Raw genomic sequence first — 72,089 nt, 5'->3', positions numbered from 1 at the left:
TGATGGTCGAGGGCCATCTCCGTTAGTTTCAAAAATATCACAAGCATGTGAGGAATATGGTTTCTTTCACATTATCAACCGTGGTGTCCCCAAAGAAGTATGCCAAAAAATGATGGCTCTGGTGACAGAGTTCTTTTAATTACCTCCTGAGGTTAGGGCACAATATCTTACAGAAGATCATACCCAGCAAGTAAAATTGTTCAACTATTACCAGAAGTATGAAGGCATAGGAAAGGTCACAATGTGGAGCGAGACCTTCTCGCACCCTTGGCATCCTACTGAAGATTTCACTCATTTGCTACCCACAAATCCTCCTCAGTATCGGTATCTCTATCTCACAACCTTTTTGTTTTTCTTCTACTATAGTTATCCTGTATTTGCTTTATATATTGATTGCATAAACTCAATAACTTTTTAATTCATGCATGTTTTGTTTTATTCAATTGTTATACATATAGATAAGTGTTTTCTGAGTATGCAAGGGAGATCGGAGCTTTGATGGATAGGCTTTTCAGTTTGATATCCCGAGGGCTCGGCCTAGATAAAGAGTATTTTAAGAGGAGGATAGGTGAGAGGCCTAGTCTTAACTGTCAAGCAAATTACTATCCACCATGTCCAAAGCCCGAGCTCACAATGGGGTTGCCTTATCATAATGATCTTGGTTCAATAGCGGGACTCCTACAGGTGGAGGGAGTGACTGGCCTCCTAGTGATCAAAGACGGAAAATGGTTATTTGTTGATCCTGTGCCCAATGCATTTGTCGTCAATCTGGCTGATCAAATTCAGGTAGAAATATATCCGAATAACAAAATATAGAAACAGTTGTAAACTAATATAATTGTCATACAAAACTCTAATATAAATGCAAATTGTAATTGTTGGGATAAAGGGTCCAGAAATGGATATTGGGCCGTGGGCCGTGTCCGAGGACATTAAGTTGTCCGAAGACAGGTAAACATTAACGAGGACGTCCCAGTTAGTAGGCTATGGGGTAAGTCTGGTTGTAGAGGGAGGGGAATGTAGTCCGAGGATAGTATACCTCCTCAGCTAAGCAAAGTAGAGGTCAAGGGTCTGACCTGCCATCAAGAACAACACGCTAGACAATTATACTAGTAAGGATAAACGTCAAAAGGGAAGGGACAAAGGAAAGCTGAGAAATATCTAGAAGAAAACTGCTACCTCCGCATTAAATGCTCTGCAACTAACTCTTTGGTTGCATTAATGTAGAGGTGATACCTGAACAGTAACATTCAGCCTTACAACTACTCACAAAGGCTTTAAAAAGGTGTTGATGGGACAAGGATCAAAACTAGCAACTTGATTTACACGTGAAGGGCTAAGATGAAATAAAACAAGGGAATATAAAGAAGAAAAATCCCATTACAAGAGGGTCATCTGAGAATCTGTAGAAAAACACTGTAGCCACAAGAACTGTAATTGTACTTAAGTTCAAAAGAAATATATATAAGAACTACTCTCCTCGGACTTTGCTGAGGAAGATTTTCCTTGCATAAAACTTGTTTATTTTCATTTTCTAGCCATCTTTAACCTACTGTGATTGTTGTCTAACTCATTGAAATCCAGTATCTTGCCCACTCTCAACTAATTCATTGTATTGGAATCTTTGGGCCTTTGTCCTTTTCATTTTTGGGCTTGGGAACAAAAATATGCACTTACAATTGGTGTCATATGTGGGAAAAATTGAATATTCTTGAGTTTATCTTCCAACCATGGTAGGTTTTGAGCCATACCGTGAAGAATCTATGGGATCTTAACATCAAGATCAATTTCTCAATTTTGAGCAAAGGAGAGATTGTGAAGTCAGTATACACACCACTCACACCAGTAGGAGTCCGTCTAGAAATGGAAGTCGTGTCCCATGGGGAGAATACTAGGAACATGCAATTGGAAATAGAACATTTACCGAGGAAGTTACATTGTAAGCAACGTAGAAGGACTTTTTCAATCTTAGAGCTTTCTTCTAATGATGATAATGATGATAGCCACAGGCCTAGATCAAGGACTCCCTCTAGTGAGTCTTATTCATGCGATGAGGACCACCATTATAGGCAGAGAAGCAAAAGCCCACCCCACCAGGGTCTGGGTTACAATGCTATAAGTAGGGCTCTACATCAAATTTCTAAGTCACCTTTTACATGTAGGATTGAAGGGGGAAAACTTACTTGACAGTTTACTCAGCCAACATTCACCATATATAATGGTAAAACAGACCCTGTGGAACATGTCAGTCACTTCAATCAAAGAATGGTTGTTCACTCAAAGAATGAAGCCTTGATGTGCAAGGTATTTCCCTCCAGCCTGGGATCAGTAGCGATGAGATGGTTTGATGGTTTGAAAGAAGGTTCAATTAATTCCTTTAAGAAGCTTACCAAAGCGTTTCGGGCTCGCTTTGTTACTTGCAGTAGGGTACCTCAACCTTTGGACTCTTTGTTGTCTATGACTATGCGAGAAGGAGAAACCCTAAAGACGTACTCTGACAAGTACTGAGAGATGTTCAAAGAAATAGATGGGAATTTTGATGATGTGGCCGTAAGAACTTTCAAAGTCGGCCTGCCTACCAAACACGATTTGAGAAAGTCTTTGACAAGGAAGCCTGCTAGGAGTGTACGCCAGCTCTTGAATCGTATTTATGAGTACAAAAGGATTGAGGAGGACCAGCAACAAGGAAAAGGGAAGGCTAAGGTAGTCCCCTAGGATCGAAGGGATTTCAGGTCGAATAGGTACAACAATAATCGGCCTAGGAGGGATTTTGCTAGGCACACTAGATCTACTATTGCTCAAGTGGTTAATACGGTGTTCCGAGAGCCTGTGCATCAAATATTGGATTAGATAAAGAATGAGTCATACTTCAGGTGGCCCAATAAGATGGGTAGGGACCCTATGAAGCATAATTAAAGTCTTCATTGTTAATACCACCAAGATCGAAGACACACTACAGAAGAGTGTAGGACTTTAAGGAATCATCTGGAGTAGCTAGTTAAGATTAGGTAGTTAAAACAATTCTTGTATCAGCCCAGTGGATAGAATAGTCAAACAGGGTTGGGAACTTAGAAAGGTGCTTCTTTAAGACCACCTTCGAGGACAATCAGCATTATTCTTGCTGCCCCAAGTAGGACTGGTTCCCATCCATCCAAGGTGATGTCTATAGATCGGCCATTTGCAGAGATCTTGATTCCTGACCCTAAGAGGAGTAGATGGAAGTCCAACCAGCCTTGAGCTTTTCCGATGAGGATAAGGTGGGAATCTTGCAACTATATGATGATGCCTTGATGGTTACCCTCAATATTGGAGGGTATGATATGAATAGGGTTTTGGTAGATCAAGGTAGCAATGTAGAGATCATGTATCCTGATCTATTTAAGGGGATGAAGCTGAAGCCTAAGGACCTGGCTTGCTATAATTCTCCTCTAATAGGGTTCGATGGGAAGATAGTCTTTCCGAAGGGCCAAATCATATTACCGGTTCAGGCAAGGTTAGAAGTTGCGGAAGTGAACTTCATTGTGGTAGATGCTTACTCCCCTTACACTGCTATTGTGGCAAGATCTTGGCTTCACACCATGGGGGCTGTGTCTTCCACCCTACACTTGAAGGTGGAGTATCCATTAGGGGATTTAGTCGAGAAGCTAATTGGAAGTCAATCTATGGCCAGACAGTGTTTAGTGGCTACAATTAGGCATCAAACTGGAAGTGAATCCTCGGCCTTTGCAGAGAGGGATTTATAAAAATCAAGGGGAATAGTCTTGTTTGCAGATGTGGTGGTAGAAGGGGAAAAGTGTGAAGAATTGGAAAAAATCGTTATTGATGATGACGAAGAGAAGTTTTTCTAAGTAGGAATGCAATTACCTCCTTGGGAGAAGGAAGAATTGATTTTTTTCCTTAGAAAAAATGTTGATGTGTTTGTGTGGAGTGCTTATGAGGATCCTGGGGTGGATCCAAATTTTATTTGCCACCACTTGAATGTTAGTCCATTTGTTGCTCCTAAGAAGCAGCCACCTCGATGCTTTTTTAAAGAACACTCTGATGCTGTCAAGAAGGAGGTGATCAAATTTAAGCGGGCAGGGGCAATAAAAGAGGTGTTTTACCCTAAATGGTTGGCCAATACAGTGGTAGTAAAGAAGAAGAGTGGGAAGTGGCAAGTATGTGTAGACTTCATTGATTTAAACAAAACTTTCCCAAAAGAACCCTTCCCAATGCCTCGAATAGACTAATTGGTGGATGCAATTGTGGGTCATTCTTAGATGAGTTTTTTGGATATCTTTCAAAGGTATCATCAAATACCATTAGCTTTGGATGATCAGGAGAAGACTGCTTTTGTTACACCCACTGGAAATTACTACTATAAAGTGATGCCCTTCGGACTGAAGAATGCAGGATCTACATATTAGAAGATGATGACTAGGATGTTCAAGCCTCAACTCAGAAAAAACATTGAAGTCTACATAGATAATATGGTGGTGAAGAGCAAAGTAGAGTCCGAGCATGTGAATGACCAAGGAAATATTTTTGAAAGCATAAATTACACCTTAATGCTTCCAAGTGCTCTTTTGGTGTTAGTTCGGGCAAGTTTCTTGGTTATATGGTCACTCATCGTGGAATTGAAGTCAACCCTGATTAGATCAAGGCAATTAACAATCTGCAGCCTCCTTGGAATCCTAAGGAAGTCAAGAAGTTAATAGGAATGATTGCTGCTCTGAATCGATTCATCTCTCAGTCAGCAGACAAGTGTAGGCCTTTCTTCTAATTGTTACATAAGTGGAAGGGATTTGAATGGACTGAAGAGTGTGCCTTAGCCTTCCAGCAGTTGAAAAAAATATCTTTCTCGGTCGCCCATTATGTCCAGGCTTGAAAAGGAGGAGGCTCTGTTTGCTTACATTGCAGTAGCCTCTCATGTGGTGAGCTTAGTACTGATAAGAGTTGATAATGGAGTGCAGATGCCAGTTTATTATGTGAGAAAGTCATTGCATGAAACAGAAGTTTGTTATCTACCATTGGAGAAGGCCATCTTAGCAGTGGTGCATGCTACATGGAAGCTCCCTCATTACTTCCAGGCTCACACAGTTGTGGTTTTAACCCAACTTCCCCTTCATTCATATTTTGAAAATCATATTACACAGGGCTTTTGATATCAAGTATATGCCTCGAACCTCTATTAAGGGCCAGGTCCTTGCAGATTTGGTGGCTGAGTTTACTGAATCTTTACTGGGGGAGGAGGGCAAAAAGCAAAGCACGAGAGGAAAATCAGTTGAGACGATCTCCTTATAAGGATCCCTATCTTGGAAATTGTACGTTGATGGTGCTAGCATCAAAGAGGATCTAGAGTGGGGCTAGTTGTAGTGTCTCCTGAAAAAATTACTATTAAGAAATCCTTAAAGTTGGGCTTCTCAGCCACAAATAATGAGGCCGAGTATGAAACTTTGCTATTAGGTATGGCTATGGTTCAGCAAATGGAAGGAAGAGCAGTGGAGGTGTTCTTGGATTCAAGGTTAGTCATGGGCTAGGTAAATGGAGAATTGGAAGCTAGGGATTTGAGAATGCAAGAGTATTCGAGCCAAGCTAGGCATTTGCAATCGAGCTTTGAATCTTTCACTTTGCAGCAAATTTTGAGGAGCGGGAATACACATGCTGACTCTTTGACTACTTTGGCAACTTCGGCAACTTCCTTGGCACAAGGTTTACCTCAGGTTATACTAGTTGAGGATTTGTATAAGCCCACCAAACTGAATAAGTAGAAGGTCCAAATTCATCGGATTAGGGTAGGGCCTAGTTGGATGGATCCTATAGTTCTATTCCTCAAGAAAGGTACTCTGCCCAAGGAAAATGGAGAGCCAGATAAAGTACAAAGAAAAGCTCCTCGTTTTTGGTTGTCTGAGGAGCGAAAATTGTACACACGTTCTTTTTTTGGACCATACTTGTTATGTGTCCATCCCGAAGCGGTGGAGCCATTCCTGGAAGAATTACACAAGAGAATTTGTGGAAGTCATATTGGGGGTAGATCACTATCCCATAAGGCCCTTACTCAGGGGTATTGGTGGCCAAGTATGTAGAAAGAGGCACATGAGTATGTGAAGAAGTGTGACCAATGTCAAAAATTTGCTCCCAACATTCATCAGCTAGGAGGTGTTCTTAATTCTCTATCTAGTTCATGGCCTTTTGCTTAATAGGGCTTAGATAATGTTGGATTTTTCCCTAAGGTAATGGGGAATAGGAGACGGCGTCTGGTCAGCACTGATTATTTTACAAAATGGGTTGAAGCTAAACCACTAGCAAATATTAGGGACATGAACGCAAAGAAGTTTGTATGTGAAAACATTGTCACTAGATTTGGGATTCGTTACACCCTTATTTTAGATAACGGGTTTCAATTTGATAGTAAAGCTTTCAAGAGGTATTGTTGTGGATTGGGTATTAGGAACAGATATTCAACTCCAGCTTATCCACAGGGTAATGGGCAAGCTGAGGCTATCAACAAGGTTATAGTGAGTGGGCTTAAGAAGAGGTTGGATGATGCAAAGGATAAGTGGGTGGAAGAGATACCACATGCATGTTCTTTGGACATATCAGACTACCCCTCATCGGTCAACTAGAGAAACACCCTTTTCCATAACCTATGGTTCTAAGGGTGTGATCCCTTTGGAGACTGGGTTTCCAACACTGAGGAAAAGTTTGTTCACTTCAGACAACATTGAAATCTATTGGAGAGGAGCTTGGATTTGGTTGAAGAGCGAAGAGAAACTGCCATGGTTTAGTTGGCATATTATCAACAGAAGTTAAAACAGGGGTATGACACAAGTGTAAAGCTAAGGCCATTAGCGCCTGGAGACCTGGTGCTAAGGAAGGTTGTGTGTACTACAAAAAACCCAGCCTAGGGAAAATTGGGCTCCAATTGGGAAGGGTCATATTGTATTATATCGGTAGTTGGTATAGATGCTTATTTCCTAGAAGATTTAGATGAAAATATTATACCACGCCCTTAGAATGTAAATAACCTACGAAGGTATTATTATTAATGAAAGGCAGCTCTGCCAAGTTTTTATTCAAGATATTATGTGTTGTGTACATTATTTGATTAAGTATTAAACAGAACTTTGGTCCTGTTTGGCTCCTCAGATCACATACCTTGGGTAAATTAATACTCCTTATTATTTGTTTAAATATCAAACAGAACCTTGGTCATGTCTGGCTCCTTAGACCACATACCTTGGGTAAATTAATACTCCCTAACAACTATTTAAGTATTAAATAAAATTTTGGTCATGCCTGACTCTTTAGACCACATACCTTGGGTAAATTAATACTATGCCTGGCTCCTCGAACCACATACCTTGGATAAATTAATACTCCTTAACAAATATTCAAGTGCTAAATAGAATCTCAATCATGCCTAGCTCCTCAAACCACATACCTTGGATAAATTAACACTGTTCAGTATCTCTTTAGGAGTTAAACAGAACCTTAGTAACATTTGGCTCTTCGGACCATATTCTATGGGTAAATTAACACCTACTACTACCTGAGGCTACTACTAAGTGGATGGATAAGTGAAGCTTTGGATAAGTAAATGTTTTACCATTGCTTAAAAGTGAGAAAGAAAGCCAGGGGTACGTATAATCATATGAGCTGTTTATCTCAGATACATAAGGTATGTTTTTGAAATCAAATCTACACTTTATCAAAGGTTGTGGACTTGGAGAAGTTAGCTTGTTATATTGTTAAAGATGTCAAAGACAAGAATGTAGGTATATCATGAATTAAATAAAATTATATCTCATACTTATATCAATTAATTGCAGGGTAGAACAGAAATCATATTTGACTTTTCACAGACACAATAGAACATAAAAGAAAGTTAATACTTATCATTAAATCAAGCCTTGGAAAAGGCAAAATAAGTACAACTTCTAAAGTGTAAACAACAATTAGACCCTACTTAATCTTAAGAGAAGGGTTGTCTTTTGTAGTTGCCTTAGCAGGTTTGGCAGTTGTTGTTGTTGTGGAGGCTGGGCCTTTACCCTTAGAATCCTCCTTGGCAGGAACGAGGAAGGTTACTAGGTCAATTTCTTTGCTCTGGGAGACCCCTTCCTCATTAGAGGAATCCTTGGGTCCAGCTAGAGGCTTTAGGGCTTCAGGGGACACTTCTTTAACTGTTTCTTTTTCAACTGCCCCAACTGGCTCAACCTCTTTAGGAGAACTGCTGGGAGAGGGAAGGGCCTTGGCAGATGCATCCTTGCTAGGATTAGGGTTCTTGGGGGCAGTCTTAGCTTTGGAGCCTGAAGGGCTTGATGCTTAAATGGCTGGAGGATAATAGACATTCTCTACTCTCCTAAGGGTAGAGGAGGCTTCCATTCCAACTTGGTTGAGAGCCTGATTCCACACTTGGAGGTAATAAGTCCTGCAGACGCTAGAAACCTCAGCCTTAAGGGTTTCCTTTATTTTAGCCACCCCAACATAATATCCATCCTACTTTTTCCACAGCAGCCTCTGCCTCCTCCAGTTTTTTCTTCAGGGCCCTATTAGCTCCTTAGTAGCCGTTAGTTGGTCCTCGATCTGGCAGAACTGCTTGCGTTGGCTCTCTGCCTGCCTTTCAGTTCCTTGCAAGGCAGCTTCAGCGCTCTTGTTATCCCTATCAGCCTCAGTTAGCTTAGTGTTGATCTCCTGAATTCTCTTTTCGGCAAGGGAAAAGGCCTCTATAGTAGCTATTTGCCTCCCTTCTTCTTCTTTCATTTGTTGATGGGACTTGTTCACCAGCTCCTTGGCCATGTGTGTAGATTAAACAGCTTTCAAGGATAAAATATTGTGATAAAAGAAAACAATTAGAACCTTGAGTGTAAAATAAAAATAAATAAATAATAAGAAAAAAACAATAATAAATACGCTTACCAACGCAAGGTCCCTTTTCAAACTTAGAAACATTTCGTGTTTCTTCATGGACCTCAGATCTGCCATGTCTCCAAGCAGTAGTAGGGCATGTTCCATGGCATTTGCCTCGTACCTAGCTTTCCCTTGCTAGAAGTCCCTTATGTTGGAAGGGGGGACCTATTCAGCACTAGAGGGGGATTCCAGGCTTGGACTTTGGCGTGACAATCATGCCCCCTCTCCACAACAAATCCCTCTCTTGAGGACCTTGTTTGAGTAATCCTGGCCACTTTGGCCCCCTTTTAGGGTTTGGCTTCTTTGGTAGGAAGGCATCTTCCTTCTTCTACCACCTCTTTGCCCTTTTGGTCCCACTTCCTCTTCTTGTCCATGGGGTCAAGTTGGGAGGTTTAGGCGGGAGGAGGAGTTGGAGGCTTGGTCTGGACCACCACCTCAGGCACATTACCCCCTGCTTGGGACTCCAAGAGCTTTAGCAGGCTCTTCTTGGTTTTGCACTGGAGTACCATTGCGTTAAGTACACTTGAGACTTCTTGAACACTACTCACTTGGGTTGAAGGGAGGTGAATAAAATCACTAGCTGGAGGTTCTGGGGATTGAGGTCGGTTGAAAACCTCAAAGTCGTCCTCGGAGTTTGAGACTTCAACTACTTGTTCTTCTTCCTTAAGGGTTGGTTGGGAAGGAGTTGCTTCTTCCTTGGCAGTGAGTTAGGATGGCAATTCCACTTGTTGTATGCCTTCTGGAGCGGGCCAACAAGAAAGCCAGGTATCGTGATGTTGATCTAATGCAAGCGGGGGTCTCTCGCTTTTATCAAGTACTTGGGTGCCTGGAAGCTAGATGATAGAGGGTTGTAGCTGAGGATAAGGTGAGCTGCTCTTAGCTGTCCGTAGATGTGGACAAAGACCTTGGCTTTGAGTACCTTTGTCAACTCTAGCTCGTTGATGAGATTGAGGTTCGGAATTGCAGAATATTTATTTGCAAATGTGCCAAAAACAAAAACATTATTTAAAAACAGTTTGGATAAAAGAAGAACTAAGTTACAAGTACAAATACAATAGGTAAACACAGGAAATGTTAGTAAGAAAAGGGATATTGTTAGAACAATAAACCTAGACCTAACACCCCACCTGGTGTCCCTTCTTGTGTCGAGCAATGAAGCCCATCATTCCACCCCCCTGAGATAATTATTTAATCTTTGTCCATATCCTTGTCGAACTCAAGGAGACACGATATGAGTCTGACCGCAGGGACTCTAGTTTTCAGGTAGTACCCTTGACCTGTGAGCTTGTAACGATTGTAAACCCAGTTAACATCATGGTGGGTAAGGTTCACATTCATCCTCTCATTAAGGGCATCTACACTACCTAAAATTCTAAACATATTAGGGGCGCATTGAGTGGGGGAAAGTCTATGGGTAATAAGATAATCCCTAGTTACTCTACCAATAGGGATTCTCATCCCTCCCTCTATAAAGGCGATCATAGGGATTACTACTTCTCCCTCCTGCCTCATGGCATGCCATTCCCCCTGGTAGCAATTCCTAATAAAAACCCTAGGTGAGATACGATATTAAGCTTTAAAACTCTTTATGCCCTCTGGGGTGTCTACTAGATGAGCAAATCTACCCATATGAAAAAGAATTGAAAGTGGTGGGGAGTCGAGGTGAAATTAAAGGGGCCGAGGAAGAAGAGGCTTTAAATAAAATAAAAGAGAAGAAAATACTAAGGACAACTTATGGAAGGGAAGGAGGGCTCTTTGGACTAGATCTTGAGATTTGAAAGTGCAAAGAGTGAAACAGTCAAAGTCTTCAGGCAGTATATATATGAGAAGGAAAAGCAAGCAGGACAATTCCCGCCTAAGTCCCCATAAAATCTTCCACCATTGGATCTCCATCATATTGTAGAATGTGGGGAAGATTGCACCGTAGGAAATAAATGCAAGCACGTCCCGGATGCTGAAACGTCAAGAGCGTGCTTTTAGGCAGTTGAAAAGACACTTGCATAGACAAAAATGATGTAAGAGCAGAGTAGAATATTTGCTGGAATATTGAAATCCCCTTTTTTCTCGAGGAGCAAAAGAGCAGAATTTTGAGGGGCTATTGTTGGGATAAAGGGCCCAAAATGGATATTGGGCTGTGGGTCGTGTCTGAGTACATTAAGTTGTCTGAGGACAGGTAGACATTAATGAGGACGTCCCAGTTAGTAGGCTATGGGGTAAGTCTGGTCGTAGAGGGAGGGGAATGTAGTTCGGGGAGAGTATACCTCCTCGGCTTAGCAAACTAGAGATCAAAGGTCTGACCTACCATCATGAACAACACACTAGACAATTATACTGGTAAGAATAAGTGTCAAATATCTAGGAGACAAAGGAAAGCTGAGAAATATTTAGGAAAAAGCTGTTATCTCCGCATTAAATGCTTTGCAGCTAACTCTCTGGCCGCATTAATGTGGAGGTGATACTTGAACAGTAACATTCAGCCTTATAGCTACTCACAAAGGTTTCAAGAAGGTACTGATAGGACAAGGATCAAAACCAGCAACTTGATTTACATGTGGAGGGCTAAGATGAAGTAAAGAAAAGGAATAGAAAGAAGAAAAATCCCATTACAAGAGCATCATTTGAGAATCGGTAGAAAAACACTGTAGCCACAAGAACTGTAATTGTACTTAAGTTCAAAATAAATATATATAAGAACTACTCTCCTCAAACTTTGCCGATGAAGATTTTCCTTGCATAAAACTTGTTCATTTTCATTTTCTAGCCATATTTAACCAACTGTGATTCTTGTCCAACTAATTGAAATCCAATATCTAGCCCACTTTCTACCAAATTCATTGTATTGGTCTCTTTGAGCCTTTGTCCTTTTCATTTTGGGCTTGGGAACCAAAATGTGCCCTTACAGTAATATTTTATCAATTTTATAGTTTTTTTTTGAGAAAAAATTCTTTTTTACAGTGTTAAGACTTAAGAGAATAACAACATGCTTACAAAATAGTGACCTAAGAGTATAACAACATGCTTACAAAATAGTATATCGCTTACTTTCCTTGATTGTTTTCAACAAAATATAGAGTTCAACATTTTTTTCCTATTCTTCTAAGTCTTTAATATTTGAGTTTATAGCAAAAATTTGGAGTTTCGAACTGAGAAAAAAAAAAAACCCAAAAGATGGGAAAAAAAGAAAAAGAAGAAGAAAGATAGTGATGACTTTGGGGTTTTAGGGTTGTATGTGAACATTAAGTAGATTTATTTATTAATTTATTATTATCATTACTATTATTATTGTGTGTAAAATATGGAACTCACTAATTAAAGTGACACTAGACATAAAATATTGCAATAATTCTATGGTACAAAATGTTTAACAAAATGTTCACAATTGCCAAGATGACTAGTTGTTAATGGTAGTTAAAAATGTGATACTAATTATGAGCCCAAATAAAAACCACTAAAAACTTACCAATCTTTTTAAAAATATTTTTCTTTTCTTTTCTTTTTTCAACTTAAGTATTTTTAAAACTTATTGTGCCTATAACAATATAAAATAAATAAAAAATAAATAAAGGAATAACAAAAAAGTGTCATATATATATATATATATATATATACACCATCTATTAGAACTTTGACATGTCTTATTTTCTTTAAATTGTATAATAGATGGTTTTATATACAAATAAAATCGTAAGAAATTTCTATTAATAACTATAAGAATTATGAAATTCCATATTTAGAAAAATGAAAATGAAAATTTTTAAATTTTTGTGTACTTCTTCTAATATTTCCATTTAAGGTTTTGAAAGCCTAGATCCTTTCACATTATTATTCATAATTCTAGCATAGTTTTTAATTGATTTTAAATTTTATAATAGCTAAGAGCCTTATAGCTCAACTAGTTATTACATGGTGTTTTTAAGGAAGACATTGAGGCTTCAAATCCTCGCACATATAATTAAGGTCTTTGGCCTTTAATGACTTTTTTTAATGTTGCTGTATAAGGTTTTGAAAGTCTACATTTTCTCACATTATTATTCTAATATATGTATTAGTTGAATTTAAATTATACAAGGATCCCTGTACAAAACTTCCTATATTTAAATCCTCCGTTATAATTTTGTTAGGGTTCGGTTAACAGGTGTCTTTAGGATATTTGTTAATTGATCATTTTAGGAAATATCAATAGCTTTTTTCTATTCTCATAAAATGTTTCTAAAAATATTCTCTAAGTTGTTCGCCTAACTACAATTACCTAAACAAATAAATCTCACTATTGTTATTTTCATAGACTCCCAATCCTAAGAGGACGGTGAACTCACACATAAAATGTTGATTTCTTTGATGTATATTGGAATGAGATCTTGCATGGTTAAAACTTCAGTACTTTGGACAATCACATATAATGTAGTAGAACACAAATTTTAAGACGGAACCCATAATATCTTTATAGGGACATAAAACATCCCCTTGAGATGGGTTTAATGAGAATTTCTTATTCATTAGGCCTGACAATTTTAGTAAAGGGTTTTTTTGATAAATAATTTCACTACAAGACCCTTGGCCTTTAGTAAAGAGTTAGTTAAGTGTGTGTGTATATATATACTTTAATTTTTTTTTTTTTGTTGCTAAATATACACTTAATATTTATATACTAGAGTAAGTCATAACTCATAAATATATTGTATACAAAGTTATCACCTTTGAACTTATCATCTTCTGAACTCCAATGAAAAATGTTGTTTGGGTTTGATATTAGACATGTACAAAAATATCAACAAATACAAAATGAAGTATCTCCTATAATTATAAATTTGTGCTCAATGAGGATCATTCATCAAAAATTAAAATTAAAAAACAAAAGTCATCTTTTACCATCTTTATATTGAATTCTAACAATTTTCATTTTAATTAAAATTACAAAATGATCTACAATGTGAATAAAAGAATTCAATGGAATCATGAAAGTCTTCAAAGATATGAATGATTCAAAACTTTAATAAATACAAGTGTAAATTTTGTAATAAAAAATAAAATTTAGAAAACAAACACTATCTATTATTAATAGGCCAATTGACAAATTTGTTTATTTTTTAATAACCCAATTGGCAAATTTGATTTTTTTTTTTTTTTTTTTGAAGAGCACCAATGGACTAAATCAAACAATTATTTTTATTTTTGAAGAAACATTTTTTTGGGGGGGGGGGGGTGGTGGTGGTGGTGGGGGAAGGAAGGGGTGGTTGGACTCAAATAATTGGAGAGACCAATAATCCTGTTTTATAAGCCAAATCTTTAAAGTATTTGATAATTATATATTGTATAACAGAAGCCCCCCAACAAAATGTGGCTGGGCCCCTGGTTTCCTAGCTACTTTTATTTCTCTTTTTCTCGTTTTTATTTTTTCAATAGAAATGAGTGAAAGGATGAGAGAAGGAGAGAGAAATAATATATGACATTCCAAATGGATACTACCTTTGTACAGTAAGTTTAGTGGAAGTCTAATGTTATTAATTAATGGGAGTCTAAAACGCGAGGAAAAACATGGGACTAAAGGAACTTTTATCCAGAGCCATATATCATTAATAAAATCAAAATCAATTTTTCCTGGTCCAAAATATCATTCTGTTCACATAGAGATCACAAAAACACGTTTCTTGGTATAATATAAGGCAGTCTTGATCGACTCTTTGCTTCAACCAGAGCTCCTCTCTTATCTTTTCATGGAGATGACACCCTTTCAATTAGCCAATAACACACCTCTCTCACTTTCTCCTAATTTCGTTCTCCCAGTGAACAAGAGGCCAAACCTCTTAAACGTACTTCCTTCTGCCTCAATTCCCATTATCGACTTAAATGACAATAATATTGATGATGGTCAAGGGCCATCCCCGTTAGTTTCAAAAATATCACAAGCTTGTGAGGAATATGGTCTCTTTCATATTATCAACCATGGAGTCCCCAAAGAATTATGCCAAAAAACGTTGTCTGTGGTTAGGGCACAATATGTTACAAAAGATCATACCAAGCAAGCGAAAGTGCTCAACTATTACCAAAAGGTCCAAAAGTATGAAGGCATAGAAAAGGTGAAAATGTGGAATGAGACCTTCTCACACCCTTGGCATCATACAGAAGATTTTACTCATTTGTTACCCACAAATCCTCCTCAGTATCGGTATCTCAGCTGGCTCATTTTACAAACTTTTTGTTTTTCCTCTACCAAAGCTAGCCTATATTTGATTGATTGCATATATAATTATAAATTAACTCAATAACTTTTTGGGTGATTCATGTTTTCTTTTGTTTGATTGTTATATATGTAGAGAAGTTTTTGCTGAGTATGCAAGGAAGATTGGAGAGTTGTTTGATAGACTTTTGAGCTTGATATCCCGAGGGCTTGGCCTAGAGAATGATTGTTTAAAGAGGAGGATAGGTGAGAGGCCTCGCCTTAACTGTCAAGCAAATTACTATCCACCATGTCCAGACCCCGAGCTCACAATTGGGTTGCCTGAACACAATGATCTTGGTTCTATAGCGGTACTCCTACAAGTGGAGGGAGTGACTGGCCTCCAAGTGATCAAAGATGGGAAATGGTTGCCCGTTGATCCTGTGCCCAATGCATTCGTCATCAATCTGGCTGATCAAATTCAGGTAGCCGTACCATTTTTCAGTTTTTTCTTTAAAGGTTGTCTGTGATAGTTACACATTATGTGTACTAAGAATATACACATTTCAGCTATAGTATATATAGCAGTGTATAACTCTACATATACAAGATTAATTAGCATAAAATTTATATTTTAATAGAAGCCAACTATTAAATTAAAAAAAATTAATTAATTTTTTATTATAAAAAAGGCCAAATGGATAACCAAATGAGGACTATAACCAGTGACAGAGTTATGGTTTTAGTTTAGGAGGAGAAACATTAACAGAAAAGCTAATTTGAAAAATTTTAATAAATTTTAATAATAAATAAATAAACAGTTATAAACTAATGAAATTGTTATACAAAATCTACCATAAATGTAAGCTATAATATTTTGTCAATCTAAAAATATTTAGAGTATAGCAATATACTATATTCATGCTCATTTTTCTTGATTGCTTTTAAAAAGAATATAGAATTCAATAATTTTTTTCTCTATTCTTCTAAGTATTTAAAATTTAGGATTATAATTAAAACCAAGAGTTTGGAATTGTATTAAAACGCGGCTATAGCCTCATTTGGTCTATAGCCGCGTTTATATGCATGGTATACATCGCAATTATAGGTCCAATAGGTCTATAGTTGCATTTTAATAGCTGCAGTTAAAAAAATGCGGCTACAATAAAAAGAAAGTACTAAATACTCCAAATACTCAACCACAGCAAAAGAAAAGCTCTAAATATTCAATGTTGAACCTTAACTTCTACGGTGGAGAACCTTTGTAAGTGCTTTACCTGAAAAATGACTTGTGGTATTATCAAAGCAAGTAATGCTAAAGCATAGTATGCTGTTTACCAGCCCCTAGCAGATAACCTGTAACATCAATCCATCGTTCAATACATTGTGACATAGCATCAGCAACAAACAATATTTATTTAAAGCAATATATCTTCAACAAAAAAAAAAAAATAAATAAATAAATAAATTCTTTAAAGAAATATATATATTGGAAATAGACAAAAATTATGTACCAGCCACAGATAGCTGAGTTATGTCAATAGCACCAACGCAAATCCATTTCGCGGTTTCTTCACCAAAAGCACCTAGAAGTGACTGCTCAAACAGCATTACCATACAAAAGGTTATGACAGCTACTTTATTATCTACCATCAACAAATTACCACCTCAATCAGTTGTGGAATTTGTTATATCTTTAGACTTATAGGCTTGCACTAGCAAAGAGGGTCTATCATGCTCTAGTGGATAGCGTTATTTTCGATTATCAGGACAAATAACTCTGATGATAGAAAAAAAAATTTTATTTACCAAATTACTAGTTTTGTAGTACAAATCAAGCACATATATATGTCTACTTAACTGGTAGTTAATTTGTCAGTGGACTGTAAATTTAATTTTAAAAATTATTATTTTTACTTATGTTTTTACTTTTGTGTAGGTTCTTAGTAATGGAAAGTTCCAGAGTGTGAGACATAGGGCTGTCACCAACAAGTTGTTGCCGCGATTGTCATTAGGAATGTTCTACAACCCAAATTATGACACTGTGATCGGTCCAATTGAGGATTTGATTGATGAAGAGCACCCTCCAAAGTATCGAAAATATAGTTTCAAGGAGTATATGGAAGTATTTTATAGGCAAGAAGGAAAAAGGAGAGTAATTGAAGCTTTTGAGTTGCCACCTTAAGAACTTGTTTTTTTTTATAAATAAAATAAAATAAATATGTAAGATAAATAAATAAATAAATAAAATTGGAAAGTGTGATCTCTGTATTTTCCTTATATATACCATTATATATACTACCCTCTGTGCCCTCTCCTATATGAGGTCCATGTGGACAACTTTGATGTACATTCAAATTATCATTCTCTCTCCTTTGTACATTTTGTTTCTCAAAAAAAGAAAAAAAAAAATCATCAATAAAAATATTTTTTCTGTATTTTTCCCTCCAATCCAAACTGGTATGATTTACTTTTTAATGACTCTAGAATCTTGATAACTGGTTATTTATTTATTTATTTATTTACATGGTTGTATAATCAATTTTGATACTCTTGCTGTCCAGAATTCAATGTCATCTGTTTGATGCAGAGGAAGGAACATGAAACAATGAAAACTAACGTGAATATTGAAAAGAAAGCAGAAGAAAACTTTTTATTTTCCTTCAAGTATGTTTGCCAGAGGGATAGAAAAGTCAGATGACAACAAATGAATATAGGTCCTGTTAACGGGTGCTCTGAGAACAATTGTTAATTAACTATTTAAAAAAAAAATTAATACTGCTTTTATGGGAAATATAAAAAGCTATCAAAAAAATTAATTACTTTTTTTTTTTCTTTTTCCATAAAGAGTTTCTAAAAATATTTCATAAATCAATATCTTTAGGGCATCCGTTAACTTTTCTCAATAAATATTACCTCTATCCAATATTGTTGATCATGTTTAGAAAGCTAAACTTTTAATGGAACATCATTAAAGTATCGTCTTCTAGTTAAAAGGGTATAAGTTTAAAGAACTACCTCTATTGATTTAAACTCTAATAAAAGAAGGTTACTATTATCGGGTGTCCTTAGAGAAATTTTTAATTAATGGACTATTTTAAGAAAGTTTTAAAATACCATTTCATGAGACATATAAAAGCTATTTAAAAAGTCAGTTGTTTTTCTTTTTCCCTATAAAATTTTCTAAAAATATTTTATAAACCAATGCTCTTAGGGCATCCATTACCGTTTCTCATAAAAGAATGGTAATGACTTTTAAAATAAATGATAAGTTAGGAAATTTATTTATTAACTTTTCAAAGATGACTACATTTTGAGACATCCCAAAATGAAATAAAGGACCAATAATAATGTTTTTTGGCTAAATTTTAACTTTTACCCTCTAACTTTGCCTGAAATTTAATTCAATCATGTAACTTCAATTTTTCAATCAATTCAATCCTTCAATTTTAAAAAATTATTTGATGTAGTCCTTCTATCACTACCTGTAGACGCCCTACTTTGTTCCGACCTATATCCAAGCCCCCCAACCCTAATGGCAAGAAATCAAATCGCTACTAAAATGATCAACATTGTGTGTGGAACCCAATGAGGATGACAAGGCTAAGAATGACTCATTACAATCCAAGCCCAAGCCCAATTGTGAAAATAGGTAAGAAGACCAAAGCCCAAAAGACAATTTGTCCTAATTGGCCTAGACTTACAAAGAGTGCATACGCCAAGTATATGATGTGTACGCACCTAATCTGTGGCATACGCACTCTCTGGATAGAAAGCCTAAAATTACTTCATTTCAATTTTGATGAGATTCTAGGGCAACCAGCCTGATCAACTGGCTGCCCAAACATGTCATCAATCCCTAACTACCCCCTTTCCCTATATATAATCCCATTTCTAACATCCAAAGGGTCAGAAAATTAAACCTTACTGAAGCTCTGCCAAAATTTTGCTAGAATACCTAAACCTAGAGTTTTAAGGCTAGAAGGGTAGAAAGGTTGAGAATTAGATTGATCTTCAGATCTCGTCATTTGAAGGTAGTCTCTTTCTCATCCATATTAGAATTCTTGTTGGTTCAAGCTTGCAAACACAATCATTTAGGGCATCCCAATCCACCCTAAATCAAGTAGTTCAACCTATTCTCCCACACATACAACTATGGTATTCGATTTCAACCAAGGGGCCAATCAAAAACAACAACACTGTAAGTGCTATGAGAAGGAGATGTAGATCCTTCCGTGATCCACACTCTCCTCCTTAATTCATGTTCTCTTGATGTTTCTTGTTTTTCTTAAGTATTAATATGTTGTTTTGTATGTACATAATATATTTTGTGCTCTTTGTTTTGTTCATTTCCCTTGTTTGTGCTGAGAACATGTAAGAAACCTAATCTACCTCGAAATGTGTATGTTGGAAAATCTGGTTTTGTACCTCATACAAAACACACAGCGGAAGCAACAAACATGGATCTATTTCATTCATGATTGATAACATGCACTATGTAAATTTCAGAATTTAAGAACAAGATAGCGTACCTTGGTGCAGTGAAATTCAAAACAAAGATTAGAAGTACTTGGGAACACTTTTAATCTTCACTCCAATTCCACTTTACGCCCAAGAAGTGTGGTCTCTCAATCAGTTTCCAAGGGAGAATAATCGAGTGGCTTCACTCACACATACACACCATTTCACAATGATGTCTCTCTTAAAATAAAATTTTGTATGTTTCTCTCTTTATAACTAACTGATTATCTAATTGGGCTGGCCTATTAGACCTTTCCAATTGGGCTTTAGTGTGTGGCTTGGAGTGGGACCAAAAGGGACCAATAAGACACTAGCTCCAATGGGCTTTAGGCTTTTTCTGTCAACTCTTGATAAGTCTAAAGTTACCATTAATTATATTTAATACCATTATATAAATATAATTGCACTCTAGACCTTATTAATAAATTATATCCTAAGACTTTATTATACATGCAACCCCTTCATAAAATATTTGTAGTAATACAAAGTCATAAATGTAGACTGCCACTTTGAAGATTACTACATCTTAATCCTTGAGTACATGGTTGAGTAAGCACATATTTATGCTCTTCAGCAGTAAGAACAATATCCAAATTTCTTTTCCAGTCAACATAGTTGGATCCAGTCAATTTGTTTTGACTAAGAATAGCAACAAATGGGCTAAATGATGCCATGATTTTAAATCTGAAAATAACAAACATGAATATAATAAGTAAACTAGACATTATCAATTTAGCATATAAACATATAGTATGGAACCTTAATAAAACCATAATATAAAATATGCAACAACAACCCAATCCCATGTCTATAATTCCTTGGTAGCAAGTATATTATAAACGCTATGGTTGATTGAGAACTATTCTCATTATTAGTGCTATCATGATAACTCTTATCAAACACTAATAATATGCCGTATTACCTTTAGCCTCTAAGTAATAATGACATAGCTCCTTTGGGAGGTTAACATTACACTTAGTCTAGTGTACACCATTATCTAGAATCTTGTGTAGCCACATTTCATCTCCTTTTATAGTGTTTAAACTTGTAGTACCAGGGAACAAAACACCCTCCTTTGGGATCGCGAAGCATATACGCCAAGACAAGGTGCTTGTCCACACTACTTTAAACGGGTAAGTTCAATCTTGTAGTACTATGAAGTAAACACCCTCCTTTGGGATCAAAAGGCATATACGCCAAGATGAGGTGCTTACCCCACACTACTATGAACTGATAATGGAGGCCGTGAGATCCAACCCTTGTATCTCTCTCCCACTAGATATTTTAAATTAAAGGTTTTTAAGATCAAGAACCATAATAATGCTAGAAACCTTGAAAGCATAATCCTAATCTCATTAGGAATAAATTTCATAATCCTAGCATTAACAAGATAGCATAGATATCCATGTATCTCCATATAAATTGCAACATATGAAACACACTTTAATATACGGATCCAAGACATCCAAGGCATATAACACATGCTAGAAACATTGTATCACTACCTTATATCAATAATCCGAATGCTTATGAATCCATATATGTATATATATATATATATATATATATATTGTGGATGAATCCTTTATAAACTATTAACACATGCAAGATGGCCATCAAGGTAATTAATATTAAATTGTCTAATGCTTATAAGATGGCCAAGCGGTGCAATAACTAAATACATGCACGTGAAGGTTATTTCAATTTCATTCAATAACTACTCACAACTGCCAATAATATCCAAGTCGTGCATAACAAAAGTAAATCCATTTGCAAGATGTGTAGATGGTGTCCTCGATCAATACAAACACCAAACATACGGCACAAAACAAAAGTTACAGCCGTGTCCTCTCGGAACCATGCAAAACAATATATCGCATATATTGATCAATGCACATAGAGTTTATGGAACAATAACTTTATGCAGAAATTTGAAAACACAAAGATAACGGTTTTATTAAATTCTAAAACTCAATCACATGTTATACAAACATGATATGAAAACCTGGCTCTAATACCAATTGTTGGAAAATCTGGTTTTGTATCTCATACAAAACACACAGCGGAAGCAACAAACATAAATCTATTTCATTCATGATTGATAATATGCACTATGTAAATTTCAGAATTTAAGAACAAGATAACGTACCTTGTTGCAGTGAAATTCAAAACAAAAAATTAGAAGTACTTGAGAACACTTCTAATCTTCACTCCAATTCCATTTTACGCCCAAGAAGTGTGGTCTCTCAATCAGTTTCCAAGGGAGAATAATCGAGTGGCTTCACTCACACATACACACCATTTCACAATGATGTCTCTCTTAAAATAAAATTTTGTATGTTTCTCCCTTTATAACTAATTGATTATCTAATTGGGCTGGCCTATTGGGCCTTTCCAATTGGGCTTTAGTATGTGGCTTGGAGTGGGACCAAAAGGGACTAATAAGACACTAGCTCCAATGGGCCTTGGGCATTTCTGTCAACTCTTGACAAGTCCAAAGTTACCATTAATTATATTTAATACTACTATATAAATATAATTGCACTCTAAGCCTTATTAATAAATTATATCCCAAGACTTTATCATATATGCAACCCCTTCATAAAATATTCATAGTAATATAAAGTCATGAATGTAGACTGCCACTTTGAAGATTACTACATCTTAATCTTTGAGCACCTAGTTTAATCTTTTAAGTTATTGATATATTTATGAAATCCAATTTCATAAATATATACTTTAGTAATTTCTTACTAAAGTGGTTAAACCTAACTCTCTGAATAATTGAATCTATTAAACTTATCTCAAGGGAATATTTTATATCTCCGTTAAGAGACTATGAATTTTATCTTGAGAATATATGTTCCATCAACACTAAATGTGGCTGCCCAACATACTAAGGTTTTGATCGTAACTTTAGATCTCACTCCTAATATATCAAAGTAACCTACACCTCATGATCAGGTCCATTATTCTCTCAAGATTAAGAGTTCATGCAAATAGAAATCGTGAGATTTATTATTCATTTTGTTAGGTTCTAAATGTTTAAAACAATTGGAACACAAACTTGTCTAGATATAGATCTTAAAGTCTATAAGTATTATTAGACAATGCTCAAGGTGATTCAAGTCAAGATTCAAGAACATACAAGCTGCAGGAAGAAGATTTCATAATCTGTCTGGTTTGATCGATCGAAAGATAGGCTCGATTGATCGAAAGTCGTATCTGCAGAATTTTAATTAAACCCAAACAGCAGTTTAAGCCCATTAAGGATTAGGGTTTCTAATCTACTTCTCCCATTATGTAAAGAAAACCCTAAGCACGTTTTTAAGTGGCTTTTCAGAGAGAAAAGAGTGTACCTCTTTTGTATTTAGGGTTTTGTTCCTAAAAAACTCTCTTATGTCTTCTACCGGTATTATTCCTTGAAGAATCTCAAGATCCGGTATTGTAGAAGTTGCTGCCTTCTCTAGTCATCAAAGGTGCTGATGATCTAAACTTTCAAGGGTGGTCTTGGAGTCACAAACAGGAGAGTTTGTGTTGCTAAACCTTTGAGTGGGATCTCAAAGTCACAAACGGGGGTGTTTGTGTTTTGCAAAGGCCAAAGAAAGAAGGAGTCTATGGATTTGGAGCTTGCACGTGGTCGTGTCAGTAAGTTCTACTTATGGGTAGCAATAAGAAGTCGAGCGTGGGGGCTTGTAAGTCTTATTGTATAAACTTCGATTCTTTCTATTGGATTTGTTTTTTACCTTGAGGATAGCTAGGTTAAATCCTCCCCAAGTTTTTTACCGATTTGGTTTTCCTAGGTTATCATATTATTGTGTTTTTTATTTTCCGCTACTATACATTGATATGATATATTTGTGTTAACCTAGTTTTGTTAATTTGGACTAAATAATCACTTGGCTAATTACCTAGGTTAATCTGATTGTGGTTTTAAGGGGTCTAAAAACTAACACATTTGACAGCCGTTAGGAGAATAATAAATCTCACAGTGGTCCAGTTCAATATGTCTTAACTCTTAAAACATATTAACTAAAAGTTTCCACTTCCATGATAAAGACAAATCATCTTAGTTGATATGTTATAGGCTTCGCAGATGATATGCCCAATTTCATCACCGACTACGAACCAAAATTCTAAGTTTACAAAGAACTTGTGATCTATATCTTCTGTGACCAAATCACATACTATGCATCTCATGGACTATATGATAATGTCCGAATATTCATGTTACCATTATTTTAGATAATAATAAATAAATTTTATTAATCACAACATTAAGTCATACATAATGTCATACATAATAACATACATAGCATCTTATAATAGGATTTAAGGGCACTAATCCTAACAGTGTACGCATAGGATGAGATGCATACGCATCCATATCCTGGCGTACACACCTTTTAGACGGCAAGAATTATTGTTTTGGTCATTTTTTCTAGAAATATGCTTTGAATCCCAAGTGCGTACTCCGATAAAAGAGTGCATACACACCTTTCTTTCGGCGTATGCCAATTTGGACCATAACCAGATTTCCTTCCTTTTTTTGTTTTATCTATCTTTAATGTCATGTTTTATTATCTATCCTTCTTTTAATCCATTTTTAATACATATTTCTAACTATCTTTGTTTCTTTCCTTGTGTGATATTAATTGCAAAATATCAAATACTCTTCTTCTTTTTTTCCTTATACATTTCAAAACCTTAGTTCTTTCTCTCCCTTCTCTCTCATACATTCTCTAATTCTAATTCAAAATTAATAAGGCAACCAAAAGTCTTAGAAACATGTGAGGAAACATTCAAACTTTAAAAGGCTTAAATACTTTCTAAACTTAAAGTCAATAGCTAATTAGTATTCAATTCTTTTAAGGATAATAGGCTATTCAAATATAAGAAAAGTATAATAAAGAAAATCTTCATATAATTAAGGTAATTGGTATGAATTTAAATGGCAACATCAGAAGTCAAGTCAATTAAACCCTAATTAGTCAAATCGTTGTTAAGCCTTAAAAGTCTTAAAGCTCTTAATGTTAAATAAAGACAACTCAAAGTCTAATAAAGGGAAAAAACATATCAATTAATGAAGACTCAACTTCAAATTAATGACCGCTTCTCATAAGACTTAAGCACCATCTGGAGTAAGACTCACAACTTTGTTTGGTACCTACATCCATGCGCCTGTGCACATGCATGATTGGGTATACACATGCACACACATTAAATGTCTTACTGTTGTCTCACCATGTTGTTTCCCATGCCATGTTTCGTTTCTTCAAGTTCATTGCCATGAATTAGATAATCCTTCCATGACTCCTTATATGCATACATGCTTGCGTGTCTATATCGCTTTCCATAAATTGTCTCACATGACCTATAGACTGCACCTAGGTCTAGATGCAAATGCACACATTTGAACCTCTAGGATAAATTTACCTCATGTCTAAATCAAGCAACGATATATAAAGGTCAGCTACAGCTGGGCGGGCTTGGGGTTCTTAACCTCTTCCCATCCTGTACCCTAACTCTAAATCTTGTCTGGTAGGAAGACCCTCATGGAGTCATTTCTTCGATTCCTAGACCTATAACTAAGTGTCAATTCCTTTGCTTCTTCTTAAGAGGTACCACATACTCCCAAACTCACATTGTGTTAAGTCATATTTGATTCACTTGTTAGGAACATATGTCACTATTTTATGTAATTAGCTTATCTTTTGACAAAACACACTCTACTTGTATTTTGGTAGATCTAGGATGTGTTTAATACTTCAAGAAACTATGTTTCAAGATCAAGTGTTGAAGACATGCAAGTCTGTCCAAGATTCAAGCTGAAGAAGTGTTGTTCATTAAAGCTCGACAGCTTCTTGACAACACCTCTACAGACAACTATCTGTCGAGCTTTATGAAAAACAGAATTCCAGTTCTATTTTGACTCTAATCCGTGATTATATGTTTGGACCTTATTTTCTTCTAACCCTAGACATATAAAATGATTATTTTAAGGGCCGTCAAAGGGTATGCAAGTTGCACAAGTGTTGAGCAAAATTTGTTCAAGCAATTTGTAACCAAAGACAAAGTTTTGCCCTAGTTCATCATTCTTGTGAAGAAGTTGTTGTGTATGTACATCATAGGGTTTTGTGACCAAGCATCTTCTTGATCTTCATCATTGGGATGAACTGAAGAACTTTGCAGCCAACAACCTTCTCTAGTTGGTGATTGAAGTCGCGTACTGGGATCCTCACATTGGTTAGTCACGTACTTGGGAGCCGTGCATCGAAAGGGGAAATTGTCATTACAGAATAAGTCCAATTGGGTATTGGGGTAAGGGTTCAACTGTAGGTTGGTATAAGGTACTGGGATTCCTTTACTTGTAACCGCTTGTTGTGATAATAGTGGAATTTTGAGAGTGGTGCCTGAAAATCACCCGGTGGGGTTTTTGTCATTAGGTTTTCCCCATTCGTAAACAAATCACCATGTCATTTATTTTTCCGCTGCATATTTAGTTATTTGGTGATTTGTTTGTGCTACCATGTATTTGCATGTTAATTAACTTAATTAATTCACTTGGCTAAATTAATTGATTAATTTATCACAAGGGGTCAATTCATTTTTGGCCTATCAAGTGATATCAGAGTAGGCTCACTCTGATTAGGGTTTAATCTTTACTGTGTTGATCCATTGACCCCTGTTTGTCATGGATAGAGGACAATCGTTAATCATACCTCCTTTATTTAATGGCACTAACTATGCATACTGGAAAGTACGCATAAGAGCTTTCTTACAGTCTTTAGATGAGAAAGTGTGGCAAGCTATTGAGATAGGCTAGACCAAGCCGAAGGAAGCGTCGGCCGATTAGGATGATGCTAAGATCAAGTGCGGTCACCAATGAGGAGTTCAAGAAGATATCCTCCACTTAAACTGCTAAGGAAGCATGGACCATCCTCTAGACAACCTATGAGGGAACAAAAGCTATTAAGGATTCAAAGCTTCAGAGGCTCATTACAAGTTTTGAAGAGATTAACATGGAGGAGGATGAGTCGTTCGATGAGTTATATGCCAAGCTCAAGGATATAGTGAACTCAGCTTTCAATCTTAAGGAAACCATTCCTAAACCCAAGATTGACATTGACAAGATTTCTTTCACAGAGTTGGTTGGAAATCTGCAAACCTACGAGCTAAGGTTGACTAGGATTGGCAAGACCGATAAAGGCAAGAGCATGGCACTGAAGGCCAAGAGCAGTGAGATAAATGAGTCTTCAAATGATGAAGATTCTAAGATGAAGTCTTACATCACTAGGTAGTTCAAGAAGTTTATGAAGAATGCCAATGGAAAGGGCTTCGACAAAGACCGTAAGCAATCCAGTTCTTCTCAATTCAAGATCCAAGACAAAAGGAAGAAGGATGCAAAGGATGGCGGTTAATACATTATTCCCGCAGGACCTAAGTGCTTTGGGTGTCAAGGCTTTGGTCACATGAAACAAGAGTGTCCTACATATCTCAAGAGCATTGGGAAGAGCAAGGCACTTGCTGCTACCTTGAGCGACACCGAGCCTAAGGATGATTCCGACAATGAGGATGACAAAATCTTGAATGCCTTCACTGCCACTATTAATCCTACTCATGGGATTGTTGAAGATGTGGTTGAAGAAGAGGAATTGGTGGAGTCCAAGTTTGAGAAGATGGATGATTAAGATGATATCCATACAGCTTATGAGAAATTATACAAGCTTTTTGAGAAATATGAGAAACTTTACAGGCTGACCACCAAGAAGCTCAGTGATATGGAACTTGATCGTGAAAAGTTGTCCACAAAGTTTGATGAGGCAAATCAGACTATTGGAGCATTAAGGTACGAGAACAATTTCTTGGCTAAGAAGACCAAGAAGCTTGAGGCGAAGCTGTTTCAAGTCAGAGCTCAATTGGAGAGGACTTCAAGTACAAAGCTTGATGAGATGTTCAGTCTTCAGAAATCTGCTTCTAATCGAATAGGTTTAGGGTATGGTTTCTCTTCCTCTAATACTGCTTCTACTAGTACTACTGTTTTTGTTCCTCCTAACAATAATGTTGAAATTGAGAACAATAATGTTAAAACTATTTTATCTAGTGAGAACTTAGACAAAGGAAAATCTATCTTAGGAGCACACCTTAAGCAAGATAAGAAGGAAGTTAAGAATCCTAGGGCTAAGAAGGCTAACTCTTAAAAGCCTAAACAAAAGAAGCAGCATCTCTATCATCATTGTGGAGTTGCAGGTCATACTCAACCAAATTGCTATAAGTGGCTTGCCACTCAATAGAGCAATGACACGATAGCATCTGGAAGCCAGAATCAACTTCAATCCTCTCTTGCTTCCCTTGGAGATCTTCTCAAAGCCCTCATGTTCCTTTTGATCTTGAACGGTTTTAATTCTTCCCCCTCACCGCCGATTCAAGGGTTTAATCAAAGGAAAGGTTCTTCCAAGGTGTGGAAGAAAAATGGCTCCAAGTGATTCTATCACTTTTCTCTCTATCTTTTCTTATTTTTGTGTGTGCATTACTTGTGTGTTTTGCTTTCAAGTTTTGAGTCAGTCTAGTTTTTATACTTTGCATTAATTAACTTGTTTTTGTTTGTTTTCAGTTTTGATTATTTTGTTTTTAATATAAAAATAAAAAAATGAAAAATTATAAAAATTACAAAACAGTATGTGTTATGTGTACATTGGTACTTGTGTACCTTGGATAGCCATTGAAACAAAATTTTCTAAACTTTGTATCTCTTGTAGCTTAGATGAGCATCTCTATGCACAAATAAGCAGGTGAGCTTTGTGGCTCTTGTTTGTGATAAGTAAGATTAAGTTATCTCTTGTACTTAACACTCGTATCACTCTTTTTGATGGGAAGGACTATAAAATCTTAAGAGAAATGCATAAATAATCATCTCACCACTGTTGCCCACCAATCATAATATGACACCTGTATGCTTCAGCATAGCAAAAGTGCAGTGTCAATGACATTTGTGTGTTTCGGCATAGCAAAATTGGAATGTCAAATGATTACCATCATTGGGTATTTATTCTCTCTCTCTTACATGCCCATGCATGATTTGCTTAAATAAAATATGGAAAGAAAATGAAAAGCAAAAAGATCAAAATGCTATAAATATGATTGCAAGCATGTATTCTAGGAGATGTGGGAGTTATAGCATGTACCTCGAAGGTGATAGTCCCCATCAAACAGTTATGATTATGTGTGAGTTAAAGTGATTTTCTCATATCTCAAATCATCATAACATGTATACACTTACGCAATCTTGCAATATTTTTCACATACAACACGCAATATTCTTTGCTACTTTTGATATATGTGTAGGTACAATGTGATTTGGCCATCACAAGGTTTTACATATGTTAATGTATGCTCACTAAACTGTCTTGACTTATTTTTGAAATATAAAATTGGTTAAACTTGTTGTGTGTGTGTGTGTGTGTTTGTGTGTTTTTGGGATCATTTTTCTTAAAATTTTTGTTGAGAGATGATTTTGAGAACTTAAAATGTTGATTGGATCCTTGGCTGAGTTGCATGCTTGATTGCATTCATATCTGTGTTTTTCCCTTCTTGAAAATTTTTTTTAAGCAATCTTGACACCTCCTCGACACCTAGCTATCTGTCGAACTCTTAAGGTCTTTTCTTATCGCAATCTCGACAGATCCTCGTCTGCTGGTGGATCGAACGAGAAAGTTCTTGGATCCTTATAGCTTCTCGACACCTGGTGGATCGATCGAGCCTCATCTCTTGTGTCTAATGTTTTTGTACCTCGACACTTGCTCGACACCTGTATCTGTCTACGGCAAAATCCTCGACACCTAGCTCAACACCTTGCTCGACACCTCATCTATCGAGCTTTAATGAGGTTCTATTTTTACTTCCTTGTGCAATCCGAACCTCATTTCTCTCGATCTCTCTCTCGATACTTCTATCTTTTCACCTCCCAAACCTTTCTTAATCACTCTTAACCTCTTTCCCAAGGGATTCTCGAGTTTAATCAAGTTTTTCCTCACTTGGTATGTCTCTAATCCCTCATTTTCATGCATTTCATTCTCTAAAACCTAAGCTTTTGGGGATTTTGAAAATTTTTGGGGTTTTTCGAAATTAATGAGTGTTTGTTGAAATTTTGGGCTGGGTTTTGCTTAAATGAGTTTAAAATCTCATGCATTGCATCACATTAGCATAATAACAGTATTATCATGCATTTTAGATGTATGCAATTGATTGTATGCTAGTAGGATTGGATTGGGCTGAGCCCATGATACAATTTCTTTTGCATATCACATGTTCATGCATTCCCCATGCATACGTACCTTCTTTTCAATATACTTGTTATATTTGAACTGTTTTTGAGCTTTTCTAATTGTCTTTCTTTCTCTCCCCCCCCCTCCTTCTGTTTACGTTAGTCGTGTCTATGGCACCTAGGCGTAAGTCAGCTCCGTCCCAGAACCCTTTGCGTTCTAGAACATCATCTTCTTCTGATCCTACTCCTTCACATGTTCGATTCCGTGATGAGGATGCTCGAAAGGACTTCTCGGAGAACTTTTCTCGACGAGGTGTTCATTTGGAACGCTAAGTCATTTTGGCAAACTTCGCCGACACAGACCTTCCCACTGTTATTCACAGTCGGGGATGGGAATCACTGTGTGACGTCCCGGTCACTTGTCCGACCGTGTTGATCCAGGAGTTTTACTCCAACATGCATGGTTTCAATTTTTCAGTACCTCTCTTTTCTACTCGCATTCGAGGTACGCGCATTATAGTCACACCACAGCTTGTTGCGGATGTACTTCATGTTTCGAGGGAAGAGCATCCTGACTATCCCAATTGTAAGTGTCTGCGGACTGTGTTCAAAGACGAGATGATTTCCACTTTCTATGAGCGTACCACAAATTGGGGTGATCGTCAGTTCACACCATGTCGGCCTTTTGCTAAAGGTCCTAGATTCATGAACATGGTGATGACTTTTGTTTTACACCCACTCTCTCACTATAACTACAGAGCCTCGTGCTCGATTTTTGCTTTCTTTACTGGAGCACCTCACTATAGATTTTCCTTCACATTTCATTCTTTCTATCTTAGATGTGTATAGGGATACGACTACCCGTGATAAGCTCATTTTCCCTTCGGCTATCACGTGAATTCTATGCCATTTTTTTGTTCCTTTTCCCTCTTCTGACCATTGACCTGTCATGTGTGCCATAGACTACGCTACCGTTAAACGTAGCGAGGTGCAATTTCGATCTCGGCAGTCGGATTTAGCAGCTCCTCCATCTCGTTCTGCTCCATCCACATCCGCTCCCTCTTCTTCTTCGGGCGATGTGACTCTAGGAGACATCATGGCGCAGCTGCAGTGCATGGATGCTCACCTTGATACACTCTCTACGGAGTTGTATTAGGTGAACATTCATGTCGGTCGTATTGCATGGCGACAGGCGACCATGGGTGGTTTTGCTTTTGAGGCTTCTCCTCCACCACCTCCCCCAATGGCTTCTAAGTCTGAGGATGATGATGATGGTGATGATGATGATGCTTCGGATGATGATGGAGATGCTAGTTCTACTGATGAAATGTCTACTTGACACTCTTACCTTTTGTCACTCGTGACAAAAGAGGGGAGTAGTTTGGATATGAGAGTAGTCCTTCTTAGGGGGAGAGTTAGTATAGGACATTTTGTTAAGGGGAGTGTTGATATTTGAGGGATATAGTGAGGATTACATGTATTTTTTTTTCTTTTCTCTATTTTAGATACATTTATTCTTGTACATGGGTCTAATGACCATTTTGACATACATTGTACTTATCTTCTTTATATATGTTGATTTATGTTTCTTTCACCTACCCTTACATATGTTGTTTCTTTTCTCTCTTTATGCACATGCTTCTTATTACGTGTATGCAATCTATTATCTCTGTTTCACACAAAAATGCCTTGATGAGTTTTGTTTAAAAGTTTTTTAGAAATACAGGTTGTCAAAGTTTACTTGCCATAAACTCTCTTCTTGCAAAGTTTTTCAAGAGTTTGTATTAGGATAGATTTCATTGTATTCAACAAGTGAATATGAGTTGAGTGATTTATGACTTCTCTCATATGTTCATTTGTTTGTTGTAGTTTTGTCACAAATTGCCAAAGAGAGAGATTGTTAGGACATATGTGATTCACTTGTTAGGAACATATGTCACTATTTTATGTAATTGGCTTATCCTTTGACAAAACGTACTTTACTTGTATTTGGGTAGATCTAGGATATGTTTAATACTTCAAGAAACTGTGTTTCAAGATCAAATGTTGAAGACATGCAAGTCTGTCCAATATTGAAGCTGAAGAAGTGCTATTCATTAAAGCTCGACAGCTTCTCGACAGCATCTCGACAGACAGCTATCTGTCGAGCTTTATGAAAAACAGAATTCCAGTTTTGTTTTGACTCTAATCCTTGATTATGTGTTTGGGCTTTCTTTTCTTCTAACCCTTGACATATAAAAGGATTATTTTAAGAGCCGTCAAAGGGTATGCAAGTTGCACAAGTGTTGAGCAAAGTTTTTCAAGCAATTTGTAACCAGAGACAAAGTTTTGCCCTAGTTCATCATTCTTGTGAAGAAATTGCTGTGTATGTGCACCATAGGGTTTTGTGACTAAGCATCTTCTTGATCTTCATCGTTGGGATGAGCTGAAGAACTTTGCAGCCAACAACCTTCTCTAGTTGGTGATTGAAGTCGCGTACTGGGATCCGTGCATTGGTTAGTCACGTACTTGGGAGCTGTGCATCAAAAAGGGAAATTGTCACTACAAAACAACTCCAATTAGGTATTGGGGTAAGGGTTCAACTGTAGGTTGGTATAAAGTACTGCGATTCCTTTACTTGTAACCGCTTATTGTAATAATAGTGGAATTTCGGGAGTGGTGACCTGCAAATCACCCGGTGAGGTTTTTGCCGTTAGGTTTTCCCCATTCATAAACAAATCACCATGTCATATATTTTCCGCTGCATATTTAGTTATTTGGTGATTTGTTTGTGCTACCACGCGTTTGCATGTTGATTAACTTAATTAATTCACTTGGCTAAATTAATTGGTTAATTTATCATAAGGGGTCAATTTGTTTTTGGCCTATCACATTGGTTTGAGACTAAAACCGCTTTTAGGGAGGTTAAGTACTGCACATCTCGCCTTCATGAGAAGGAACTGACATACCGATATGTCATCTAAAAAGGGGTATGGATCACGAAACTTACACTACCTATTAAAAAACTGATGTTAAATGCCTAAAAAATTTGTCGTTTTAGATATTTATGAATGTCATACATTAAAAAAACTGCAAAAGTAATAATAAAAAATTCTTGAAAGAACTACAATTTCTGCTAATCTCTTCCTTTGAAGGAGTAGTCAATCTCATCGATCTTGTCCTTTTTCTATTGTTGAGTGAAAGAATAAGAATTGGTAAAACTACAATTTTTTTTTTCTTTTGTGGATTTTTTTCTTAATCTCCTCCTTTGAGGGAGTAGGCAATCTCATCAATCTTGTCTTTTGTCTGCTGTTGAGCGAAGAATAAGAATTGGTGGAACCACAAAATTTTGTTTTCTTTTGTGTATTTTTATTTTATTGATGTGAATGCGCTTCTACCAATGCCGAATCATACCCCAAAAATTCCATAACTTTTCACATACTCTGAAGGCTTCTTGTTATATAGGAACAAGAACGTTGAGCAACTACTAACATCAGCATAACAAACTTTGGGTTTCACAGTGATTTAACTCCAGAACAAAGGAGAACACTAGAGAGAGAGAAAGGGTAAGGTTTTCTCTTTAGGGCGGGTGGCTAGAAGATTGAACACGAATATTGTGGACATTTTATGGTCATATTTTTACTTGGTATAGGTTTTGAGTAATGGAAAGGTGTGGTTCACTGGGCTGTAACCAACAAGTAGTTGCCATGACTTTCATTACCAATGTTCTATACACCAAATAGCGACACTAGGATTGGTCCAATTGAGGATTTAATAAATGAGGGACACCCACCAATGTATCAAAAGATTCAAAACATTAGTTACAAGGAGCTTATGGATAAATTATACAGGCAACAAGGAGCGAGGAGGTGGGTAGAGGAAGCTTTTGAGTTGCAGCATTAGGAATGTGGTCTTCATCTACCTTGAATAGGTGCCTTTTTTTTAGTGGTCATAAACTCATAATAATCACTTTGGGTTTACATGTCATCTATAATACAATGCTGTTAGGACTATTGCCCGAAATTATATGACATTATCTTATAAATTGTACATTTTTAGACCCCTTAAAACACAACCAGATTAACCTAGGTAATTAGCTAAGTGATTACTTAGTCAAATTATCAAATCTAGGTTAACACACATATATCATATTATTGTAAAGTGCGGAAAATAAAGAACACAACACCAGGAAAACCAAACCGGTGAAAAACCTGGGAGGATTTAACCTAGCTATCCTCAAGGTAAAAATCAAATTCACTATGAAAGAATTGAAGTTTGTACAATAGAACTTAGACCACTAACATTCTATTGCTACCTTGAGTAGAAAACTTATTACCACAACCCCATCATAGCTCCAAGTCCACGGACTATTTCTTTCATGGATTCCTAGCAAGTACAAGCACACCAACTTGTGTATCTTTAAGCTTCTTGAATGCAACAACTGAATCGATTACCAAGTTCTTGACATAATCTTAAATCTTGGAAACCCTAAGTATGTGTGAAGGCAAACACCTCTTGATCTCACAAAATATTCACACACAGCATAAGGAGCAGCCTTAGAGAGCTTTTGGGTACAAAACCCTAAAATGCCAAAACGGCACAAGAGGCACTCTAATCTCTCTAAAAAAAAAACTTAAAAAAACATTTTAGGGTTTCCTTTATACATAGGAGTGTTTTACTTGAAACTCAATTCGTTTAAGTAGAGTTTAGGCTGAATTGGAACTCTGCAGAAAAATAAATCTACACGTGATTTGATCAATCGAGTCTAATTTTTTATCGATCAAGCCTTACAGATTTAGTCCAATAAATTCTGCAATCACTCAATTCCAATTTTACAAATAAACATACTTTGAGCAAGCCTAAACCTAGACTCTATGTTTTGATCATGGTTTGCCAACATAATACAAATTGAAGTTCTAATACATTAATTCCTAAAATCTTAGAACCTAACATAAATAATTATACAAAATTATTTTTTTAGATTACTTTTTGCATGAATATCTTGATATTATATTGTAGGCTATGAGATGTATTTTATGTAATTTAGGTATGAGAATGAAATTCGTATAAAAAAATCTAAATCACAAGTTTTTTTATAAATTCGTAAACCCTAGTTCATAATCAATGATGAAATTAGGCAATTCATTTGCAAAGATTATAATATATCAATCTTGATGAACTATTTTAATCATGAAAGTGAAGAGTTCTTATTGATATGCTGGTGTGTCTTAAGTATGTAAGATACACTGAATTGGACCATTGTAAGATTTATTGTTCAACTAATTGTTTTCACCTGAACAAATAGACCTTACAACTACTATTTGCATAGACTCCCAATCCTAAGAGGATAGTGAACTCAAATATAAAATGTTGGTTGCTTTAATATATACCAAAGTGAGATCTTGGCATCTTCATGGTCAAAACCCTTGTACTTTGAGCGATCACATGTCGTACTGTGAGACACGTTCTTAAAACAAAATTCATAATTTCTTTTTAAAGACATTAAGCATCCCATTTCTTTGTTTCACCATGTGCATTCAAACTAATATATATATATATATATATATTTAAATGTTTCTCCACTGTTCAAATTTGATCTTCTATTGTCTATCTCTAATTAGAGCTCTAATTTTGGTATGATAAATTACCTCTATGATTTTAATTATTTTATAGGACAATTGTCGATCCTTTTAGCTTCATGAAATGATCATTTTGCACTTGCTCTTGTAAAATTATAGTTGATGAATTGGGATATGATTCGTCCAAGTAGCCATAAACGAATATTAATGCTAAGGGGAAATTGCACTTTATCCACCTGTGGTTTGGCCCGTTTTAACAATGCCCACCCATGGTTTAAAAGTTGTCACTTAACCCACCTGAGGTGGGCTCTGTTAAACCCCCATTACCCACCTCTGCCTTTTCCGTTAGAAAATCTCATTTACTATATAAGCCAAAATTAGAATACAATTAGAACCCTAAAAAAGGACTGTGCTCTCTCCCTTTCTCTACCTTCAAACCCTCAAAAATCCCCAAACCCATTTCTGCTATATCAGGATCCCTAAAAAACCCGAAACCCATTTCCCTCTGTACTCCGATTGCCTAAGCTTAATCCCCGAACATATCTTCTTCAAGTTATTACTCGGGTTCCAGTCACCATTCATGCTCTGCTAACAGTTGCTGGCTACAGACTGCTCTGACCTTGAACAATTTTGGGAGAAGGTTTTATGGGTGCAGCTACTATGATGTGGTGAGTAATAGTTGGTTTTCTTTTTCTTTTTTTCCTTTTTTTTTTTTATCTGGTTTTGTTGGTTTTTTGGTTTTGTTGGCTTTATGAATAACCCTAATTTGATTTTGTTTGTAGGATGATGAACCTACTTGTAAATACTTTAGGTGGTTGGATGGCAAAACATGTAAGCGTGGATCCAAAGTTGCACCCATTGTCCTTGCAAGATTCAGCATGTACAAGAATCAAGCAAGAGTTACAGAGGAAAAGGAAAGGGAGGCTATTGATAGGGAAACAACAGCTATTGAAAGGGAAAACAAAGCCAAGCGAAGGGAAGAAAAAGCTAGGGTGAGAGAGAGGATAGCTAAAGAGAAGTTTCAAAAGTACAAATTTGCACTTGTTGTGTCATGGGGGTTTTTTGCTATTTTTTATGTATTTTCTAGTAGGATGGGAGAATTTGGAACAAAGGCATTGTGTCTGCCTTGAAGGCAAGTTGTTGTAGTTATTGTATAGTTTTGGGTACTACCACTTTTAACAAGTGTATTCCATGTATTTGGCACTATGTAATGTTGTTGTTTATTTGAACAGAGTATACAATTTGTTCTTTATGTGATGTGTTCTTCTTTATGTGATGTGTTCTTTATGTAATTTGTTCTTGTTTATGTAATGCTACCTTGTTTGTGTAATGTGTTCTTTATGTAATGTGATCTTGTAATTTGAATAGAGCATGTTACCTTGTTTATGTAATGTATAATGCTGCCTTGTAATGTGTTCTTTATGTAATGTGATCTTGTAATTTGAATAGAGCATGCTGCCTTGTAATGTGTTATTTATGTAATGTGTTCTTGTAATTTGAATAGGTTATTCAACCTGTTCTTCTCTATAAAGATTATGTATGTTGTACATCAATTGGGTAGGCAAGGACATGCACCTTACAAGATTCTGTTCACATCAATTGAAGAAGCATAAAGAAGCATGTTTTCAAGTAAGACCATTCCATACATATATATTAATAAGCATTGTTCAAAAACAAGTGGACTCCACCTAACATTAATGCTTAAACACTACCGAATTTCATCTAACCAAGAGTACCATTCAATACTATATATAATAAGCACTGTTCAAAAACAAGTGGACTCCATCTAACATTAATGGCTAAACACTGCCAAATTTCATCTACATAATAGGTGGTTCTATCCCCACTAAGATAATAACAAAATAACTTTACAGTATAAAGTTCTGCACAATAGCAAAAAAACAAAAAAGTGGTGACATGCCACTATCAGACAAGCACAATAACAAAAAAAAGTAAAATAAAGTTCTGCTTCCACATTCTCCAATCTTCATTTCCCAAAGACCTTGTCCTTGCCTTTGCCCCTGCCTGTTGAGAACATTGCACTAGATGCCTCAACTTTTATTCCACCTCCTCTCCCATATGAGAACAGATGACTGCTCCCAACTACCCTTGTTGGTACCAACCCCCTTCGAGGCTGCAAAATACATAGAAATTTCATATCAAGATCTAATCCAGTGTTTTATGTAAGTATAAAAGGTAGTGGTCTGCTTGAAGCTGAAGCAGATGTTTCAGTTGGCTGCCTCAGTGGCTGCTTTTGTGGCTAGTTGACTGGTTGACTTGCTCAATGGGTAACGATTGGCTTTCTTGTTGACTAGCTACCCCACTTGTTGGTTGATTGGTTCTCTGCTTGGCCTCCTTGTCTACTGGTCCAGGTGGGTGCCTTGCTTGCTGGTTGGCTGCCTTGTTTGCAAATCTGGGTGGCTTCCTTGCTTGAATGGTGGTTACCTGATTGGCCTTCTTGTTTGCTAATCTTGCTGACTGCCTTACTTGCTCATTGGTTGCCTGGTTAGCTGCCTGAGTGGTTAGCTGCCTTGCAAACCTCATTGGTGGTTGCCTAGGTGGTTGGCTGGTTGGCTACCTGCCTGCCTACCTGGTTGGCAAACCAGGGTGGTTGCCTTGCAAACCTCCTTGGTGGTTGCCTAGGTGGCTGACTGGCTGGCTGGTTGGCTGCTTGTTCCTTGTCCCTTCAAACAAAATTACCTTGCATCAGAAATAGATTTGTAATATAATTGTCATAGTGAACACATTCTTGCTTTACTTACAAATTTTTTTTTTTTTTTTTGCCTCACAAGTCTCTGCCTCCTTTGCCATGGTGTTTCACCAGTTATTCCAGCCTTACACCTCCTTGAATTATGCCCCTCCTGATGGCAAAACCCACATTTTATAGGTCTATATGACCTAGAAACTTTGTATGGGTTGTTTGGCTCATCTACATCTTTCTTCCTTTTCACTGGTGGTCTGCCTGCAGGCTTGTACACAATTAGAGCAACAAGGGCAGGAAGGTTGGTTTCAACCCATTCATCTTGGCCAGGTAGTGGGGTAATCATCTCCTTATATGCAGCCACATTGGCATCCTTTCTAAAGCATGCATGCACATAATCCTCAGGCCTCTCCAGGTTCTTATTATTGCTGCAACACCATGCTTACATGGGATTCCTATCAAATCCCAAACTCTACAAGTACAACACTTTCTTGTAAGGTCAACCACATGCCTCTCATTCTCATTATCAACCTCATATATATAGCATCTTGATGGAATAGTAGAAAATGACTTAGAATCAACTTTCAACTGCTCAAGCTTTTGCACTATGTTTGGACATATGTTACTAATGAATTTTTCAATCCCAGACCCCTTACTGTACATTCTAGTCATCAACCTAACCCTAATCCACTCTAGCATGGCAATGATAGGCTTATCCCTAGCTTCTAGTATTATAGAATTAAATGACTCATTAAAATTGTTCACATAACAATCAAAGATGGCCCTTAGAGTGAAATGTGACTTGGTCCATTGGGTTGGTTGGATGTCTGCTAGATACTCCCATACTTCTTTGTCCAATTCCTTCATATCTTGCATTCTCTTCTCAAACTCCCTAACTATTGTTGCTGCAGTACACCTCCATAATGCAGCCTTCAATTCTAAACCCTTGAAGTTTAACTTAAAGTTGTTGTAAATATGCTTCACACAAAATCTATGTTCAACTATTGGAAACAACCTCTCCATGGCAGGTATCAATCCCTGGTTATCATAAATACAATCAAAAAACATCCAAAGAACAAAAATGAACACCATCTACCTAAGAAAAAAAACAAAACTTTCAAAAAGAAAAAATGTAATGATTAAGAACAAACAACAATATCAAAAAACAAGTGAATTGTTGTATTACCTTCTACCTATCTGAAATGAACACCAGATTCAGCTCATCTGGCCTCCCAATATCATCTGCAAATGTCTGTAAAAACCACACCCAAGAATCCTTGTTTTCTTGCTCAACTACACCTAATGCAACAAGGAAAATATTGTCATTCTCATCCCTTGCAGTTGCTGATAATATATGTCCACCAAACTTGCCCTTCAAGTGGCAACCTTCTAATCCTACAAGTGGCCTGCACCCCCCCCCCCCCCCCCAAGAATCCAACTTTCTGTACATTGTATCTCACATACATCTTCTTGAACTTGGGTTGTGTGTTAGGCTCAGTAATCTTAGTTTGCAGAATCACCTTACTCCCGACATCAGTTACTCTTATCATCTCTACATAGTCCCTAAACTTCCCATACTGCAACCTCTCATCACCTAGTATGAACTCTCTAGCTTTCCTATTAGCTCTGTACACTTGATTTATGCTCAAGTCCATATACACATCTGTATAACTCGATGCTTCACACTAGAAACTGTCCAATCAGGGTTTTTGTTGAAATCATCCAAGTATTTCCTAGACACATATGTAAAAGTGAACTGGCTATGCTTGAATGTTCTCCCATATGTACGAGTTGGAACCATGGTCTTTATCTAGAAGGTTAACTCCCCTGCAATTTGTGATGCATATACCCTCCAACCACATTCATATTTGCAATGGACAGAAACTTTGGTCTTCTCATTAAGCTTGAACTTAATGTCCATAGGCTTCCTCACTGCATAGTCCCCCAGGGCAGCCCTAAACACCTTCCCATTTAGGAACTTCATACCCTTGCATAACTCCGGGTTACTCATACCAGTCTTCTCATTAAACTCTGGACATCTCACCCTTTCATCCTCATCCTCTAAACTATTTATGCTGTTAGTGTCATCATCATCAAGAGCTTTTTCAGCCTAATCATTATTATCACTAGCTTGATCACTTACAGCAGCTTGATCACTGGCAACAGCTTCTGGTCTCTCCCCATTATTTGTAACTGGCTCTCTCACACCATCTTCCTCGTTTACATTTTCAGTATCTCTTTCATGCTCTCTCATATTGGGCACCTCATTGTTCTGAGCACCAAATATGTCATCAGGATAATTTAGTCTTTCATACTCTTCATTTAGCCAATCAGGTTCATCCATATGAACAACTTGATCACTACCAACAGTTTGTCCATAGGTAGCATGGTCATCCATATGCACAGCTTCACCAACACTGCCATCCCTTAAACCCTCAACAGTTTATGCACTAACATCATTTTGGTCAACCACAGATGATCTAACAGTATTGGTCACCTCCTCACAATCAATGTCATCATCAGTATCATCATCTTCATCATTCATTTCCCATGACTGGTCTATTACAACTGGATGATCTAGTTCAACTATAGGTTCTTCAATAGCAATTGGTTCAACTTTAGGTTCTACATAAAGTGTGATTTCATTTGTTGGCCATTCAACATGTAGTTCACACATGTAGGTCACATCATCATCTAAATTAATTAACCTTAACCCTTGCTCTAAGTCACCACCAGGTATTAAATAATAAATCCTACTGTTATTGGGTCCCCCAGCCTTAGCACAAATGTCTTATATCTCAAAATGACTTAGTAGATCTAGATCAACATTAGCCATTGTAGATACCTCACCACCTACATACTCTAAACCAGGGTTCCATTCAAAATTCCCACTATGGTGAATGGTAAAATCAAAACGAATTTCAGCAGCCATTTATAGGAGTTAAAACACATGCACAAACTGCAGTAATTAAATATATAACCAACACACGCATAGAGAGCAACATTGACAAAAGCAAAATAATTTCAGTTGCTCAACGAACACCAAGTAACGTGGGGTCAGAGACAAGAAATACAACCAACTAAACGATTTGTCTCCATGGGACCACAGACAACCTAAAGATGCATCTAACCAAAATATTCCTAGTGACCACAGTCATCAATGTCAACTATAAAAGAATAAAACCCAACAATGGTAAACCACTAATTTTATGACAAAAAAACTTTAATCCGAATCACCTTCATCAATCGTTACACATTGAAAAAGAATGTAAGGTTGAATTTAATCAACCATCTTGTTGGCTTCATTCCATGCCAAATTTGCTTGTATTTCAGCATTTAGTAACCTTATATTTAGGTGGGATTCTTGTAAGGGTAGTGAGTGAGATAAAGTGTTGAAATGCTCAAGAGTGTGCAAGAAAACAGAGAGTCGCGATTGGATCTCACGGGTGACTCGCGGCTTCAAGCCGCCAGAAGTAGCACACGTGCTAAGCATGCCAGAAGATGAAGCGTCATGCTAGCTGGAGCACTACAGGACAAAATAGGACAACTGGCCGTTTTGTTATCTCGCGGCTGGATCTCGCGACTCAGTCAAGCCGCAAGCCAGCCCTGTTTTGAAAAATCCTGACTCTTCATATTCCATTCTCACCCCAATATAAATACACCTTATACCCACAAAAGAAAGAGAGTTTCCAAAGAGAATTTTGAGAGAGAAACCTTAGAGTAAAACAAGATTGATTCATCCACAATCTTTACATAAGAGACTCTTCAAATTCCTTAACTCTCTTCCTTTCCATTGTTAAACCCTTGAGAGGCCTTTTTACCAAAACCTTTTCTCACCATATCCATTATTGTCAGAGGGTTGTTTGATGCTCTGGGAAGCAGTTAGGAAGGAACCAATCTACATTGGTTGATGCTATGGTCAAGTAGCGGAATCCGGGAAGCTAGAAAAGAAATAGGTTCGGCGCAATCTCGTTGGAGCAAGAAGCTTAGAGGGCTTAGGTACATTGGGTAGATTAGGCTTGGAGGGTCTATTGCTGTTCATGTATCCCAACTACATTTTCTAGTGGATTACTTACCGCTTGGAGGGCGGCAGAGAGGTTTTACGCCGAGGGCTTCGGTTTCCTCTTCGATAACACATCGTGTGTTGTTCTTGTGTTTGCATCTTCCTTCTCTTTTATCTTTGCCTTTTATTATCTGTTTTGGTTGTGATTTTAATTGGCTTAGATTGTTTACCAATTCTGTTTATAGCTTTTGTTCATTTTCTACACACTAGTTGTTTGTCATAAAGCTTGAATTAGTTATTTTGTAATTGGGGGTCTAAACGTTCATGGGTGTTTTATACACTATTTGAACTTTCAAAGAATAAACACAACAATGGTAAACCCTAAAAACTCATTTCATATCTGATATAGAGGAAAACCCAAGCTTCAGCTTCAGCACACCTCCTTCTTGCTTGCAAGTGTTCAGGGATTAAGCTTTAGCAATCAAAGTAAAGAGAGAAAGGGATTATGGGTTTGGGGATTTTTTAGGGTTCGAAGGTAGAGAGAGGGAGAGAGCTCAGTCCTTTTTTAGGGTTCTAATTGTTTTCTAATTTTGGCTTATATGGTAAACGAGATTTTCTAACGTAAAGGGCAGAGGTAGGTAACAAGGGTCTAATGGAGCCCACCTCAGGTGGGTTAAGTGACAACTTTTAAACCACGGTGGGCATTGTTAAAATGGGCCAAACCATAGGTGGGTAAAGTGCAATTTCCCCTAATGCTAATTTATGCACACTAGTAACTGAGGAAACCTCCAACAGGTTTTGTAACCGATGGTTATTAAAGGTGACCTATTTAATCACCTAATGTGTTCCAAAGGCAGCAAAGCCCAATTAATGATATAATGAAAGCAGGTTACAAGGTTCAACTCCTATAAAAGGAATCAGACAAATAAAGGAAAGGTACGCACAAAAAAAACACTTGAAAAACCCAAAAGAAGCTCTAATTACTTTATTATCAGCTATCATTCTGACTTTATCATCAGAGGGTTTTAAGGAAACACCCCACTTGTGATTTCTCCACCAAAATATCTGTTCTATTTTGTAGGCACAAATAGAAAACGTTGGCTCCGTTGAACGAATAACATACTGATGATTTCAGGCATCATTAGTTTGGCTTCTTCTGTGGGGAAAACACTTGAAACCGGTGTCCTAACCTGCTGTGAAAGTTTTTGTCTTTCAACAGTTCCCAATTCTTCAAACCAAATGGAAGAGGAAATTTGAGCCCTTGTTGCAATTATGGACAAGCTAACCAGGCAAAATGAGGAGCTGAGGCTAAGAAACGACAATACCCCACCCAGGATAGAGAACAGGGAACAACGAAGCAATAATGAAGGGGACAATCAAGGGAGAGATAATTCCAACAAGACTGAGCTTCCAAGTAGGATGGAAGAAGAATTCCAAAGCTTGTAGAAATGGATGGACGAATTGAATAAGGCAGTAAAGGGGAAAGGAGAGAGAAACCTAGACTAAATGATCAAACAAACTGCTTCACCATTTACCACAGCTATGCTATATTTACCATTGCCACAGAAGTTTAGGCCCCCCTAGCTCGATCCATTCAATGGATCGAAGGACCCACTTGACCACATCGAGTCCTTCAAAAGCCTAATGAACTTGTATAAAACCCCAAATGAAATTATGTGTAGAGCTTTTCCAACCATTTTGAAAGGGCTAGCTAGAGTTTGGTTCAGCAAAATTCCCCCTTCAAGGATTGGGAGTTTCAACGAACTAGGAGGTGCGTTCATCAGTCATTTCATCTACAGACAAAAGTACAAACAACCCACTTCGCACTTATTAAGTGTGAGATAGGAAGCAGGAGAATCCTTGAGAATGTATGTGACAAGATTTAACAAAGAAGTCTTGCAAGAAGACGAAGCAAGAGATCAGGTGTTGCTTACAACCTTTCAAGCGGGATTAAGGTCAGAGGGCTTCCTACTTTTGATAACTAAGAACCCGCCAACGACTATGGCTGATCTATTGTTAAAAGCACAAAAGTACATGAATGCAGAGGATGTCCTGACTGCTAAAGAAATCACAAAAAGGCCAAGGAAGGAGAAGGAAAGTGAAGATCGTCCAGACCGCAGAAAGAGGGCAAACTCACACACAGCCTACCAAAGGATAACAGAGGGTGTTTCCCAAAATTCACCCCACTAGTAATGCCTCCAAGCAAAATTTTAATGCAGGTAAAAAATGACCCTATTTTGAGGTGGCCCAAGCCAATGAGAAGTAATCCAGAGGTGAGAAATAAGTGTAAGTATTGCCATTTCCATAAGGATTATGGGCATGATACAAATGAGTGTCATGATTTGAAGAATCAAGTTGAAAACTTGATTCAGCAAGGAAAACTAAAGAGGTTTGTGGGGTGAAGTGGTCAGCATTATGGGTTCCAGAAAGACAAAGGTGGGAGTCAACCTCAAGATGAAGATAGAAGTCTCCCACAAGCACGAGAAAAAGAGAAGCAGCAAGGAGTAGCAGGAGAGATTCGAACTATAGCTAGGGGATTAGTGGTTGGAGGTTCGTCCAAGTCACTCAGAAGGGTATACGCAAGGCAAGTGAACAAGATACATACAGAACTTGTTTGGACAAAGAATGCCAAAACAGACAAACTAGATGTCACCTTCTCAAGAAAGGATTCATGGGGGGTAAAACAACCACATGACGATCCATTGGTGATCATGTTGAAAATTGAAATTTTCAATATCCGTCAGGTTCTAATTGACAATTGTAGTTCAACAAACATAATGAATTTATCAGCTTTCCAAAAAATAAAATCAGTAAAGAGAGACTTCATCCATTCCACTCACCCTTGGTAAGTTTCTCCGGAGAAAAGGTATACCCGAAAGGAATCGTTACACTAATTGTGGTTGCAGGAATGTTCCCAAATCAAGTGAAGAAGGATATCGATTTTCTTGTTGTGGACTATCCTTCATCCTACAATGTGATCATTGGACAACCTAAACAAATTCAAAGCATCGACTTCCACCTATTACTTGAAGATGAAGTTTCCTACGGATAAGGGAGTTGAAGAGGTTTAGGGAGACCAGGTTCTAGCTCGGGAATGTTACCAAGCAGCCTTGGCTGCAGAGAAAAATCATACCTGGAAAATCGAGGAAGCAAAGCCAGAAAAGAACCATGCAGAAGAGTTGGAAGAAATACAGTTAGCCAAAGCAGATCAAACCAGAACCACGAAGATAGGGGTCAAGTTAGAACCAGAAATGAAGATGAATGTAACGCAGTTCTTGAAGGATAATCAGGATGTCTTTTCCTGGAGCCACGAAGACATGCCTGGCATAGATAAAGAAGTGATAATACATCACTTATCAATAGATCCAAGGCAGAAACCAGTCCAATAAAAACGACGAGTTTTTGCTCCAAAGTGCAATAAGGTTGTCATGGAAGAGGTAGATAAACTGTTGTCTGCTGATTTCATCCAAGAGGTTTATTACCTGGAATGGTTAGCAAATGTGGTCATGGTCAAGAAATCAAATGGGAAGTGGAGGATGTGTGTAGATTCTACTGATCTGAATAAAGCCTGCCCAAAAGATAGTTTTCCTCTACTATGAATCGACCAATAGGTAGATTCAACCGTCGGACATGAACTCCTTAACTTTATGGATGCATTTTCTGGTTACAATCAAATCCTGATGGATGAATAGGATCAGGAAAAGATAACATTCATTACCAATCAAGGCCTTTACTACTACAAGGTATTGCCCTTCAGACTAAAAAACGTAGGGCTACATACCAAAGATTGGTTAATCACATGTTCCATAATCAAGTTGGATGAAATATGGAGGCGTACATAGGCGACATGCTGGTCAAGAGCCAGCAAACAATGGACCACTTAACAGATCTAGAAGAAACTTTTGATACTCTTCAAAAATACAACATGAAGCCAAATCTGTCCAAGTGCATTTTTGTTGTACCATCTGGGAAATTTCTTGGCTTTATGGTATCATTGAGGGGTATCAAAGCAAATCCAAACAAAATAGGGGCGATGATCGAAATGTCACCCCTAACGAATGTGAAGGAAGTCCAATGTTTGAGCGGGCATATAGCTACCCTCAACAGGTTTGTCTCCCGATCTACAAATAAATGTTTCCCATTTTTTGAGCTTCTTAAGAAAAAATTCGAATGGACAAATGAATGTACTATAGCCTTTGAAAACCTAAAGCAATACTTGATGACCCCACCTCTTTTAAGCCTCTCGAAGATAGGAAAGGATCTATTTTTGTATTTGGCTGTGTCACAGACTATAGTTAGTTCAGCTCTAATACAGGAGGAAGACGGAGTACAGGAGCCCGTCTATTACACCAGCCAGGCCTTTAAGTGGGTAGAAGCATAGAATCCTAGCATTGAGAAAATGGTCTTCGCCTTAATCGTAGCATCACGGAAGTTGCGACCCTACTTCCAAGCACACATGATAATTGTGTTGACCGATCAACCCATGAAGAAAGCAATAAATAGGCCAGATGCAACTGGACGAATGATTTTGTGAGTAGTACAATTGGGGGAGTTTGATATCAAATATCATCCTCGGATGGCAATCAAGGCTCAAGTATTGGCCAATTTTGTTGCAGAATTCACTTCAAGGGAGGAGAATGAGATTGACGAAGCGTTCTGGATGGTTAAGGTGGATGGATTGTCCAACAAAGAAGCTAGAGGAGTAGGAGTGGTTCTTAAGACATCGGAGAAGGTTGTTATCCAATAAGCTGTTTGACTTCAGTCCCAAACTACCAACAACGAGGCCGAATATGAAGCTCTTCTGACCGGGTTAAAATTGGCAAAAACCATGGGGGCACAGAAGTTGAATGTATACAGCAACTCACAATTGGTGACAAGACAAGTGAATGGAGAGTATGAAGCTGTTCAAGAAAGAATGCAGTGTTATTTGCAAATGATACTCCACCTGGCTAATCATTTTGAAAAGGTGAATTTTTCTGCAGATCCCAAGGGCTCAAAATGACCAAGCTGATCATCTATCAAAATTGGCTTCATCAAGCGAATTCAATTAGGCAAAGGGTGTTCATATCGAAATACAAACATAATCAAGCACTAACGAAGTAGAAGTTTTTCTCGTCCAAACCCCATAAAATTTGATAACTCCCATCCACAACTATCTTAAAAGTGGAGATCTTCCAACAGATCACAAGGAAGCAAGGAAGTTGTGCCTAATAGCCTTAAGATTTGTTTTGATCAATGAAGTGTTATATAAACGGGGGTTCATGCCCCCTTACTTAAGGTGCCTAATAGAAGATGAAGCAAACTATGCACTTTAAGAAGTCCACGAAGGAATTTATGATGATCATTCAGGGGCATGATCACTCGCTTCAAAAATACTAAGAACGGGTTACTACTGGCCAACGATGAAGAAGGATGCCTTTGCATTCTTCCAAGCATGTGACAAGTGTCAATGATTTTCCAATCTAAGTAAGATACCGGCAGAAGAACTTATACCCATAACTTCTCCTTGGCCCTTCGCTCAATGAGGGATCGACATAGTCAGACCACTCCCAATTGGGAGAAGACAAATGAAATTCTTGCTAATTGCCATAGATTATTTTACTAAGTGGGTGGAAGTAGAACCCCTAGCAAGGATTATAGATAAGAATGTGCAAAACTTCATCTAGAAGAATATAGTCTACAGGTTCGGGCGTCGAAAGTGATTATCTTAAACAACGGGCGTCAATTTGACAGCTCTTCTTTCCAAAGTTTTTGCAGGGGGCTAAGGATCAAGAACCATTATTCGTCACCAAGGCACCCCCAGTCCAATAGGTAGGTAGAAGTGATAAACCGTACTTTGCTTATGATAATCAAAGCTCAGCTTAAGGGGGCAAAGGGAGATTGGGTAGACGACCTACCCAGTGTTATGTAGGCGTATAGAACAACAGTGAAAACTCCAACAGGTGAAACTCCTTTCAACTTGACATTCGGGATCGAAGCCGTCATACCAGTAGAAGTTGGACTCACCACAACGTTTGACGAATCAAGGAATGATGAAGAACTAAAAGTCAATCTTGATCTGCTTGATGAGTTGAGGGAAAAAGCCTGTACAAGAATGGCCAAGTACTGGAATTGAGTTGCAAGATATTACAATAGCAAAGTGAAAGCTAGAAAATTCGAAGAGGGTGACTTAGTTCTAAGAAAAGTCTCCCAAGCTACCAAAGACTCAACACATGGAAAATTGGGCACGAACTGGGAAGAACCCTACAGAGTCAAAAGTTACACGCGAGAAGGAAGTTATCGTCTAACAAACATGGATGGGATAGATCTGCCTCGCCCATGGAATGTTGAACATCTGAGGAAATACTACCAGTAAGCATTTCCTTGTTTTTCCTACCTTTCAGTTTTATTTCCGTTTTTTATATTTCATTCAAAGAATAAAGGTCTTTTCCAAATGAGAGACCCTAAATAAAAAGATTCTAAAATTTCTCTTCCAACTAAATTAAGTCATTTGTCTTGATAACGCGTTGATCATCCTAATGCACAATGATCACGCAAATAAAAGACGAGTTGTGAATTGCTCTGCTACACGCAGCAATTGCACATGTAAAATGAATTGCCTTGCTACATGCAGCAATCGTAAACTAAAGACGAATTGCCCTGCCATGTGCAGCAATTGCAAAATAAAGGGACAATTATCCTATAATAGGCAGCAACCGCAACGATCATCCAACATGGAACTTTCCACAAAAAGAATTTTCCTAAAGTACAAAGCAATTATAGATGGAGCAAATATATTACCGAAATTTCACAAGGTTCAGGTAAGAAATAGATCTCGTACGCAAAAGGAGAACATCTAATGACAACAAAGTCTTAGAAACAGAGGGAGGCAACAATAGTGTCTTATGCCCAAAACATACGGGCTGAAAAGAAAGGAAAAAAATAAAAATATTCTCTTATGCCCAAAACATCTGAGCCCAAAAAACAGGAAAAGTTTTTTCTTCGCTCAAAACACATGTGAGCCTAAGAAGATAAAAATATATGCCTACTCCACATTGGCATCACTAGTAACGGGAACAATACTTCCAGCATCGCCTTCAATACTTCTGAGCTCCACTACAATATTCATAGCAACTGCACTAACCAACGCAGCCTCCGTAGCCACCACCTTCTTTTCAATCTCCTCAATGTCCAACGAAGCAAAATTCAAGTCAGGATGGTGTTTGACGAGATACTTCTGAAGAAGCTCGAAACCATCAGCATACTCCACCATCATCATGTCTGAACATTCACCAAACACTTTAAAGTTCTTTATAGCCTCTTCCACCTCTTTCTTCACCTTCTCCAAATGATCGCCCTTCTGAGCACTTAAAGTTTTCTCTATAATCAAGTCAAGTCTGGGCCATCTTCATCTGCTTCCCCATTTCAACACTTTTCGTAGCCATTTTCTTCACACTTTCCTTTAAAGAAGCGTTCTCAACAGAAAGGTTCTTAATCCTAGTTTGCACCGAAGCCAATTTTTCTTCCATGTCCAGGTAATTAGTCGTCAAATACATCAACTCCACCAAAATCTAGAAGAAAGAAGGTTTCTTTAAAAATATAAAAAATAATTATAAAATATAAAAAAATAAAAATAAAAATAAAATAAACTAAAAATCAATATGAACAAGAAAGAAGTGGTTCTTAAAATTGAACTTGGAACATTTTTTTGGAGATGCTGGGTAATTAAGTCATGGGATTCAATAGACAAAAAATGCCCCAACTCATTTGTTGAGATTACGTCATAAGCCCTAGCCACGGCCAAACCAAGGTCATTCCAAAAGTCAGAGACAGACTTCCCCTTATCTCGGCCTTTGAAAGATCAAAGAGAAGGCGTGACTTCTTCAACAGACACTGTTGGAGAGGACGAAAGAACTTCAAAAAATTTATGAACAGTGAAAGGAATAGGAGGTTTCTCTAAATCACCACCTTTCTTTAAATGGCGCCTCTTACTCTGAAGACTGCCTTTAGGTTAGGCCTCTTCACCTTCCTTTTGCTTAAGCTCCGCATACCTAGCTTTGTTAAACCTAGTAGTCATCCCTACATTACGACAAACATCAGAGAACAAACACCACACATACGCTTAAAAAAAAAAATTTAAAAAAAAAAAGGGAACATAGACTAACTCCTTTTGTTCATCTCAAGACGCTACAAAACACCACCAGAAGGCTCTGGTCCAAGAAAGTGAAGGGATAAGTTGTTGGGACTAATCAGATCGTCAAAATCTTTCACCTAGTCAACATACTCTAAAACCCGTTTTAGACGATCTTTGTAGCAACTCTTCAAATGAGGACGAGTTTTCACTATAAAAAAACAAAATAAAATAAAATGTATAACCAAATTGTCAAAAGCACGATACAAAAGAAGCAAAAGAGGGGGAGCATAGAAAGACGCACCAGAGACCAAGGTCCCCCATTGACAAAGAAACCTGGGATCTTCGTCCAGGTTCTCATTTGGAAGAGTTTCCCAACCTTCACCCGAGACGAAGAAAAAGCGTTGTGTCCAATCTTGAAAAGAGGAAGGAGACTCCAAAACAATTTTTAGCTTTCTTTCCCAAGGCCTAAACACCCAATAACCCTTGAGTTTTGACTCCATCAAATGATACAAATAGAAAAACTCATCCACCTTAATAAAATCTTTGTCATTCACCATAGACCAAATCACCATACAACACACCATCATCCTCTAAGCATTCGGAATGAGTTATCCTGGAGAAATTTTCAGACGAGAAAGAACTTCTTTATAGAATGGATGGACAGGAAAATGCAACCCACACTGGAACTATGATTCGTAGAAGCATACTTCCTCGGGAAGAAAGGTACAAGCCCTTTGGTCTACCTTGGGAAACCTAATTAAAGCCAAAAGGGGAAACTGGTACTTATCAACAATCCTATCTCTTGTTTTTTCATAATCCTTCCTCAAATACCCATGCTTTTCTTTCCAAGCCTGAAATGTTAAAAGTAGAGACAAAGCGATATCCATCTCTTGGGTAATGGTTTTTACAGTAGAGGATAAACCAGTTTCTAAATTGCTAGACCTCACCCTATCCTTAAACATTACTCTCTTTTCTAAAGATTGAGTGAAACCAACTAAAAAGTGAACTAAGGGGTACAACTACAACAAAAATTCCCTCAAAGGAGTTTCTCAAGTAACATATACACCCACTTGAGGTTTTCTCCTATTAGAAGTTTGAAGAAAAAGCATAGCTGAGTAAAGGAAAAAAGAAATTGAAGGGGAATCAAGCTAGACAAGAGAATAATCAACCATTAATGATCGAGAAGAAGAAGGAACTCACCTGGAACTCGAGGAGTATAGTGCTCGGAATTAAAAACAAGCAAATGAGTAAGGAAAGAAAGAGAAAGGGAAGTTTAAAGGGGGTAGAAAAAAAATCAGGATGCAAGAAGATCGCAAATTCCCAATGCTCGAACAACCAATCAGAGCATGACATGTGGCAAAAATTTGACCAAAAAAGTCGCACCTCATAAATGTGACAAGAACAGAATCCGAAGAGACACGGACAAATGAAATTCATTCCTACAAATTGTCTCCTTTTGGAAAAACAATTTCGGAATGAGGTGGCAACTGATGTATCGGGATATAATTCATCCAAACAACCATAAATGAACATTAATGCTAATTTATGCGCACTAGTAACTAACAGAACCTCCAGCAAGTTTTGTAACCGACGGTTATTAAAGGTGACCTATTTAATCACCTGATGCGTTACAAAGGCAATAAAGCCCAATTAATGAGATAATGAAAGCAAGTTACAAGGTCCAGCTTCTATAAAAGGAATCAAACAAATAAAGGAAAGGTACACACAAAAAAAACACTTGAAAAACCCAAAAGAAGCTCTGATTACTTTATTATCAGTTGTCATTTTGACTTTATCAACGAAGGGTTTTAAGGAAACACCCCACTGATGTTTCTCCACCAAAATCTCTGTTCTGTTTTGCAGGCACACATAGAAGACGTTGGCTCCATTGGACGAACAACATACTGACGATTTCAGGCATCATTAATAGTCATGCCCTACACTTAGACAAATTAAAATATTCTTTTGATTGCAAAATGGGTATCTACATATATCATAACGAGAGACTAAGAGGGTGTTTGGATTAGGTTGTTTTGAGTTACATAACTCAAAAGTGATAACTAAAAACTCAAATTTCGTGGGCCCCACTGAGTGAAATTTTGTTTGGCTTTGTTTTCATTCTTTGTTTCCAAAACTTGTTTCTCAAAATTTTGAGATATAAGAATGAAAACTGAGAACAGGTTTACTGGTGTTTTCAGTTTTTAAAAACTAAGTTTAATGGCATTTTCGTTATTAGCTTCAATTATGTGGGACCTGGTGTAGTTTGTAGTCACGTCACCTTCAGACCGTTAGAACTCTCTCTCTCTCTCTCTCTTTGGCTTCTCCCTAGCTTAAGAAATGAGTTTTACACTACCTTTTCTCTCATTTTTTGCTCTCTTCCTTCAGAACTCATAACCCAACTTCCCCATTCACTCATCTCACCCACCTCTCTGAACCAACATAAAATCACTTCCTTGACTTTTTATGAGACCCAGCCTTTATATCAAACTCCAGTGGTTTATTTCATCTCATAATCTCAACCTCTATATCAAACTCTAGTGACAACATCTATTGAGAGAAGAACCCACCCCAGCGAAAACCTAGCACCACCGACAAGCTCATTCTCACTGGCACTGACATCTTACTTCTCACACGCTTTGCTTACCCACACCCAATTGCTCCTATCTCATTCTAACACCCATAATTCATTTAACAAACCCTCTCTCCCTCTATGTCTCTGCTTTCTTTCTCTTTGTCAATCAAATTTCCTTCTCTCTCTCTCTCTCTCTCTCTCTGTGTCTGGAGATCGAGAAAAAAGAAATTTTGGTGTTTAAAATTTTGCTCAAAATTCCATTCATCGACTCCCAATCCAAGTTCAGATTTGGGTATAATTTCAAACCCATTTGGGGTGCCTATAGAAGAAGATCAAATTTTGCATCTAATTCTAAACCCCAATCTCAATCCCACTCTGATCCCTACATTCCAATTTTGAATCTCAAGAGGAAGAGGGATTATGGATTTCTACCAGATCTTCTTGCTAACGCTATACCCCATTTGGATGTGGGTTTTAATCTTAATGAAAATCCAAAGCTCCACAAGATCTTCTTGCTCTGTTTTGTATTCCTCTAAATTTCAATGTTTGTATTCCAAAGTTTTTGTTCAGGTGCTTTGTTTTACTTTTTTTTGTGTTTGAATGTTTTTTTCAATTTCTCTAAACATTGATGGGTTTTGTAAAATAATGAAATTTGTGTCTGATGGGTTTTGTAAAATAATCAACTTTCTATGTGATGAAATGTGGACTTCCATGGAGGCAAAAGTGTAGAGAAGGAAAAGGAAAAGGAAAAAACCATGGTCTTTGTTCTAACATTGTGTGTGTGGAGATAGGAAGACAAAACAGTATTTTGGGTGAAAGGAGAGATAAGAGAACACACACGAGAGAAAACTGCCCTTCTGACCTTTGCAGGTTGTGAGCTCCACCAAAAAGTGAAAAAGTTGAGTACTGAGATATGGGGCACAGTTTTGAGATATTAGAGGTAAACAAAAATTTTCAGTTTTGGGTTTTTAGTGAGATAGAGTTTTGAGATATGAGTGATGAGTGATGAGTTATGTGTTTTGAGTTATGATTTTTGAGTTTTGAGATACTCCCAATCCAAACACCCTCTAACTTAGTTGATTTGAAGATCTCATATTGCAAGTTATGGAGAATTAGAATGATCAAAGGCTTGTAATTGTGTCAAACACTGAACCAACAAAGTTTTCAAATTGAACGTCCAAACTCCCAACTGATAACTCTGTTAAATGCGAAGGAGAAATGTCCGTTGGAAATAAATGATCTGCTAGAGTATATCCTAAATCTTTCTTCCTCTTTCTCAAAAGCTTTCTTTCGTTCACTTCCTAGACAATGTAATAATGTGGCACATGATGGCCGCATATGCAATGGAGAATAAGGACTCCTCCATTTGGTTAGGGAGTTATTATGAATATATACATCTTCATTGCTTTTAACTCAAAAAATCAAAAATCAAAAAATCAAAATGTAACATAGTATCCCGATTTTTTTTTCCTCTAAGAAAAATTATATATTAAGTAGATACCACATACTGATTCATCATATATAGTATATTACTGTATCAAAAAAACTATTGAACAAGCAAAATTTTGATGGTATAGCACCAAATTGTAGTTCAATTAGTTGACACATCCTAATATTTCCTTTGTGATGTAGAACAGACTGCCATGACCTTTTTGAACTCTCACACACACCTAAAATAATTGTGCAAGGCAAAAAGGCATTAGAAGAAATCATGGGTCTCAGAGTTGAAATTGCATGAAATTTGACAGGTTGAAGTGAAACGGCCTTCTGAGCAACAATCATCATTTTGCCACGAGGTACTCCTTGAAATTGGCGAATTCCTTTAGGCACCAAAAATTGTGATTTTACCATTTATAGTAATTTTTGTTTCCTTAATACTCCCTCCATCCTAGTTTGTTTATCCTCTATTCCACTTTAAGATATCCCAAAATATTGTCCTATTTCTAAAATTATAAGTCATTAATTTACTAATGTTCCTATTATGCCCCTACTTTATTTCCAAAACCATTTGAAAAGAAAACCAACAAATATTTAAAAAATCAATATTGACTAAAAAGATAAAACTAGAATTTGAATTTGAAGTAATCCAAAATTGCTTGGAGCCAATACCCAATACTTTTTGTATTGTGGTAGTTGTAGATTTTTCAAATTTGATTAAGAGGATAAATTACAATTTGTGCTATGTAATTTCAAAAATGCGAATACTATGTGTGTGTAATTTTAGATTTAATATTCCTTTTAAAAAAAAATTATTTAAGGGTAGTTTTGGAAACTTATATATATTTTTTAAGGTAGACAAAACAATAAATAATATTTCCTTAAAAATTTTGATTTTTGAAATAGGACAAATAAATTGGGACGAGGGGAATAACTTTTTACTCAAAAGTCAGAATAAAATCCCTCTTGTTTTGGGACAACCTTTAAGGTCAGTAGTTTATGATTTTGTATTTAACTGAAGTTTTTCACTTTTGGTAAATTTCGGTATTTTGTCACCCAATCGCATAATTAGTACGAATTAGGGTTTCAGGCACATCTTAATCATCCTAAGGTTTTACTTTCTCTGTATTTATATGTTTTGTAGCTGTCAGAGATAAATCATATTATTATTAATAAAATACAGATTTTTGTCGAATTCTTTCTCAGATTATTATTAATAAAATTTAGAAAGTATTGTAATAGGGAGGATTACAATACTTTTGACACTTTTAGGATTGGGCCTCTCTTTTCAAAAAATTAAGCCCCCTCTAGCCTCCCCCAGCCCAACCAACCAACCCAACCCAAAAAGTTTAAAATCCCAATTAAGTGATTAAGGGGCTGTTTAGATTCTCTGTTTCCATAACTCATAACTCAAAAATGGTGAGACCCATGGCCGAGAAGTCCGTTTAGATTTTGTTTCTTGTTTTTGTTTCCATCATTGAATTCTTTGATTTTTAAGTGATGAGTTATGGAAACTGAAAACACATTTTAGGTGTTTTCAGTTTCCAAAACTCAGTTTCCAATGGCATTTTGGTAATTAAACACACACTGAGGGTCCCACGGTCATGTTAAGTCAGATATATCTTCTCTCTCTCACAGGTCACTCTCTCTTCTTTTTTTTCTTTCTTTTTCTTTCTTCTCCACTTTTCTTTCTTTTTGTCTCTCTTCTTTCTCTGTTCTTCCGCTCAGTTCGTTCTTTCTTTTTTCTTCCTTTTCGCTTTTCTCATCTTTAGTTCCCTTTTTTTTTTTTTTTTTTTTTTTCAGACCCATAAAAAGAAATCAATGATTCGGGCAACGAATTGGTTGTTGTGAGTTTGTGAGTTTTCTGGGTGCTTTAAGGATGCTAATGAATTTTCTGGGTTTGTGCTTCAAGCTCAGAAACGAAGTGGTTGTTGTGGGTATTGGGGGTTGAAGGAAAAAAACGAGAAAGAAACGGAGAGTGATTAAAAACAGATTGGCGCTGTTTGATTTTTTTTGGATTAGGAAATGGAAAGTGATTGAACAAAAGCTTCAACCATTTTGAGAGATTGGTGGGTTCGGGTTTGTGTTTGTGTTTTGGGAAAGGAACAGGGGTGAAGGGGAAATGAGTAGTGAACAAAATGGTGGGGAATGAGGGTGAGGCAGGTAGGCTAACAGAAGGGTCTGATTTTGTGCTCAGGTATGGGTCCCACAAAAAGTTGAAATATTTGAGTGATGAAAAGTGAAAACAGTGTGCCAAACGGGTCGGTATAGAAAATTGGGGTATGAAAGTTCAAATACGTGTGTAAACACCCTTGAACGTTTAGACCCCAATTTACAAATTACCAATTCAAGCTTTATATCAAACAATTAATGTGCGGAACATGAACAAAAGCTGCATACAGAATTGGTAAACAATCTAAGCCAATTAAAATCACATCCACAGCAGAAAATAAAAGGCAAAGATTAAGGGAAGAGAGATGCAAACACAAGGACAACACACGATGTGTTATCGAAGAGGAAACCGAAGCCCTCGGCGTAAAACCTCTCCGCCGCCCTCCAAACGGTCAATAATCCACTAGAAAATGTAGTTGGGATACATGAACAGTAATAGACCCTCCAAGCCTAATCTACCCGATGTACCTAAGCCCTCCAAGCTTCTTGCTCCAACGAGGTTGCGCCGAACCTTTTTTTTTTCTAGGATTCCGCTATAATCCATAGCATCTGCCATCCTTGGCATCTTCCAATGCTTCCTAAAACTCCAAAAACACTCAACACTCTAAATGGGTGTAGGTAGTGTTTGGATAGAAATCTCCTCTCAATAGGTATGGCAATGAGAGAGGGAATGAGAAGAGACTACAAAGATTTCTCTCTAAGAATGAGTAGCTCTCTCTAATTGGGTGGGTGTTTTGAAGAAATCTCTCTTAGGGTTTTTCTTTCTGAATGGCCACACATATTTTATGGGAAAGAGGGGTATTTATACTGGTGTGAGAATTGAATGCGAAGAGTCAGTTTTTCCAAAATAGGGCTGGCTGGCAACTTAACCTCGCGAATTGACTGAGTCACGAGTTCAAGCCGCGAGCTAACTGAGTGGCCAGTCTGGATTTTTGTCCTGTAATACTCCAGCTGGCATGATTGTTCAGCTCCCCTGCATGCTCTGTACGTGTGCAACTTTTGGCGGCTTGCAAGCCGCGAGCCTCCCACGAGATCCAACCGTGAGTCCCTGCTTCACTGCACAGTCTTGAGCACTTCTTCACACTCTCTCACACACTACCCTTACATAATTCCCACCTAAATACAGGGTTTCTAAGTGCTATATTACAAGCAAATATGTCACGGAATAAAGCCAACACATGGTTGATTAAATTCAACCTTACAGGGTATTTTAAATAATGAGTGATGAGTGATGACAAAACAAAATCCAAATTGCCCCTAACCCACGCCACAGTTACAACCTAAACCAAATTCAGTAAAAAAAAAAAATAGAGAAAGTTGAGAGGCAGACCAAAGAAACTATAGAAGAGAGTTTGCCACGCCGTTGCCACCATAGCCATTGCCATCACAGCCGTCACCAGTCGGCCATCCTACCCATGACCCAAGCTCGCCACTAACCCAACAGACTAGCCAATCTACCCAGTGACTGACTCAGAGTTCACGCACGCCTACAACGTTGGCCGCTGCTGCCTCTAGCTTCCATCCCGAATCCGATCTGCTCTAAGTTTTTCTTTCCTCCCCTTCAAGTTCAAAACCTAACATTTATTTTGATATGATTCTTCTCACTCCAATAAACACGTGTTATAATGTTTGTGATTTGTGAATCTGTTATGTGATTGTAGTTTTTTTTTTTACTTAGCTGGGATTATTGAAAATGATTGTTGAAAGTTCAAATATGTGTATAAACACCCTTGAACGTTTAGACCCCCAAATTACAACTTAACCAATTCAAGCATTATGTCAAACAACTAGTATGCGGAAAATTAATATAAGCTATAATATGGAATTGGAAAAACTATCTAAGCCAAATTAAAATCACAACCCACAGCAGATAAAAAGGCAAAGATAAAAGGGAAGGAAGATGCAAACACAAAGACAACACGCAATGTGTTATTGAAGAGGAAACTGAAGCCCTCGGCGTAAAACCTCTCCGCCGCCCTCCAAGCGGTAAACAATCCACTAGAAAATATAGTTGGGATACATGGACAGCAATAGACCCTCCAAGCCTAATCTACCCAGTGCACCTAAGCCCTCCAAGCTTCTTGCTCCAACAAGGTTGCACCGAATCTTTTTCTTTTCTAGCTTCCCGGATTCCGCTACTAGACCGTAGCATCAACCAATGTAGATTGGTTCCTTCCTAACTGCTTCCCAGAAATCCAAACAGCCCTCTCACAGTGATGAATATGGTGAGAACAAGGTTTGGTAAAATGCCTATCAAGGATTTGACAATGGAGAGGAAGAGAGTTGAGGAATTTGAAGAAACTCTAATGTATAGATTGTGGGTGAATCAATCTTGTTTTTCTTTAGGGTTTCTCTCTTAAAATTCTCTCTGGAAGCTCTCATTCTTTTGTGGGTATAAGGGGCATATATACTAGGGTGAGAGAGGAATGTGAAACGTCAGGTTTTTCAAAACAGGGCTGGCTCGCGACTTGGCCTCGCGACTTGACTGAGTCGCGAGATCCAGTTGCGAGATAACCGTATGGCCAGTTGTCCTGTTTTGTCCTATAGTGCTCCAGCTAGCATGATTGTTCACCTTCTGGCATGCTTGGCACGTGTGCTGCGTCTGGCGGCTTGCAGCCGCGAGTCACCCGCGAGGCCAAGCCACGAGTCTCTGTTTTCTTGTACACTCTTGAGCAAACTTCACTCTATCTCACTCACTACCCTTACAACAAGCCCACCTAAATACAGGGTTACTAAATGCTGAAATACAAACAAATTTGGCACGGAATAAAGCCAATTAGATGGTTGAATAAATTCAACCTTACAATCTCCCCCTTTGGCTATTCCGTGACAAAACCCTAAAACAGACTCTAGACTTAACATGTGAGTTGGGAACAGTTGAGCAAAACTCACTCACACCTAACTCTAGAAGCTGTGAAGCACTTGAATCATATGAACATAAGACTCCTGAAACACAATAATACACCATAATCATTGTAAGCAGAAAATCGTGAAATGCATATGAAACAGGCAATATGTGATCAAGCAAAGATGAAGTTAAGAAACAAACCATGACTTGATCAACCAAGTAATCACTACAAGGTAGTGACCACAATGCTCATTCACACTTGGAATGAACACTAGGACATACAAGCTAACAAGCTCAATGCAAGTCTCTTGCATGCCAAACACTCAACCAATGCATAATACAATAAGTATATGCATCTAGGAACAATCCTACAAGGGCACAAGAGTGACAGTACTTAAAAGAAAATGCAATACATTTATATAGAAGTACTGATTTAAACAAAGTATAAAAGACTGCATAAAGCATGGTACAAACCATAAAGCCTACAAACTATGCATAAAACATAACTTTAAAAGCTTACAAAAGCAACATGGGTACAAAAAGGTACAAAACACAATATATCAACTTAAACTGAAGAAAATATAACAACTTAAACTGAAGAAGAATGCAAAAACACTCCCCCTTAGGTAATATCCTCCCCCTCTAATTAGGCCTGTCACTCCCCCTTTTTGTCATGGAATAGGCTATACATCCTCTTCTAGCCTTCTCTGAATTTGATCCAATTGAGTTTGAAGTGAGGTAAACTTCATGTCCCATCGAGTGCTGTGATGGTGTAGAGTAGATGTGAGTCCAGACATCTTTGTATTCAACTCGTGTACAGAGGATACAATGTGATCAAGTTTTTCATCAAGGAAGAGAGTGCTGAAATGAGAGCCACTGTGAGATGCGGAAGTTTCTGGTTTGGCTCTCTTCCGACTATGTCCAATGCTTGCATTGAATATACGCATGTTGATTGGACTCGGTTTTGAGAGAGGAGATTCATCTGCCATTGGATAGATTCCCTTGAGCTTCAAGATCCTTGAAATGAGACAGCAGAAAGGAATGTATGTTCGGGACTCAGTTCGTAGAACCGTTTTGCGCAGAACATGAAAGATATGAGCACAGATGTCAATTTCTACATCAAAGATTAGATCATGAAGAAACAAAGCACGTCCGAGGTTCATATACCCAATGCTTGATAAAGGGTACAAATTGTGAAACATCACAATTGTAAGCACTCTCAGTTTTGGAGGAAGAGAGGAAACACTGATAGATTTTCCATTGGGTGAGAACTCCAAGTTTTGTCCAAGACTTTCCTTGAGAAGTTCCTCATCAAGACAAAGATCATCATAAACCGGTGAGTGTCAAAATATTGGTCTGTTGATGTGAAGGATTTCTGCCAAATATGCAGGAGAGACTGAAAAGCTCTTTTTCCTAACTCAGCACTTAAGTTCATCTTCTTCCACAATCGCGTTGGCATAAAATTCCTTTACCAAATCTTCATACGCGTCATCCAGATCAGAGAGAAGGTAATTCCAGTCCTTGTGAGCAAACCATTTCGGAATGTCAGTGTCATGAAGTGATGATTGATCCACAGTTCTTTCTAGTAATGGTGTAGCATTTTGGAAATAATTCTCATGAGACTGATAGGCTGCATAGGATCTGAACTTGTTGGGATCGAATCTCTTTGATGAAGAACGAGTCTCTTTTGTTTGAGGTGAGTAGTCATCAACATCAATGACGTGTTCCTTCCCTTTGGAACTGCCTCCTTTCACAGCTACTTTCTTGAATGGTGACATGTCTAGTCTGAATCATGAATAGAGGAAATGACAGAACACAATCCAATAGACATTATTAGCAGTGGGTTAGTGGTAATTTAGGGATAATGAAGAAACCCTAATAGCTAGATGAAAATGACCAGAAAATAGCAATGAGGGACAAAAATGGTCCAAATGTAGCTACACAGTAGAGTGGATCATATTAAAACCACACAATCAGCTTAGAAAAACACACAGTCAACACAGAAACATTTTGAATAAACACATCAACAATGGATCAGACATAATGAGAAACCAACAAATAACAAACCCAAGCTAAGCACATGATGAAGAACAAAACCAACAACTTAATAAAGCTCAAAAACTGAAACAATAGCTTCCACAGGCTAAGCACGGACACAGAGAAACTGCCGAACTAAAAACTCATCTCAATATCACAAACAAATGCGAATAATCCAGAGGGAAAAACAAAAAAAAAAAAAAAAAAAAATAGAGTTCAAGACAGAAAACCCATACCTGTTACTTGAGGATTTTGAGCTGAAAAGAAGCAACAATGGAGTTTGAAAAATGGGTGCACAGAGTGTTTGGGAATGAGACAATTGAGAAAGAAGATGAACAGTCACAAAAGTTCGAGGGAAAATTGGAAAAAAATTTAAAAACTGCCCCTATTTTTGCCAAACACGCGTTTTTCACTACTGAAGTGAGTCACCACAAAGTCGCCAGTTCAAGCCGCCAAAACACTCAAAGACAGAATTTTAAAAAAATTTCTAAGTGTTTTTCGCGGCTGGAAGGTCTACCCGTGAAGGAGTCGCGAGCTGAGCCGCGAAAATCTCTAAGTAACCCTCGCGACTGGACCTTCTACTCGCGAACAAGTCGCCAAAAATGACCCGCGAAGACGCAACTGAGGCTCGCGACTTGACTTACCCGCGACTGAGTCGCCAAAACAGGGCAAAAATGGATTTTTGAAATTTTCAGATTTTTAAACAAAATACTTTTCAAAAACACCTAAAACACTCAAAAATCTTTTTATGTTTGAATTAACAAAGATTGAGCACGTGAAAACACATTTCATCAAGTACAATCACACAAATGATTATGGCATTTATTGAACATAAACTTGTGTGTTGTATGTGGATATCAACAATTAGATATTCCTTAGTCTAATGTGAAGCTTCAATGATCAATTCAATCAAGGCATACACAATTAGCACTAGATCATGTGATCCATCTCAATTATAGAAATATGTATATATGACCTCCCACAAAACTTGATAACATATCTTGGAGCTTTACATTTGACTCCACTTTCAATCATAACATTTGATCTTTTTGATCTTTTGAGACAATCACCTCTCATTGTAAGAGTGATATTTTATATTTCACTTCAATGAACTAGCCTTTGGCTTTTTGAATAAACTATCACTTTAATTTTAGGTCGCTTACCCTTTTTCCTAGTCGAATACTAGAATGTGCGACAGGCTTTTGCAGTTCAATATCTCTTTTCATTTGGAGATTTACATTTGGTGAACTCTTTTTAGCAAAAACAAAAATAAAGAGTGGGAAGATATATAGACACAAGTCTATGCATGTCTCAAGATCATCATAACCATTCACTAATCATTCATGACAAGTTTGAAGATATATTTACAACAATCACATAGATTTCAAGATTTCTCCTACATTATATGAGTGCAAAGAAACAAGCGATGCTCGAAAATGCACAAAGCCATTAGCACAAAGGTACAAGGCAAAACAAGTTTTGAGGCAAAAGCTCAACAATGTCAATCAAACTTTTTGATTTTCTAATTTTTATGTGATTTTTGGATTTTTGACAAAAAAGAAGAAAAAGATTGATCAAAAATAAAAATGAGCAACAGTATTCACAAATAGACAAACAATCAATAATCATGTTGCACAAAGAGCTAATAAAGTAGTGTGTGCCCCAACACAAACAAGCTTATCTTATTATAAATATGTGAAGCACACATCACACAAGAGAGTCAAGGAATTGTACCAACACCAATGGTCTTACGGAGTGATTGAAACCGTGGACTATCGAGAGGTTTGGTGAAGATGTCCGCCTTTTGATTGTCGGTGTGTATGAACTCAAGACACACAACTCTTTCCTCTACCAGATCCCGAATGAAATGGTAACGTATCTCTATGTGTTTAGATTTTGAATGCTGCACAAGATTCTTGGAAAGATTGATGGCACTGGTGTTGTCACAAAAGACACACATCGTCTCTTGAGGAATTCCATAATCATGAAGCAATTTCTTCATCCAAAGAAGCTGAGTGCAACAACTTCCAGCGGCGATGTATTCTGCTTCAACAGTAGATAGAGACACGGAATTTTGTTTCTTACTCATCCATAAGACAAGATTGTTACCAAGGTAGAAACAGTCGCCTGAAGTACTTTTTTCGATCGTCTACACTACCAGCCCAGTCAGCATCTGAATACCCGGCAAGGCAAGCATTTGAGTCTTTTGAATACCACAGACCATAGTTTGAAGTACCATTCACATATCGAATGATTCGCTTAACAGCAATCAGGTGAGATTCCTTCGGATTAGCTTGGTATCTGGCACAAACACCAACACTGAATGCAATGTCCGGTCTACTGGCTGTAAGATAGAGTAAACTCCCAATGATACTCCTATATAAGGTAGGACTTACTTCTACTCCAGAAGAATCAACATTCAGTTTAGTAGATGAGCTCATGGGAGTGGAGGCATGTTTTTTGGAGTCTAGTCCAAACTTCTTGACAATGTTTCTAGCATATTTCTCTTATGAAACAAATATACCCTTCTTTTGTTGTTTGACTTGAAGACCCAAGAAAAATGTGAGTTCCCCCACCATACTCATCTCAAATTCCTTCTTCATTTCCTCAGAAAATTTAATAGCATGATCTTCAATGGTTGCCCCAAACACTATGTCATCAACATAAACTTGTGCCACAAGGAGATAATCTTCATCATTTTTGACAAACTGAGTTCGGTCGGCATACCCCTTTTTGAATCCTCTATCTAGAAGGTAATGTGTAAGCCGATCATACCAAGCTCTAGGTGCTTGTTTTAAGCCATAAAGGGTTTTCTTCAATCTCAATACATGATCTGGAAAGTGAGAATCCTCAAATCCTTTTGGTTGCTCAACAAACACTTCTTCATTTAGATATCCATTCAGAAATGCACACTTTACATCCATTTGATAGAGTTTGAAGTTCATAGTGCATGCAATGGATATGAGAATTCGAATGGATTCGAGTCTTGCCATAGGAGCGAAGGATTCATCAAAGTCTACTCCTTCTACTTGAGTGTATCCTTGAGCTACTAACCGAGATTTGTTTTGAATTATCTCTCCATCTTCATCAGTTTTGTTTCTGAAAATCCATTTTGTGCCTATGACATGAACGTTTTCAGGCCTTGGAGCAAGTTCCCACACATCATTCCTCACAAACTGATTCGGCTCTTCATGCATTGACTTAACCCAATTCTCATCTTGAAGGGCCTCTTCTACCCTTTTTGGTTCAAATTACGCAAGATAGCAGTGATATGTTACATGATTGGCTAACAGGATGTTTCCTTTTCTGAGGCGAAGACCTTCATCTAGAGACCCTATGATGTTGCTTTCCGGATGGTTCTTAATTACTCTTGAAGATGGCTTCTTTGATGTGGAGACTTCATCACTTCGAGAGATAGGAGGATGGACTTCCGGAGGAGTAAGAGGACTTGATGTTCTAGACATCGATCTCGTTTCCATTCTTGGGTTGATGGGAGTCGATTCTTCTTCTAGTGTAGGTTCTTCACCTTCTATATCAAGAGCTTCGACCTCAACATCGGGCTCTTTGGTGCTCGGCCCTTCTCCATCATCAATCATCTCCATCTTAGATAAGGCATCATCGATCTTGACATTGATGGACTCCATCACTGTCTTAGTTCTCTTGTTAAAAACTCTATACATCCAACTCGTAGTAGAGTACCCAAGAAAAATACCCTCATCACTTCTCGCATCAAACTTCCCAAGATTCTCCCGATCATTTAGGATATAGCATTTACTTCCAAACACCCGGAAATACTTCACTCTAGGCTTCTTTCCATTCCAAATCTCATAGGCGGTCTTCTTTGTTCCTACTCGGAAAAATATTCTATTGCCAATGTGACACGAGGTGTTGACAGCTTCTCCCCAAAATTTTTGAGGTATTTGCTTGTTAAGCAACATGACTCTTACCATTTCCTGAATCACCCGATTTTTCCTCTCTACCACTCCCTTTTGTTGTGGAGTTTTGAGGGCTGAAAATTCTCTTTTGATTCCATTTTATTCACAGAAAGACTCGAATCTTGCATTCTCAAATTCCCTCCCATGATCACTTCTAATTTTGGCAATAAGGACCCCTTTCTCGTTTTGTAGTTTCTTGCACAGAATCTCCAACCTCTCACATGCTTCTGATTTTTCTCTAAGGAATTCAACCCAAGTGTATCTTGAGTAATCATCCACAATGACCATAATGTATCTCTTTCCCCCTAGACTTTCAGTTCTGGTAGGCCCCATTAGATCAACATGAAGTAACTCCAAATACCGAGAAGTAGCAATCACATTCACTTTGTGATGACTTGCCTTTGTTTGCTTTCCCATTTGGCATGCGCCACAAATGGTCTTCTTCACCTTCCCAAACTTAGGAAGTCCCTCAACTGTTTCAAGTTTGGACACTTTAGCTACTTGTTTGAAATTGGCATGCCCAAATCTATGATGCCACAGCTCCAACATATCCACACGAGCACTTCTACACGAAATGGGTGTCGTGGGAACTATTCCATAACAGTTATCTGTAGTCCAATTTCCCTCCAAAACCTGAATCCCTTCTTCATTGATGATCAAGCATCCCTTCTTAGAGAATTGTACCAGGAAATCATCATCACAAATTTGAGTGATACTCAGCAGATTTGCCTTCAACCCTTTTATGTATAACACATCTTTCAACAGCGGTAATCCAGGTATCTCAATAGTTCCTTTGCCTAGGACTTGAGCATGACTTCCATCACCAAATGTCACATAGTCACCAACCTTTTCTTTGAGTGTCTTAAACAGTGAATTATCCCCTGTCATATGGCGAGAACAACCACTGTCAAGATACCACAAACATGCATTAAACACCTTCAATGAGGTATGCACAAATAAGCTCACATGAGACAAACATTCTTGACCTTCAAACAAAAACTCATTATCAGGTTTCATGCTTCTTTCAAATTGACCTTTCATTTTCAGACTCTCAATCATCTCACACAACATTCTATTCTTTCTTTTATATTTCTTAATCAATGATTTAGATCCAGATATGCTACTGTGTAAGACATGATTCTGATTCTCAAAATATTCCAGCATGTGAACAAATATCCTAGCATGTTTCTTAGTTTTTAACAACTCTACAAGATCATTGGTAAAACACCCTTCGGACATATGCATAGAATCATTTTCACAAATACTTAAGCTACAATTCAACATGGTATTTTCCATAACAGCTACCACAACACAGGGGTCTAGGATCACACTTAGGTAATAAAACCACAACAAGTGTACCCGCTCTGATACCAATTGAAATTTCAAATATGTGTATAAACACCCTTGAACATTTAGACCCCCAAATTACAACTTAACCAATTCAAGCATTATGTCAAACAACTAGTGTGCGGAAAATTAACATAAGCTATAATATGGAATTGGAAAAACTATCTAAGCCAAATTAAAATCACAACCCACAGTAGATAAAAAGGCAAAGATAAAAGGGAAGGAAGATGCAAACACAAAGACAACACGCGATGTGTTATCGAAGAGGAAACCGAAGCCCTCGGCGTAAAACCTCTCCGCCGCCCTCCAAGCGGTAAACAATCCACTAGAAAATATAGTTGGGATACATGGACAGCAATAGACCCTCCAAGCCTAATCTACCCAGTGCACCTAAGCCCTCTAAGCCTCTTGCTCCAACAAGGTTGCGCCGAACCTTTTTCTTTTCTAACTTCCCGAATTCCGCTACTAGACCGTAGCATCAACCAATGTAGATTGGTTCCTTCTTAACTGCTTCCCAGAAATCCAAACAGCCCTCTCACAGTGATGAATATGGTGAGAACAAGGTTTGGTAAAATGCCTCTCAAGGATTTGACAATGGAGAGGAAGAGAGTTGAGGAATTTGAAGAGACTCTAATGTATAAATTGTGGGTGAATCAATCTTGTTTTTCTTTAGGGTTTCTCTCTTAAAATTCTCTCTAGAAGCTCTCATTCTTTTGTGAGTATAAGGGGTATATATACTAGGGTGAGAGAGGAATGTGAAACGTCAGGTTTTTCAAAACAGGGCTGGCTCGCGACTTGGCCTCGCAACTTGACTGAGTCGCAAGATCCAGTCGCGAGATAACCGTATGGCCAGTTGTCCTGTTTTGTCCTGTAGTGCTCCAGCTAGCATGACTGTTCGCCTTCTGGCATGCTTGGCACGTGTGCTGCGTCTGGCGGCTTGCAGCCGCGAGTCACCCACTAGGCCAAGCCGCAAGTCTCTGTTTTCTTGCACAGTCTTAAGCAAACTTCACTCTATCTCACTCACTACCCTTACAACAAGCCCACCTAAATACAGGGTTACTAAATGCTGAAATACAAGCAAATTTGGCACGGAATAAAGCCAATTAGATGGTTGAATAAATTCAACCTTACAATTGTGTTTGGGAGTCTCTGTTTTATTTGTTTTGACAGTGTCTAAGACAATGAGAACTAAGTTGAGTTGTGATTTTTGAATAAAACTAAATTATATAGAGAGATTCTATAAAGATATAATCTTGTTCGACATTTGGGACTTCGACTGTGTGCAAAAACAGGTGAAGGTAAGAAAAGTAGTGCCTTATAAATTGGGGGTAGTGGGTGAGTGACAAAGATAAAGAGACAAAAACAAATACATAATATAATAAAAATGTCACACAAATGTAACAAAATAAAATTGCGACGTTGCCCATATTGCTAATTCATAATGCTATAAGTAATATTTTTAAATTAGATAAAATTTTAATTGAAAACTAGTAAATCTATCCTTTGAGAAATATTAAATTTATAATTAATGCATAATGCATATATCTAGATTCTAGCCTTCGCCTTTACTCAGTATCAACAATTAGTGCTTTTGTGAGATAATATATGTAATTCTTATCATGTAATTCTTATTTGATCCGTAGATTATGGGAAAATCAACCACTTAGTAACTAAAATATTTTTTTGTTTATGCTCCGGCCTCCCTAACTAAATCCTAGATTCGTCCCTGGTAATAAGACGAAATTTTCATGATCAAGCAGCAGTTTATAAAACAGAGGATAAAAACTTGAAACAAAGGCCTTACTACCAATATCATGCCAAAATGACGAACTCCTTGAAATGAAAAACCATGGACTTAGATGTCATGTGCTGCCAATGGAATGACATTCCAAACGATAACTCTCCTTTGTACAGTAACGTTATTTATGATATTTTAATGAGCACGCGATTTCAAGATTCTACTATTGGAAGTCTAATGTTATTCATTAACTTTTATCCTAAGTCATATCATTACTATAATAACAAGATCAATTTCTTCTGGTCCGCAATATCTTTCTGTTCACACAGAGATCTCAAAAACACCTTTTTTAGTATAATATAAGTCAGTCTTGATCAACTCATTGTTGCTTCAACCAGAGCTCCTCTCTTATCTTTTCATGGAGATGAAAGTACCCTTTCAATTAGCCAATAACACACCTCTCTCCCTCTCTCCTGATTTCATTCTTCCAGAATTCAAAAGGCCTATCCTCTCAAAGGTATTTCCTTCGGATTCAATCCCTATAATCGACTTAAATGATCATGAAATTGATGAGGGTCAAGGGTCATCCCCCTTAGTTTCAAAGATATCACAAGCTTGTGAGGAATATGGTTTCTTTCAGATTATCAACCATGGAGTCCCCAAAGAATTATGCCAAAAAGTGTTGGCTGTGGTGACAGAGTTCTTCCAATTGCCTCATGAGGAAAGGGCGCAATATCTTACAAAAGATCATACCAAGCAAGTAAAAGTTTTCAATTATTACCAAAAGTATGAAGGCCTTGGAAAGGTCATAATGTGGAGTGAGACCTTCTCTCACCCTTGGCATCCTATAGAAGATTTCACTCATTTGTTACCCACAAATCCTCCTCAGTATCGGTATCTCTACCTCACTTTGCATCCTTTTTTTTTTTGTATTTCTTCTTTTGGATACCAAACTTAGCCTATGATTGACTGATTACACTAGCTCAATAACACTTTCAAATCATGCATATTTTGTTTGATTGTTACAGAGAAGTTTTTGCTGAGTATGCAAAGGAGATTGGAGCTTTGATGGATAGGCTTTTGAGCTTGATATCCCAAGGGCTTGGTCTAGAGAAGGATTGTTTAAAGAAGAAGATAGGTGAGAGGGCTTCCCTTTATTCACAAGCAAATTACTACCCACCATGTCCAGACCCAGAGCTCACAATGGGGATTCCTGCTCATAATGATATTGTTGCACTCACTGTACTGTTGCAGTCAGAGGGGGTGACTGGCCTCCAAGTGATTAAAGAGGAGAAATGGGTACCTGTTGACCCTGTGCCTCATTCTTTTGTCGTCAATCTCGCTGATCAAATTCAGGTAGCCGCCTTATTTTTCAACTTTTACTTCATGAAAATTATTATTTCTTCAGCAAAAAAGACAAATAATAATCCGTTCTATTAGATGAAGCAAAAACTCATTGTTTCAGGCCAGATTTGTAATTTGCTTGAGCTGGCCTTTTATTTAATTTTTCAAGTGGGCCAGTTTGGTTTGTGCCCATTTTTCTTTTTCTTTGGTTATATATTTTTTTAAAATATTTATGTGTTGATACTTGATACCGTCAATTATTAGGTAGTTTGTAGTGCTGTGGACTCTTACAGAGAGTGCGGGCCTCACACGCGGGTCTCATCATGGAGCCCACACCCTTTATAAGAACTTGGAACTATCTAAGTTTTTTTCTCTAACGATACAATGTTTTATTAATACAACAAATTGTCATAATATTTTTACAATTATTGAGGTGTTAGTTTTTTATTGGTCATAATTTAATAAATATAATAATAAAATATGATATTGAGACCAACCACAACTAAAAATAAAAATATTATGAAAATGTTGTGATATTTTGTTATTGTCACAATATTTTCACAACCACTATAAATAAAAATAAAAAAATAAAAGTTTTGCAGTTGTTAAGTATAAGTTCTTTGTATATCAAAATAAAATATCATACTAGAACCTATCACAATTGAAAATATATATATTGTGAAAATATCATGACACTTTATTATTATCACAATATTTTCATGACTACTGAGATGGAAGTTCCTTATAGGTAAATATATAATAATAATAATAATAATAATAATAATAATAATAATAAAATCAAACTAGAATTCACCATAACCAAAGATAAAGGTATTGTGAAAATGTCGTAACATTTTGTTGTGTTCTTAGACTTTTCGTCTTGTTTAGTCAAATTTAATGAGTCAAAATTCACTTTTCATGCACAATTAAAAAGGATAGTTTCATTTCCCCCCTCCCCAATTTTCCCCTCTATCTTTTGGAAATTAGCAAATTCCTCTTACCGATTCTCTCTTAGTTAACTCTTAACAAAATCTTATGATTCCTAGAATATTTCATTTTGATATCTCAAATATCCCAAAAACTGTCTTGGGACTAAATTTTAATATCCCAAAATTTTTCTTTACACATTTTTAGTTTTATATAGTATTCATGCTTAGAATAATGATATAAGTATTTGTTATCTAGAGAATACTGATTTACTAGGTTTAAATCTTCTAGACTTCTAATTTTATCTAATGGAAAACTTCGATGACACGTCTTTTATTATCTTCTTTTTTTTTATTCTTGCTTAAAAGAGTGTTCATTAAAAACTAAGTAAGCTAAATATCATCGCTAGACTCATAAAATATAAGATGATAAAGAAAGAATTATGAATGAAAAAGTCTTCGCCATAGATGGTTGCAAATATTTGGTGAAGAACTTCGATTATAGCATATATGACATCATTCATTGGGAAGGATAGCTGATTAGTCTTGTCACGTGTGTTTTTTCCCGAATGGATATAGCCAACTAGTCAATTGTCTTTATCATTAGGTGGCTTTGTGTGATGGTCACTATTATTAATGTAGCTTATTGTTGAAAATAAAATGTACTGCTCAATTTAAAATCGAACAAAACGTGTGGATTTCTAACTTCTAGATTAACCGATTACAAAAAGAATATTATCTCCTTCCAAATTTTGTTAGTGGATTATATATACATCGAGTTTTTTCTTTCTCTCTGCTTTTTTTTTTTTTAAAGCTGATCATGCTTTCAATTTATGCAGGTTCTGAGTAATGGAAGGTACAAGAGTGTAGATCACAGGGCCGTAACCAACAAGTGGTTGCCACGAGTATCATTGGCAATGTTCTATGCACCAAATAATGACATTGTGATAGGTCCTATTGAGGATTTGATTGATGAGGAGCACCCACCAAAGTATCGAAACTATAGTTACAAGGAGTTTATGGACGAATTTTATAGGCAAGAAGGAAAGAGAAGAAGGGTAAAGGAAGCTTTTGAGTTGCAGCGTTAGGAACGTGGTATTGATCCACCTTCTACAGCTGGTTTTTTTTTTTTTTTTTTTAATTGGTCATAAACTCATAATAAACACTTTGGGTTCACATGTCCTCTACGATACAATGTCCTTATATATAAATAAAATTATTGTAGTAACTAGTAAGCACAGAAGACAGAACCCATTCTCAAATTTATTTGAGCAAGGAACTGCCCATAAGGAGATATTTTTCGAGGTGAACTTTTAATATTGATAAGTTTGAAAATCGTCTAATTTTCTAGATTGGGCCTTTGTGGGAGGGCTTGGATGAACATTTATTTACTAATTATTATTATTATTATTTTATGTATATATATATAATTCCCTAGACGTAGTAAATTTAGTTCTCAAGTTAGATTCAAATGTATAATTGTCATAGGAAAAAATAACATTATTTTTTGTCTTTTTCAAATATTGT

At 37.2% G+C, this 72,089-nt stretch overlaps 3 protein-coding genes and 1 pseudogene across 3 annotated transcripts; all 4 read left to right on the top strand.

The window, feature by feature from the left end:
* LOC115981144 overlaps positions 1–1,240 on the top strand; it is a 1,390-nt pseudogene extending 150 nt beyond the window's left edge.
* Positions 1,241–3,215: 1,975 nt separating this feature from the next.
* Positions 3,216–3,743, top strand: LOC115981143. The gene has a single exon (XM_031103322.1). It carries the CDS (start codon positions 3,216–3,218, stop codon positions 3,741–3,743), a length of 528 nt encoding a protein of 175 aa, XP_030959182.1.
* Positions 3,744–14,556: 10,813 nt separating this feature from the next.
* On the top strand, positions 14,557–17,231 carry LOC115981142 (protein DMR6-LIKE OXYGENASE 1-like). The gene is made up of 3 exons (XM_031103321.1): positions 14,557–15,055; positions 15,204–15,531; positions 16,986–17,231. The coding sequence occupies exons 1-3, from the start codon at positions 14,604–14,606 to the stop codon at positions 17,229–17,231; spliced, it is 1,026 nt and encodes a 341-aa protein (XP_030959181.1). The 5' UTR covers positions 14,557–14,603.
* A 51,310-nt stretch (positions 17,232–68,541) lies between these two features.
* On the top strand, positions 68,542–71,883 carry LOC115982710 (protein DMR6-LIKE OXYGENASE 1-like). Its single transcript, XM_031105400.1, has 3 exons — positions 68,542–69,186; positions 69,321–69,648; positions 71,402–71,883. The coding sequence occupies exons 1-3, from the start codon at positions 68,711–68,713 to the stop codon at positions 71,648–71,650; spliced, it is 1,053 nt and encodes a 350-aa protein (XP_030961260.1). The 5' UTR covers positions 68,542–68,710; the 3' UTR covers positions 71,651–71,883.
* The last annotated feature ends 206 nt before the right edge of the window (positions 71,884–72,089 follow it).

This window comes from Quercus lobata, chromosome 3 (assembly GCF_001633185.2).
Source record: "Quercus lobata isolate SW786 chromosome 3, ValleyOak3.0 Primary Assembly, whole genome shotgun sequence".
NCBI classification, from domain to species: Eukaryota; Viridiplantae; Streptophyta; class Magnoliopsida; order Fagales; family Fagaceae; genus Quercus; species Quercus lobata.
Note: the sequence above shows the minus strand (reverse complement) of the source record. Positions and strands in the feature narration are given on the sequence as shown.

Coding starts and splice junctions, on each gene's coding strand:
- LOC115982710 (XM_031105400.1), top strand. CDS start 68,711: ATGGAGATGAAAGTACCCTTTCAATTAGCCAATAACACACCTCTCTCC. Junction 69,187..69,320: donor ACAAATCCTCCTCAGTATCG/GTATCTCTACCT, acceptor TGATTGTTACAG/AGAAGTTTTTGCTGAGTATG. Junction 69,649..71,401: donor ATCTCGCTGATCAAATTCAG/GTAGCCGCCTTA, acceptor CAATTTATGCAG/GTTCTGAGTAATGGAAGGTA.
- LOC115981143 (XM_031103322.1), top strand. CDS start 3,216: ATGGAAGTCCAACCAGCCTTGAGCTTTTCCGATGAGGATAAGGTGGGA.
- LOC115981142 (XM_031103321.1), top strand. CDS start 14,604: ATGGAGATGACACCCTTTCAATTAGCCAATAACACACCTCTCTCACTT. Junction 15,056..15,203: donor ACAAATCCTCCTCAGTATCG/GTATCTCAGCTG, acceptor TTATATATGTAG/AGAAGTTTTTGCTGAGTATG. Junction 15,532..16,985: donor ATCTGGCTGATCAAATTCAG/GTAGCCGTACCA, acceptor ACTTTTGTGTAG/GTTCTTAGTAATGGAAAGTT.